The following is a 72,089-nucleotide window of genomic DNA, read 5'->3' as shown; positions in this document are numbered from 1 at the left end:
AGCGATTCTCTGTTGTCTGCTCAGACGATGCAAACATGAGAAATTTCTGCATCGAGTATCTCAGACTCAAAGTAAAACTGAAAATGCTACAGTCACCAACAGATCAACAGACCTAGGAAAAGCTAAAACTGTCACTTTCAGATGATACGATTCTATATGTAAAAAATAAACACACAAACAAAAGAAACCACAGGTAAACTCTTAGAATTAACAAGTGAATTTGACAGGGTTAACTGAACATCAGGTCACTATATAAAAACCAACTGTACTTTTATTGGGGCGCCTGGGTAGCTCAGTCTTAAGGTTAAGCATTCAGCTCAGGTCATGATCTCGTGATCATGATCACCCGTTCATGCTCTGTCTCTCTCTGTCTCAAAAATAAACATTAAAAAAAAAATCAATTCTAGATAGATTATGGACCAAAATGTAAATGATAGAACAATAAAGCTGCTAAGAGAAAACCTGGAAAGACATCTTTATAAAATTGGAGCAGACCCAGATTAAACAGGAAACAAAAGAACCACCGGTTAAAAATGATTGATAAGGTGCAAAGCCAACGACAGGGGCCCTTCCTGTCCAAGTCTTAGGGCAAAAGTGGTGATTAATATCTGGATATTGAGGAAGGGAGCATTTGGTTTTTATACATTTCTTTTCTATGCCAACATGTTACATGACTTAAGTCCCAAGTGAAAGGGAGCTGGAGAAACTACTAATGAAAACAATGTTATCTCTTCTGGTTTACGCTCAAAGAGTGCTCAGGATGAACCGCGTATCGGTAGTTTCAAGATCATATCAGTAGAAACTATAACAGTACATTCCAGATTAATACAATATCCTTTTTATCCTAACCAGCAATGCCCAGAGATCCTCGACCCTTTGATGAAGTAACATCAGTAAAAACACATGGCGTGACTCTATTTCACAGGAAGCACCAGATCTGGAACAAAAGCACACAGCACTGCAGTCTTCTTTCCACGGCCGTAAAGTATCTTATCCTTAACACCATACCGTGCAGTGCTGTCCGTGTATCTCTATGCTCTGTAATGACCTGCAGTAAGTTGAATATTTTTTTTTTCTCCAAGTGCACTTCGATTTCTGCCAGGAATCATCTCTCTCCTCTGTTTTTCTCAGTCCCACTTTTTTTCCCAAGACGCAGCCCACATCCCACTTTCTCCATATAACCTTTCCCAATCAGCCCCCCCTTGGGGAGCCCTCCTCCTTACCCCAATTCCTACAGTCCCAGTGCCTCTGATATTCATTTAGCAATTAATTAAACGCAGCACTTTGCCAGTTCTTCTCGCTGTTTGCAACTGTTGTTTATTCTTCCTGCACCTCTTGTTCCAAGTCCTTTATTAAGTATCCCAGGAGCCCTGGCATTGCCGTGGGAGAGCCATCAACAAATTTCTTTTGATATGGAGTCCGAGCTCTGTACTACTCCACAGCCATACATAGTGTACACACTGGGGACACTGCAGGCACACACATTTGAAGTCACAGAAGGGAGAAAATGGTCTAAAATTAAAGGCGTGGCACAAAGAAGTATTGGACGTGTATCAAGTTGGGACTTGAGATGGTCTTGAAATACGGGAAGGCATCCTGATGAGAGGAGATGAGAAAAGAAAGGTAGAGGAGAGGGGGGAAGAGAGGAGGGGAGGGGCTTAGCGTTCTGGATGATCAGAGGCACACAGCCGGAAGAGCAGAGCCCCACTGGAGGTCAGCGAGTGGATCAGCCAAGCCAGAGCCAAGGCCCAAGGTAGGTACCAGTGGGACCGAAGACTGTGAAATTAGGATGGGAATGGTAGGCCCTGAATGGGCAGCCTAAACATTTGGACTTGAGCTTATGAACAGTCCATCAGATAACATGAAAGCTCACTCCTAGAGAGCTCTCAAAATGGGAAAGGTTCAAATTCACTTCCGCCTACAGGCAGGAACATGGGATCTCTACTGAGATTCTTCTAGCAAAGTACGAAAGCCATGACATCACACCCAGCTCCCTAGTGTCCCAGGCTGATGGGACCCATCCGCCACCCAGCTCATACCAGTCTGCTTTCTTCTTTCTGCTTGTAGCTCTTGCTTTGATCTTCCTCACTCTCTTTCTTTCCATCTAAATATTCTCCAAGCGCTTCCCTATGATGGGAGACAGTGGAAAAACTGAAGTTATTTCTAGTACATAGATTCTATATTTAGAGTTTCCACAGCACGTCACGCCATATACAAAAATACATCCCACATGGATAAAAAGTTAAATATTTTTAAAACATGCAATTATAAAAACACTAGAAGTAAACACAGGAGGGAACCCATCTGAGAGTAAGACTAAAGGCGGGGGGAGGGAAATTGAAAGACTTTACTTCCTAACATTTAAAACTCTTCTTGAAAATCAAGGCATAAACCGGTAAAAGATACTTAACAAAATTTTGCCACCTAGAAAGTAGTATGGGCTCCTTCAAATCAATACAAAAAAGATAAAATACCAATTAGAAAAACCGGCAAAGGATGTGGACAAGGATTTTACAGAAGAAACACACATAGTAAACAGACATTTGGGAATATGTTCAACTTCACGCAGAACCAGAGAAATGAAATTGAAAAGCCTGTGAGGTATTATTTCTCTCCATATCAGACGAGAAAAGATTTTTTTTTATTTATTTTAATTTTATTTTTTATTTTTAAAAATTTACATCCAAATTAGTTAGCATATAGTGCAACAATGATTTCAGGAGTGGATTCCTTAGGGTCCCTTACCTATTTAGCCCATCCCCCCTTCCACAACCCCTCCAGCAACCCTCCGTCTGTTCTCCACAATTATGAGTCTCTTCTGTTTTGTCCCCCTCCCTGTTTTTATATTATTTTTGTTTCCCTTCCCTTATGTTCATCTGTTTTGTCTCTTAAAGTCCTCCTATGAGTGAAGTCATAGGATTTTTCTTTCTCTGACTAATTTCACTTAGCATGATACCCTCCAGTTCCATCTATGCAGTTGCAAATGGCAAAATTTCATTTTTTTTTTAACGTTTATTTATTTTTGAGACAGAGAAAGACAGAACATGAACAGGGGAGGAGCAGAGAGAGAGGGAGACACAGAATCTGAAATGGGCTCCAGGCTCTGAGCTGTCAGCACAGAGCCCAACACAGGGCTCAAACTCATGGACTGTGAGATCATGACCTGAGCCGAAGTTGGACGCTTAACCGACTGAGTCACCCAGGCGCCCCTAGATTTCATTCTTTTTGATTGCCGAGTAATATTCCATTGTGTGTGTGTGTGTGTGTGTGTGTGTGTGTGTGTGTGTGTGTGTATCTTCTTTATCCATTCATCCATCGATGGACATTTGGCCTCTTTCCATACTTTGGCTATTGTTGATAGTGCTGCTGTAATCATTGGGGTGCATGCGTCCCTTCGAAACAGCACACCTGTATCCCTTGGATAAATGCCCAGTAGTGCAATGCTGGGTCGTAGGGTAGTTCTATTTTTAGTTTTTTGAGGAACCTCCATACTGTTTTCCAGAGTGGCTGCACCAGCTTGCATTCCCATCAGACGAGAAAAGATTTAAAAGGTGATTAATAACATCAGGTGTGGGCTATGGTGTGGGTGCCCAACCATTCTTATCACTCCACGGCTGAGGGTGTGAACTGTAACAGTGTGTCTAAAAGGTGCCTTGGCAAGATTTATCGCAAACTTAAATATGCCTCCCCTCTGACCCAACCGTCAAGAATTCTCTACAGAAAGAACTCGAAGAAATCTGTGCAAGTACTCTGAGAAACATGCAGAATGATTATTACAGCACTGACTACACTAGCAGGAATATGGAAACATTCTTACACACATATCAATACCGGCCTGTTTAAGAGTTTAGGAGCCAATAGAAGAAAGTATTTTGTAGCCTATAAAGAGTACTATGTGATATCTAGCAGTAAGCAAAGATGTCCACAATAGTTAAGTAAAAAGACCCAGTTGTAGAACAATATGTAAACTATAACATCAATTTTCTTTTTAAAGTAGGCTTATGTACACATAGGAATATTTTTGGAAGGTGACAGTAGTTATTTAAGGAAAGGGAACTTTACTGAGGACTTCTATTTTCTATATTTTTGTATTACTTGAATTTTACAAACAGTGTGTACGTGTGTGTGCGTGTGTGTTAATCAGAAAATGAGACCAAAGCGGAGGGGGTAAAACAAGGTTCTAGATTATGGGCTTCTTTAGAGGAGGCATGGGGGCATGACCCCACCAACCACACCATTACAGCATGGAGGTCCACTCTCTCCTCTGGCGAACAGTGACCACCAGGACTCCCAGTACTGCCTTAAGACAAATGATGGGGCACCTGGGTGGATCAGTTGGTTAAGTCCATGACTCTTGATTTTGGCTCAGGTCATGATCTCAGGGTTCATGAGATCGAGCCCCGCATTAGGTTCTGCCATGACAGCGTGGAGCTTGCCTGGGATTCTCTCTCTCCCTCTCTCCCTCTCTCCCTGCCCCTCCCCTACTTGTGCATTCTCTCTCTCTCTCTCTCTCTCTCTCTCTCTCTCTCTCAAAATAAATACACAACCTTTTTAAAAATCCTCTAAAAAAAAAAAAAGAAAGAAAAATGAAACCATCATCTTAGCATCTCATCCACAATGAAATAAGCAGATCCCTTTGTCTCATTTTTTCTTGATTTTTTTAAATGTTTATTTTTGAGAGATAGGGAGGGAGAGAGGGACAGAGAGAGAGAGAAAGAGAGAGAGAGAGAGAGAGAGAGAGAGCGCACATAAGTGGGGGAGGGGCAGAGAGAGAGGGAGACAGAGAATCTGAAGCAGGCTCCAGGCTCTGAGCTGGCAGCACAGAGCCGGACATGGGACTCAAACCCACAGACCAGGAGATCATGACCTGACCTGAAATCAAGAGTCAGACACTTAATGACTGAGCCACCCAAGAGCCCCTTTTTTCTTTTCTTTTTTTTTTTAATGTTTATTTATTTATTTTGAAGGAGAAAGAGGGAGAAAAAGAAAGAGATGTAGGACAGAGGAAGAGAAAGAATCCCAAGCAGGCTTCACACTCAGCTCAGAGCCCAACTCCAGGCTCGATCTTGTGAGCCACAACATGACCTGAGCTGAAATCAAGAGTCAGATGTTCAATGACATATCAGATAAAGGGCTAGTATCCAAAATCTATAAAGAACTCACCAAACTCCACACCTGAAAAACAAACAATCCAGTGAAGAAATGGGAAAAAGACATGAATAGACACTTTTCTAAAGAAGACATCCAGATGGCCAACAGGCACATGAAAAGATGCTCAATGTCACTCATCAGGGAAACACAAATCAAAACCACACTCAGATACCACCTCACGCCAGTCAGAGTGGCCAAAATGAACAAATCGGGAGACTATAGATGCTGGCGAGGATGTGGAGAAACGGGAACCCTCTGGCACTGCTGCTGGGAATGCAAACTGGTGCAGCCGCTCTGGAAAACGGTGTGGAGGTGCCTCAAAAGATTAAAAATAGATCAACCCTACGACCCAGCAATAGCACTGCTAGGAATTTACCCAAGGGATACAGGAGTGCTGATGCATAGGGGCACTTGTACCCCAATGTTTATAGCAGCACTTTCAACAATAGCCAAATTATGGAAAGAGCCTAAATGTCCTTCAACTGATGAATGGATAAAGAAGATATGGTTTATATATACAGTGGAATACTACTTGGCAGTGAGAAAGAATGAAATCATTCCATTTGCAGCAATGTGGATGGAACCTGGAGGGTATTATGCTAAGTGAAATAAGTCAGGCAGAGAAAGACAGATACCATATGTTTTCACTCATATGTGGATCCTGAGAAACTTAGCAGAACACCATGGGGGAGTGGCAGGGGGAAAAAAAGTTACAGAGAGGGAAGGAGGCAAACCATAAGAGACTCTTAAATACAGAGAACAAACTGAGGGTGGGTGGGGGGGTGGGGAGAGGGGAAAGTGGGTGATGGGCACCTGTTGGGATGAGCACTGGGTATTGTATGAAAACCAATATGACAATAAATTATATACATATAAAATAAAAAGAATTAAAAAAATGCTCAACCAACTGAGTCATCCAGGCGACTCTTAAATTTTTTCCCTAATACTGACTTCCATTTCCACTCCCTTGTTCAAAGTTCAGCACAGCTCTACATAGTGTTACAGCATTTTTGAAATCTGGAGTTGAGCTACCACCACCCCCCAACTCCAAATCGAACCAAAAACTCATTTTCTTTCTTGTCATTTCATTCACTTCCCTGTTCTTATTGAACCTACTCTTTGCCATTACTAAGAAAACTAACTGTTCCATTTTACTCAGGTCTTCAGATGTGGCAGGTTAATGGCTTTCCCATTATCAGACAAAATGCACTCATTCTCTTGACTTTCTACTTAAACCACCAATTAATTACCAACTCTATTTAAAAAGCCTTCCAACAACTTCCTGAAGCAAAGACCAGTGCTCCAGAAAGAAAAATAACTATGCTACCAACTCTTATTACCTAGTTTTAACGTGAATCCCATTGCTTCCTTTTACTTATCATTTTTAACTTTCCTAGCACTGCACTGTCCAATATGGTAGCCGGCTGATCCAAACCGAAATATGCTGTGAGTATAAAATACAAACTACATGGATTTTGGAGACTTTGAATGAAAAACAAACAAACAAAAAAAGCAAACTATCTCAATATGCTTTATACTGATCACATGTTAAAACAATATTTTTATATAGAAGATTAAATAAAACAAATTACAAAATTTCATTTCACCTCTTTTGTTCACTTTAATGGGGCTACTAGAAAAAGTTTTTGTTCTGTTTTGTGTTTTGAGAAATTTACTTATAAGCTTGGTTCAGCATAAAATTGTAATTACATATGTGGCTCATATTGTATGCCTTTTTTTAAAAGTTTATTTATTTATTTTGAGAGAGAGAACAAGTGGGGTAGGAGTGAGAAAGAAGGGAGAGAGAAAATCCCAAGCAGGCTCTGCACCACCAGCACAGAGCCCCATGCGGGGCTCGAACTCACGAACCATGAGATCATGACCTGAGCTGCGAGCCGGTTGCTCAACCAACTGAGCCACCCAGGCGCCCCTCATGTTGTATTTCTATTGTTTGATGCTGACCTAGCATATTCCAAAGGAGTTGTCCCAGGCTTCTCTCTCCTCGGGTTTGAGTGGAATCCCTCTTTCGGGAAACTGCTTCCTCACTGCTGCCATACATGTGGTCTCAATGAAGCTGCCATCTTCTTGAATATCCCACCTCCTGACCAATCAAAGTCCCTTCTCAGGAGTAAAAAAATTGGAACTTCATTGATTGTTTGGCTGGGTTGGAAATCATTGCTACTTCAAAAACCTGAAGTCGCCCTGTTTCTTAATCCTTTCTTTGCACGTGACAGTTGTTTCCACTCTGGAAACTTGTAGGCTCCTTCTCTTGGTTCTCAGTGCTCTTGAAGCCACTGCCTCGGCCCCTCCAGCCACCTTAGTAGTCTTTACATTTTAGCAAGCTCCTTTAGCCTGAGTGATTGATTAATTAAACCTTTCTTTGTGTATCTATAGGTTATGCATTGCACTGTTTCCTAGAAAGACTCTGGACCAAACCCTCTCACACAACCTTCCCCCACCCCTCCACCCCAGGCACCACCTCTGACCTCTCACTGCCATGATAACGTCTCGCTGGCACCACTGCGTCTGCTCTCAATGAAGAAGTGTTAGGGACCACTGTGTTCTCCTTTTACTGATTCACTGCGCTAAAGTTACTCTAAAAATCTTTGGGCCAGGCAGAAACCTGAGGTGGTTTTTGAACTAGAGTCTGCCCTCTCCCCAGGTGGCCAGCCCTCTGAATAAAGCTCATATTCTTTTCCAGTCAAAACTTGTCTCTTGAGTATTGGCTTTTCAAGCTACAGGCAGCTGAAACTTGGGTTTTCTTGGTAACACTGAACTTTCTCGATGGTGTGCCTGTGCGTGGGTCTACTTTCATCCATTGGCTGCACATGTTCAGTCAGGTGTTCCCCACCAGCTGGAAAACTCATAAACTTCAGTTCTAATAAATTGTCTCAAATACTTTCAGCGATAATTTCCTCCCCTCTGTTTGCTCTGCCCTTTCTTTAAGGATCCAGAAAGGAGATACTAGGGGCACCTGGGTGGCTCGGTTGGTTAAGTGTTCGACTTTGGCTCAGGTCACGATCTCATGGCTCGGTTCTCGAGTTCGAACCACTCATCAGGCTCTCTGCTGTCAGCGCAGAGCCCCCTTTGGATCCTCTGGCCCTTCTCTCCCCCACTCACACTTTCTCTCCCTTTCGCTCAAAAATAAACATTTAAAGAATAGAAAGCAATACTAGATCTCCTGGACTAGTCCTCTAATTTTCAAAAATCTTTTTTCTACTGGTTTCTCTTTTTGCTCCATCTTCTATGTGATTCCACGACCTTTACTTCCCAACCCTTCTAGAGTTTTCCATTTCTATCACATTTTTCAATTTCTAAGAGCTCGATTTTGTTCTTTCAACAGCATCCCATTCTTGTTCCATGGTTGCAATATCATTTCTTTTTTCTCCTTGGATCATCTTAATGATAGGCTGTTGCATCAGTATTGACTGCCCTTTCTTCCTACATAGTCTCAAGTTCCTCTAAGTTGCTTTTTCTATGTGTTCATTTTGGTGTCTACCTTTCGTGGTAAAGACTTTCCTCAGACATCTAGAAATCATTGGCCACCTTATCCCCATAAGACTGAAAAGCTGAACGAAAGCTCTGAATGCAAGGGTGTAGCTTAACAGTGAACTTCAGCGCAGGACAATCTACTTGGATGGCCTGGTGTGCAAATCTGGCTTTCAGTGCCTTTAAATCCTTCCTTGCAGGCTGGTCAGGTTCTACAGAGAGCTGTCAATCTCCTACCTGCGAGGTGAAGCTCCAACTGCCCAAATTTCCGGAATGGGCAGAAGGAAAGCAAGGTCTCATCTCCAGTGTGCACATGGTCACAGAACCCCCTTGCTTTTTTTTTTAATTCTTTTATATTTGAGAGAAAGAGAGTGGGTGTGTGTGAGGAGAGGGGGGCAGGAGAGAGAGAGAGAGAGAGAGAGAGAGAGAGAGAGAGAGAGAGAATCTTAAGTAGGCTCTATGCTCGGCCAGACACAGAGCTCGATCCCATGACTCTGGTATCATGACCTGAGCCAAAATCAAGAGTCAGACGCTCAGCCGACTGAGCCACCCAGGTGCCTCCGTTTGCTTTGAGGACAATGCTCTTGCCTCTTCTCTGTCCAGCATGCCCCAAACCACAGATCCTCCATTTTACTTCCTCCAGACTCCCAGTCTTTTGTGCAAGGTGGGAAAAAGGTTCTTGACACCCAACTATTAACTTTCCAAACCTTATTTTAGCCCCCTTCTTCTCCTCTACTTCCATATGAAGGTGATGCTTCCGATCTCTGGCCTTTTGCAGACTTACTGCAGAGTAAATCAAGGGGGCGCTCAGCTTTCCTCACTACCAGTTTATATTTCCATATTCTTGAATCTGCTAAGCCATCTACCATCTGTCCTTATGCTTCTCAGCTCCCGAAGTGTTGTTGCTATTGAGTCCTTCTGTTTTGCTTGACTTCGTGGGTTTATGTCTTTTTTATTTAATCCCTTTAAATGTCACGCTAATGGAGTTTTGATAGAGATCCAAGATAAATGTATGTGTTCCATCTGTCAGTTTTACTCCAGAATCACATCTCCCAGGAATTTCAAATTTCAACCGAGACGGTAGAGATTGGGATTTTCAGGAGCTTTAGCCTATTAATTCTGTTATTTTTATACGACATTTGATTCTGTTAACAGCTTCTTCCCAAAAGCTCCACCCCCGTGGCATATCAAGACCCAAGCAATTAGGGCAGTGGGCACCAGAGGCAGTCAAGGAGCCTCTAAATAATTTAAAACAACACAAGGGACTAAAAGTCCGCTTTTTATTACCAACATGTGCCAGGAACAAAACAAGATCAGTGATGAAAACACTCTTTTCTGAAAAATCTTTTGTTGCCCTAAGTTCTAAACAATGTCTGCAGTTACTGTTGACTTTTTTTTTTTAATTTTTTTTCAACGTTTATTTATTTTTGGGACACAGAGAGACAGAGCATGAACGGGGGAGGGGCAGAGAGAGAGGGAGACACAGAATCGGAAACAGGCTCCAGGCTCTGAGCCATCAGCCCAGAGCCTGACGCGGGGCTCAAACTCACGGACCGCGAGATCGTGACCTGGCTGAAGTCGGACGCTTAACCGACAGCGCCACCCAGGCGCCCCTTGTTGACTTTTAATAATATATGTGTAGGCTTCGATATAGCACCTTTCTATCCGTTATCCTTTAAACTAACAAGGAAGTTAATTCACAGAACATGGAGAAGGAGAATAGAGTTGGCCTGTGACAGCCATGCACGTAGCCGAGTTAGCTCAGTTCTGCCATTTATGTACCATCATGTCTCTACATCTTGCGGAATTCTTTTGAAAACACTTGTGGAAACTTCTCTTCGTGTTTTTTTTCTTCCTCCCCCTCTCCGCCGCCAAAAAAAAAAAATAATAATACATTAACATAAGTAAAAGGTGTTGATCCATTGCTATTTTCTTATTTCGTATTGCGAATTTTACTTTTATTTGTAGAATTATTTTGCTGGCCTGTTTATATTCATAGTTCAGTCAAAGAAAACGTTCACTGTCTGCTTTTCTTTCCAGGCTATTATTATTAGCTGTGTTATAAAAATTACCGGCTCCAGGTGTTAAATTAGGTGCACATCACTTATTTCCCACGAGCACCAACTGGCCCTTCTGTGTCATCCTTATAAAATGGAGACAGCACTTTGCCAGAGTTTCCTTTTCTACCCATTTCTAAATGCAGACCTTTCCTAGGGCGTGGCCTGAGCTCTCTTCTCATCTCTTTTTATCCTCTTTTCCAGTGTAATTTAATCCATTCCCATGGTTTTAAATACAATCATAATGCTACTGACTCTTTTCACTGACATCCCTAATCCAGAATCCTCTGCTGAGTTTAAGACCCACGTCCAACTGTCTAATGGATCGCTAGGTTTTAATGCCTTCCCCAAATCCAGCTTCACTTAATATGTCCAAAGCCAAACTCTTGATTTCCAAATCCTGCCTCACTTTCCCCATCACTGCCTTCATTATCTCAATGAAAGGCACTACCATCTACTTAGCTGTTCAAGCCATTCTTGTTTTTTCCCCGATCTCTGACCAGCATGTCCAAAATCAGTTAAATCCAAGAAATTTAAGCTCTAAAATATGTCTTGAGTAACATCCGCTTTCTCTCCAAACCCACTGCCACTAACTAGGCCAGACCAGCCATCCCTCACCTGGACCAATGCAACTGCTTCCCAACTGGTCTCCTTACTTGCACTTCTGGCCTTCTCCAACTACTCCTTCAAAGAGCAACCAGAGTGACCTTAACATACTTAGAAATTTGAGAAATTCCCACATTAGTCCTTGACCTGTAAGAGTTATCATGGCAGGGAAGGACAAATGGACACCTCTACAACTGCACCTGAGTACATAAAAACAATCAAAAACCAGAAGGCGGGGGGGGGGGGGTATGGTGGGTGTTAGTGTCACCCTTAGGGATCTCAAGGATGCAGGAGGGGTGGTCCCTATCAAGTCTCCATTTAAGTCATGGGCCTGGCCACTGCGAAAGCTGGATGGCTCTGAGGAAATGATTGGCAATACTGCAAGTTCACCCAAGTAGCAGCCCTGATTGCTGCTGCCACACAAGTGTGGTAGCTTTGCTAGAGCAGATTAGAGTGGCCTTAGGTACATACAAGGTGGCCGCTGATCGGGCCAAATGTATTATTTTCTACCTCAGTCGGGAAAAAGGATCAGGAAGTTCACATTTACATGGAATAGATAATAATGTATACTCATATAATCCTCACATTCACAGGGTCATGTTAATTCTAATCGCTGTCAAAATATAGTCTGAATAGATCAGGACCATCTAGATATCCCACAAAACATCACACGGATCCAATACATTCAGACTGGCAGGTGAGTCAAATAGGACCCACCTGTTTTTGTAGGGCTCACAAGCAAAGAATGCATTTTACACTTTTTAATGGTTAAAGAAAAAGATCAGATGAATAGGCAGAGCACAAAGGATTTGTAGGGCAATGAAACTATTCTGTATGACATTATAATGGTAGATACTTGTCACTCCGTCTTTGTCCAAATCCACAGAACACCAAGAGTGAATTATAATGTAAATTATGAACACCGGGTAATGATGATGTGTCAATGCAGGTTCATCATTTGTAACAAAGGTACCACTCTGGTGGGGGATGTTGATAGTGGGACAGGCTGTGCGTGTGTGGAGGCAGAAGGTATATGGGAAATTCCTGTGCTTTCCATTCAATTTTGCTGTGAGCCTAAAACTTCTCTTAAAAAGTGAAGCTTACTAACGTAGAAAAGCAAGATCAAAATACTAAGAATGTTTTGTGACACAAATTTCAGTGTCCATAAATAAAGTTTTGTTGGAACACAGCCACACCACTCTGGGCCCCTTGTGTCCAATGGCCAGCAGACAAGAAGTCACCATGGTAGGGTAGCTGACCCCGAGCAGCAGGACAAGGTATAAGTGCTGTTAGGCAGTGAAGGTGTTCAGGAATTCAGAAGATTATGCAGGTGCCTCTTGGCACCCCCTTATGACAGCCCGCTGTGTCTGTGAACGGACAGGTGCAACAACCCTAGCCTGAGAAGGTCATGATTATCAGTCTCAGACCCTTCAGGAACGAGGGAACGAGGTTGTGTGTCACACAACCAGATAAGCCCCTGGGACCAGCAGAAGTGACAGCTGAGGTCCACTCCAGAAATGCATGTGGAAGGCAGGCAGGTTGGGATGGAAGGAGGAAAGAAAGACCTCTGAGGGCAGGTCACGGACGGCATGTGTCTTCAGTGTATTGTTCACAGTGCATGGCATAGCAGCGTCTCAATAAAAGTGCTGAAGGGACTATTATTTCCGTCTTTGACTTTACAGGTGTATTGAATGTCTTAATATCCCGTACTTTGCTTGAACGCTCTGGAAGAAACTTTTCCTATCTCATCGAGAAACAAGTCCCGCTCACGCGTGGGGCCCGCCGGCCCCTCCCCGCAGGACCTCCCGCCCCAGGAAGGCGCCCGCCTCGTCCCCGCCCTGCGACGCCGTCACCCCGGGCGCTCCGCTGCGGACCCGCCCGGACCCCCGGCTCACCGCCTCCGGGCTTCCAGGCGCGCCGCGATGCGGAGACGCCGGGCCTGGATCCGCTCCTGAGGGTTGTCGGAGTGTATGGACGGCCCGAGAATCGGGGTGGAGGAGTGTTCCTCCTCCTTCTCCAGGGCCCCCAAGGGCCCAGGCGGATTCATGGCAGGTGCCTCCCGCCGCAGGCAGCTGCCTAAGGAACACCGCGAGACCACCGCCCGGTTGCCAGCAACAAGCCGTTGCCAGGGTGCAGTCACCTGACCCGCAGCTGGAGTGCGCGCGCAGGCCTCCTCAGGCTCCGCCTACCGGCATCCAGAACGTGGTGCCAGTTGGTGGTTTTTATCCTGGAGATAATACGCCCGAGGCTCCACCTTGGAGAGGTGAAAATTACATCACTCAGCCCTGTACAAATAGCGCCTAGCATAACACCTAATGTGTAGTAAGTGCTCAACCAGTGTTTGCTGAATGACAGGTACACAGATGTATCTGTATGCTCACTGCAGTTATTATATTAAAAAACTGGCATGACCCCAAAGTCCATCCATCAGTAAGGGAACTGATCCAGCTTTCATTGGGTAGAAGCCAATGCAGCCACCAAGAATGGGGCTGACCTAGAAAGGCATAAAGCTATATTACATGAGGGAGAGATGCAGCCCAGTATATGGAATGTGATCGAAATTTTACTTGAAATATATATAGTACCCACACGAGAAAAATGAACACAAAGCAGGGCCAATATCAAGTTACTGCCTGTGTTCTCTTCTAGGATCTTTATGGTTTCAGTTCTCGCATTTAGGTCTTTAGTCCAGTTTGAATTTATGTTTGTGTGTGGTGCAAGAAAGTGGTCCAGTTACCTTCTTTTGCGTGTTGCTGTCCAGTTTTCCAACATCATTTGTTGAAGAGACTTCTTTTTCCCATTGAGTATTCTTTACTGCTTTGTAGAAGATTAATTGACCGTCTAGTTCTGGGTTCATTTCTGGGTTTTCTATTCTGTTCCATTGATTTTCATGCCAGTACCATAGTGTTTTGATGACTACAGCTCTGTAATAGAACTTGAAGTCCAGAATTGTGATGCCTCCAGCTTTGCTTTTCTTTTTCAAGGTTGCTTTGGCTACTTGGGGCCTTTTGTGGTTCCATACAAATTTTAGGATTGCTTGTTCTCGCTCTGTGAAAAATGCTGTTGGTATTCTGATAGGGACTGCATTAAACGCGTAGATTGCTTTGGGTAGTATAGACATTTTAACAATCTTTGTTCTTCCTATCCAGGAGCATGGAATGTCTTTCTTTGTGTTATAGTTTTCAGAGTATAGGTCTTTCTCCTCTTTGGTTTATGTCTAGGTAACTTACTGGTTTTGGTGCAACTGTAAATGGGATTGATTCCTCAATTTTTCTTTCTGCTGCTTCATTATTGGTATACAGAAACGCAACAGATTTCTATACATTGGTTTTGTATCCTATGTGTTGTATGCAAGTGTTGAATCACTGTATTGTACATCTGAAACTAATATTACACTGTATGTTAACCAGCTGGAATTTAAATAAAAAATTAAAAAAAAACAAAAACGGATACATGCACCCCAATGTTCATAGCAGCATTTTCTACAATAGTCAAATTATGGAAACAGCCCAAGTGTCCATCAACTGATGAATGGAAAAAGAAGATGTGGTATATATACAATGGAGTATTACTCAGCCATAAAAGTAATGAAACCTTGCCACTTGCAACGATAGAGTATTGCAATGGATAGAGTATTATGTTAAGCAAAATAAGTCAGAAAGACAAATATCATATGATTTCTCTCATATGTGGAATTTAAGAAACAAAACAAACAAGCAAAGTGGGGTGGGGGGGCAAATCAAGAAGTAGACTCTTAACTATATAGAGAACAAATAGATGGTTACCAGAGGGACGGTGGGGGGAGGGGGTGGTTAATAGGTGATGGGGATTAAGGAGTGTACTTGTTGTAATGATCACCGGGCATTATATGCAAGTTTTGAATCACTGTATCGTACACTGCATGTTAACTAATTGGAATTCAAATAAAAACATGGGGGGGGGAGGGGGAGAAAGAATTAAAATGTATATTTGCCCAAATATACAGTGCTTTCATAAAGCTTTCGAGGGGCGCCTGGGTGGCGCAGTTGGTTAAGCGTCCGACTTCAGCCAGGTCACGATCTCGCGGTCCGTGAGTTCGAGCCCCGCGTCGGGCTCTGGGCTGATGGCTCAGAGCCTGGAGCCTGTTTCCGATTCTGTGTCTCCCTCTCTCTCTGCCCCTCCCCTGTTCATGCTCTGTCTCTCTCTGTCCCAAAAATAAATAAACGTTGAAAAAAAAAATTAAAAAAAAAAAAAAAGCTTTCGATTTGGCAAGAAAAGAAAAAGAACACCAAGTAGTGGGTATCTCGGGGGGGGGGGGGGCGGGGTCCACAGGTGGTTTTAACTTTCTATTCTAAACAAAAAGTTTACCGAGGCACCTGGGTGGCTTAGTTGGTTGAACCTCCAGCTCTTAGTTTCGGCTCAGGTCATGGTCTCACGGGTTTGGAAGTTTGAGCCCCACACCCCTCTCTGCACTGACAGTGTGGAGCCTGCTCAGGATTCTCTCTCCCCCTCCCTCTCTGCCCCTTCCCTGCTTACTCTGTCTCTCTTGAAATAAACTCAAAAAAATTTTTTTTTAATTAAAAAAAGCTTACAAATAACAAATCACTTTTGACATAATAAAACAGTTGTTGTGTTGTTGTCTTTAAAGGGTCGTAACAGGAGATCCTGAAGAGACTGCAGCAGGCCAATGTCACGGGTGAGAGGGATGTGGTGTGATGTCTGCCGTGATGACTCACAAGCATCCAGAGTCTGGTCCGCCTTGGTAGGCACTACTCCAAAAGCAGAGCTGATTTGAGAATGGACTTACACTAATGAGCTCATGAAAGAAAAAAAGCATACCCTAATTCGAGCAGGACACTGCAATTGACATACAAAGCTTGTTTATTTATGGCTTGAGACCAGCATATGTCTGTGGCCGATCTACAAATGGAATCCAACTATAACTGGCAAGTTTCTTGATGCTGTGCGATTGGCTGTAAGGAACTCAAGGGCCCACAGTGGGTATAACTTGCCACAAAGACTAGGTAGGTCAAGTCCTTTCACCTCCATCCCTGGGTAAGTTTGGGGTAATACATGCAAACCCTTCTGGCTATATGGGCTTCCTTTGCCAGGCTACAGGCTGGCCGTCTACCTTCAACGTACAGTCTTTTTCCAGACTAGATTTTAGTATACCAAGTCCAGTCACATACTTAATTCCACATCCATAAAATTACACCAGATCGCCTTAATTGGGGTTTGGGGATTCATCAGACATTTACATAATTTCTTGGCTTATTCTTGTCTCCCAATTTGTGTGAATTTTACTACGATTCTCAGCAGGCAATCTCACTTTATTCATTTCAAGTTATTTTTGGAACTGCCTCACCATCATCATGTACTCACAACAAAAGGTACAAAGGATGGCACAGAGAAGGAAAGAAGGGAAGTCATGAGTAGGTGATCAGGCTTCGGGAAAAGTTCAGAGGCAAAAAAAAAATAGAGAACTAGATGTTAGTAGAAACTGAGCACCTACCTCAGACCACCCACCCACTGTGCCAAATACCTCCGTGCATCATTCACAGCACATGTGCGTGATCACAGTAATGTTACTAATCCCATTTTACAAGCGAAGAATTGGAGGCTTAGAAAAAATAAGTAACTTGCCCCGGGCCAAAGCTGGCCAAGCTGAACATGACTAAGAAACAGTCATGGCATTAAACGTTTGGGAGGTCTTGAGAAACTTTCAGAATGAAAGCAAAAAGACAGGTGGAAGGAGCAGATACCGAGTTCTCCTTAAGGAAATTTGGGAGCAAGGAAAAAAGATGCAAAGTAGGAAGAAAAGCAAAGACGCTTTGGAGGTGCAGGGTCTAAGCCTGGACGGACCCAAGCTGCTTACCTGGTGCGTGCCTGCTATGTGTTAGGTACCCGCTAGGTTTTCGAGATTTGCGGACAGAAGGGCAGGAGGAACTGCTGGGGCGACTGAGAGGCTGGGTGGCACAGGGGATTAAAAGCACACCGCTGGAGAGGCAGCCCCGGGGCAAAATACAGGGCGTCTTCCCCTCACCTTCTTCAAAGCCTGTTAGAGACAAAAACTTTAAATGCCTGCTGCCAGAGCCGGGAACCACTTCCGATGTAAAAGATAGGAAATATTCTCAGAAGCAATGTTAGAAAATAGGGGTTTTTAAAATATAAGCTTGTGGGGCGCCTGGGTGGCGCAGTCGGTTAAGCGTCCGACTTCAGCCAGGTCACGATCTCGTGGTCCGTGAGTTCGAGCCCCGCGTCAGGCTCTGGGCTGATGGCTCGGAGCCTGGAGCCTGTTTCCGATGCTGTGTCTCCCTCTGTCTCTGCCCCTCCCCTGTTCATGCTCTGTCTCTCTCTGTCCCAAAAATAAACGTTGAAAAAAAAAATTAAAAAAAAAATAAAATATAAGCTTGTGATTTATAAGCTGAACCAAACTTTGGGTGTACTAAGTGTATGTCATTAGATTCTTGTGGAATTAGCCTGGGAAATTAACACCATACATTTTTCTGTGAGAAAATGTGTTTAAGACAACCACCTTCCCAACTAATTGAAGTGTGACCCAGTTATTATTATACACTGCCCAGCACCCAGTTCTGGGGCAGTCAAGAGCAGGACACTACGAACAGCTGTTACTGCCAACCTGCCTGCTACTCGGCTTCCTGAAACAAGTCACAGGGTTGTAGAACACCCAGGAGCAAGCAGGCGGATCGCTCTTTAAACACACAAAACAAAAAACCTTGCACTATGCTGCTCTAAAGTAATCAGTGATTCTGAGACAGCATTCTTCTCCCTCAGAGCACCCTCCCCTCTTGCATCTACCAAGGAAAAATAAAGAAGACAATCTGAAAACAGTTAAAAGGATTTAAAAATTATTTACTCTTTACTTTTATTACAATAAATATTTATCAATAATAGAATGAAACAATTTTAAATTAAAACCTACTGCATTACTTTTGGGGTTCACAGCAGCAGAAATAAACATAAATCCAGTTCAGAAGGCAAGGCTTCCAGAATCCACTGGCAAGAAAACAGTCAGGTCTTGATTATCGGGGCCAGCAATGGGGAACAGTAACACCAACGATGCAAAAGTAACAGTGATAGGATCTATTTGTGGACCAAACTGTCTACGACTTCACAACACTGCAGATAAGGAACTTTTAAGCAAGCTGTAAAGCCCCGTTTCTGCAAGAGCTAGATCTCTTCCTCCCTCGAGCTCTTGAGCACAACAACTGCTCCCAGAGCTGCCTTCTGGCCAGGGATGGGCCCCACCACCATTCAGAGCCAGAAGACTCAAACCTGATGGAAGCAGCCGTCTTCTTCAAAAACTGTCTTTCTGGCTCACAATCCCTGGTGGAAGGGAAACAGAAAGAGATGTATTTCACAAGGGCCTTCCGCGGGGATTGAGATGAACTGCAAGTAGGAACGACTGTGGCTCTAGAGGAGGAAGAGGCTTCGGAGTTAGGGGCTACGTGCCGATCAGGTCAACAGGAAGAGACAATCTAACGAGGGTGTACCATTTTGCAGATAATCAAGAGCACACTGCATGTATATATGAATATATCATAGATATGCAGAAACCCTATGTGTACATATTAAATACGTATATATACACACACCACACATAACCAGATAAATGCTACATTATTTACCACGAACACAGCAAGTTCTAGACAGACCCATTATGAATATGCTCCATTCAACTATCTGAAAGAGGAAATGAAAGACTTTGTGTTCCCCTTTATCTCACTGACACACTCTGCTTGTGGCACACACGTTCCAGTGGCATAAGTGGTGTTGCTAACAGGTACCTGAGAAGGCACGGAGCCGTCCTTGTTCCAGAATACCACACACAGCAAACTGCAACGGGTCTGAGCCACACAAGGTACTAACTGATTCGGCAGGATGCCTGCCACCTGTCCTTAGTCACAGGGCACGAAGCCTTACTCAGAAAAGTAGCCATTTCTTTTCCTACAGGTGGCTACAAATTTAACCTGTTTTGTCCTACGGGAGGGGAAGGGGACGAAGTAGGGGTCAGGGAGTCTGCACCTGGGCAGTAATTCACTGCTTCCCCACTACCCAGAGGAAATGCTACTTTCATAAAACAACTAAAATTTGGAGTGTAACACTGAAGTCTGCTTTCTTGGCACGTTTTGGAACGAGCATGTCATTACATGTAGCTGGGTCTTTGTCTCCTGAAAGCTGACTCATTTCGTTTAAGTTATCTAAACAACAAAACCTACAATGTTAATACTGTGGGCAGTTTCAATCAGCAGTTGTTAAAGTCTGATGCTGAATGATACCAGTAATTCACACAGATGTAAAACGCAACATTCACAGATCTTGTGAAATGAACATTCCTCCGGTACCGAGTTAGTAATATCAAGTACTAACTAAACGTGTTCCACGTAAGGTCAAGAACTTACTCCTTGGAATTAAAAAGTGCTCGTCAAGAATATAAGAATCTTGGGCTCATGGCGAGTTGTGTATGTTTTAATAAAAAACAAAATCAATTCCAAATTTTAATGGTTACCCATAGAAACTGCTCAAGGGAAGACTTTAGCCAAAGAGCCATAAAGCATCCCCAGCATTTAGCCAATCCTGGTATCTTTAATACTGACCTTAAGTTCCATGTAGCATTAGGTACTCTATGGCAATGATCCAATTCACAAGCTTTAAAAACAGCACCACTTTGGTTTAGCCTACCTTTCTACAAATGATTCTGTGAAGAGTAAGACAATGTGAATGGACCACACAATCCTTCTGTTAGGTCCACATGGACTTTCCTATAGAGATAAGCCCTCGTTAAGATATTCTAAAATCAGTCCACGTGCCACTTTCCAATTCTGGGATCACGGCCTTTCTGACCGAATGCAACACAGTCTCCTCACTCCGGCCACCTGTGAGAAGGCTACAGATGGCAGAACATTTTCTGCTTCCCTAAATATTAGCTCATTTAAGATCTCTCTGTCTTAAGAGCAGGTCCCCGCTTAAAAACAAACCAGAAAAATCCACTAGATTACTATCTCTCGCTTATTTGTTTATTGAAGAGCAAAGCGTAGTACTAGCATGTGGGTTAGAAAGTAAGGTTACATTTATTTTGCACTGTGGAAGCCCTGCAACGAATCAGCCAGCAGATTCCACTCCCATGGCTTCACACGAGGAAGAAGGTACGTGTCGCCACTCTCTCTGGAAAAGCTCGACAACCAGGATTTACCAGAAACCCTAGTGTAACTGCCTGCCAATGCCAGTCATCTGGGCCACTGTCAAAGACGGAAAGTAAACTACGCAAGTCACATGGGTCACAAAATTAATAAAAGAAAAATCAGAAATTTACTTAAGCTTCCTAAAACATAGAGAGCATCACACTTTCAAGTTTCACGGTGATTAGTTTAACACCATTTGCCTGTTAAAACTGTCACTTAAAATATACATGTCAAAGTGCTTCAAATGCAGCATACTAATTAAAATTCCTCTTGGAAGTTTCCAGTACCGGCAGCTAATTTAGGAAGGTTATTCACCCACAGGGTGTTCAAGAAAGGGCATGCTGCCTTACAAAGACACTTGAGAAGAAAAAGAAAATTCTAACTGGACTTCACAAATCTCCCACAGAGTGCTCAACCAAGTCCAGAACTGCTAAAGGCCACTCTGAACATAGGAATCAACGCAACCAAAGATTTCTGTATTTATTTTTGGCCTTTCTGGGGACCCACAGCCAAAAGTTCTAGCCCATCGGCTTCATTCTGTTGCCTCCAGCACATTCCCAGTCCTAGACCAGCAAAGAGATCTAAGGCAATCAAGGAGATTGGAATGTGGCAATATCTAGGCGCTACAGAGCAAGTTGGCGCCTCTGTCCTCGGTGGTGGCAAGTTCAAAGGAAGCCCAGAAGAAGAATGAAAGGAAGAGTCACACACAGGCTTCTAGTTAGAATAGAAAGGGGAAATGGAGCCTTTGACTCAAACACCTTCAGTTTACCTTTTTATTTTCCACAGGTGATAGAATCAAAGTCTACTTTGGCAAGCAAGGTACATTCCAAAGGCTTTTCAACAGACTACGAAATAAATTCTTGGAAAACTGAGCATTTAGGAAACTTCCAAATTCACATTTGAATTTGAAATTAGTGGCGGAATGACGATTTAAATTGAAATGTGAGAAGTTTAAATTCTGTATTGCACTAGGATCACTGGGCACTAAGGTGACCCCTTTTTCTCCTTAAAGTGGACCCGATGCCTGCTTTTTCTCTTGCATGTTCCCCCAGAGCCCAGACTCCGGGTCATGATCAATACTCTTTTGGCACCTACTTAGAATGTGGGCAACCCGAGACGTACACTCCTCTTCCCCAAACCTCTACTAAAATAAGTGACATGTTGGTAGTAGTACAAGTACATTCTAGACTAATCAGCACGGAGCTTTTTTAAAATTAGAATTAAGAGCATTTTAAGCATGGTGTGACTCAAATGCCAAGGACGATTTTGCTGTTTGTGTATTACCCGGTTGTGTGCGAATGGAGGAGCGCTGCCGTAACCCGTGACAATTTTAAACTGTGCGATGCACTGATGGTCACGAATGTTAGTAAAGGACTGGGAAAGACGGCAATAACATACTCTAGTCAGGTAAAGATTTTTCTATCCCATGCTCCCCTCAAATGTGGGGGAATTAATTTCTGTCAAGCACCAAAGGGCAGGTTTCATACCATAACCTGACAAGAAACTTCTCACAGGTCTGGGTAACTCTGGTCAGCAGAGACACAAAGGAAACCTCCGGCCTGGCTAAGGCACTCTACTCTGAAATGGACAGAAAACATGCATGTGTGGCCAACCACGCCATTGCTCCCCTAAAGGCAGCTCAGTGTATGCTGGGAGAAAGGCTGGGGTGGTCCACTCACCCCCAAAGTATCATGCAGAAGCCTGAAAGATCTTGTATATTTATATTTATACTTTGGAAATGCGGTGGTAATTGGCATGACACAAATGCTCAGAGCTATTTGTAATGAAGTCCTGCTTCAGCTGCTGTATCACTACGTAACAAATGGGGCTTTCGAGATGCACTTCAAGATGGCAGACGGAACCAAGAAAACGTCAGCAGTATACTAACGATGCACAAGTCCACAGTATTCTGAAACACTCAGTTTCACTTTTATCTTGCTGACGGCCACCTTTCTTTCATCTAACGGTGCCAATGAAACTATGGCATAATTCTTTACCACTGTAGGGAAATATACAGTACAGGCACAAATAATTTCAAATAAACTTAATGCAGCAGAAAGAGAACAGAACACACTTTGAGGTAAAACAGCCCCAGAAGTACAGGACACGACCCCATGCCAGAAAGGGTGTGTGTGTGTGTGTGTGTGTGTATAACTATACTGTACAAGGTGAAGAAAGCCTGTGGTCCAAATTTGTCATTTAATAAATATTTATCAGTTCTTTCCTTTATAATACAGATTACTCTCATTCTGTGTACAAGGTCAACAAAATAGTAAAATGATTAGCTCAGAAACCTTTGAATGAAGCTTTGTTCCCGGCCCAAAATAACACTTGATCCAGTTCAATTTTGCAGATGACAAAGAACAAGGTATACAAAAAATAGAGTTACCGTTACTTAATTCATTCATTCTCTGACCTCCATGATGGCAAGTTACTAACAAACATGGAATCACTACCCACATTTTCCTGCATCAATTTCTCACCTATTTTCAGTCTCAGAAAAAGTCACCAGATATACCTCAACCTTTACGAGCCGTTTTTAAAAATGAGTACAGAACCATGAGTTAGCTCCTTGACTCCTCATTTCTAATACACTGGATGACAATGATTAGAATTTACAAATTTAAAAACTGAAATATCAATTATAGTTATTTTTACAAAGCAGCAGACTGAAATTTAAAAAGGAATACATTATAATTAAATTTAACGATGGTCACATTCATAGATAAATAATGGTAAAAAATTTAATTACATATCAACACAGTGGTGCCAGTTTTATCCAAGTGCAATCCATCCAAAAAAAAAAAAGGGTTTAAGATACACTCTTCATTCAAGCACAAACTTCATTCAGTGGAAAATAAAGGAAAATCAGCAAGTAAATATCACCACCACCAAACTACACAGAGACAAAGTCAAAAAGAAAGTCATGAGAAGGTGTCATGTAAAAAACAACCACATTGAAGTCAAAGGGATTTTTACCTCTGTCAGTAAACCTCAAAAATTATTCCAAGTCATTTTAAAGAGAGTAGATACTAAGTAAGGCATATATCTCAAAAGTTTTCTTCAACTGGGGAAGTGGAAAAGTGGGCAAGTTGGGGAAGAAAGAATGTCTACTTCCTTATCCTGTATGAAATAAAAACACAGCACTCTCTCCTCCACAAAAAAGAGACAGGACGATCGAACGGAAGAACAAATTGAATCAGGAAACTAATTTCAGAGTGAGGTTCATAGCAGTAATTCATAGGGAGGTTCGTGAGATTCCTAACTCCAAGGTAAATTTCTCTTATAAGGAAGTTTATCTGTGTTCCTTACGAGTAATTATCACAGGACTGGGACTGTCACATGCATTCATATAATCATAGTTCGCAGGCACCAAATCTCACCAACTTGCCGCTGAGGGGGAAAATACCACATTTAAACGATGAACCATGTTAATGTGTGAGCTACAATTATGATCCATTCTCTACTAAGTCTCAGTAGAATATTTCTCTTTAAAAGAAAATTAAACCGGAGGCGCCCGGGTGGTGCAGTCGGTTAAGCGTCTGACTCTTGATCTCAGCTCAGGTCATGATCTTGGCAGTTCGTGAGTTCGAGCCCCACATCAGGCTCTGTGCTGATTGCGTGGAGCCTGCTTGAGATTCTGTCTCTCCTTCTCTCTGCCCCTCCTCCGCTTGTGCTCTCTTTCTGTCTCTCTCTCCAACTAGGTAAATAAACTTAAAAAAAATTTTTTTTTATTAAATTAAATTAAACCATTTGTCAAGATCTGTTCCCAAGAAAGAGAGCCAGAATACTAGAGAATCTAAATATATATATTAGCTCTCTTAGCACATGAGGACAAAAGGCATTTCCATGGGAAGGAGAAATGAGTATTTGGCAACTGTATATTGTTCTGTAATCATTTGGCATCTCCGGCTAACAGTAACTTCCTCTTATCTTTTCCCCGTATTAGATTTGGGCTATTGATAACTTCCATAGCGAAAGACCTACCACTGAAACAGTATCAAATATGAAAACACCTTGTGGTTTTCTTAATGTTATCAGTGTTCCTAAACCAATCTGGGGGCTCTAAAAATAAAAACAAAGCATTTTTAACTCTGTACGAACCAAAACATCATGGACTCATGAAGCTAACATCACTAGAAACATTTTGCTGGTCTAAAGTACATTATGCCTAACCAAAATGCCACACAGTTTTATAAAAAGTATGTTGGGAATTAGTAGGTCCAAAATTTCGTAAATTCAGATCATTTGTCCAAGTACTATACACACTGAGTTCCCGTGTCTGTTAAGCAGATCAGTTTAGTTCAATGGTGATGGATGAAATATTTACAAGCATCTTATTTACAGTACTTCCTTCTGTAGATTACAGGCCAATACTCTTTTCTTCCGTTCCTAGTCAATCCGAGTTTGGTTTCCTCAATGAGAAGGGATAAATCTGAAAATGGTTGCTCAGCTGCTTTACCTACATAGAAAACCAGAACATGAGACGGTGACAAGTACATTCCTAATTATTTTTAAAAAGCACACAAAATTCACCCACTGGAGACAACAATTTACCGACTGTAACAGCAAAACTCAGCAGAAATAACAAAGAGGCTTTTGTGGACTAGGATAGCTACAGAGCTAGAGGGCCATAGAATTCTACAGAATACTAGAACTACCCTGGGAGAGTTAGGACTTAACATGGGTCTGCCTAACTCCCAAATCTAGAATTTCTTCCAGGGCCCTCCAGACCACCCAGATTCACACCCAAATCTACTGGGTTAGTTGACACAATAATATCTAGTAGGTCAAATATTTACATATATAGACTCTCTATTCAACTGCTTACAGCATTTCTAGATAATCATTCCTAATCCTGATGAACAGTAGAAAAGCAGATCTCCACATTTTAGGTTAGGGTATCCCTAGTGGGCAGGCAAGACCCTGGTTATGTGTCAGTTACCAAAGTTCTAGTTCTGTTGCTGTCATTTGTATTTCTAGTTCAAATGAATGTTCTGTGTAGCTTGCAAGTTTCACCTTCTGCTCAGAAGTTGCAAAACGTGGCAAGAGAGCACAAAGACCGACAAAAAAGATATTCCTAGAATTTTTTTCAATTACTTTGATTTATTTTCCAGATTTTTAACACTGAAAATATACTGCCTTTGTAATTTAACGAAAAAGGTTTTTTGGGTTGGTTTGGTATATGTACGGTTTCCGAAAGATATGCTTCTGAAGGGTTGTAAAAAATTAGAACAAGTATAAAAGACATTTACATGCAAGACATTCATGCATGTGAAATATAAAAGCCTAAGAGTGTTGACATAAAATCAAGCATTTATGTTAAGTATGCATAAATAAAAACATAAATGATTACGTCCTCATGTCACAATCCATAGTTATCGTGGATTTTTTTCATCTACTTTGTTCTAACAAATGTAGGCTGCTTTGGGGAGAACACTAAGGGAAGAAACCTAAATTTAGCAACATATACAAGGTAAAAGGCATGACAGGTGTGCTCATATAAAATTTTTTTTTTTAATGTTTATTTTGAAGGAGAGACAGAGCGTTGAGTGGGGGAGGGGCAGAGAGAGAGAGAGAGAGAGAGAGAGACACACACACACACACACACACACACACACACACACACACACAGAATCCCAAGCAGGCTCCAGGCTCTGAGCTGTCAGCACAGAGCCCGACGCAGGGCTCAAACTCACGAACCACAAGATCGTGACCTGAGCTGAAGTTGGACATGTAGCCGACCAAGCCACCCAGGTGCCCCTAGGTGCGCTCATTTTAAAATATTATGACAGAAGACATGTGTCTCAAACTGAGTCACGGTGGAGTTCCTTTCAAAACAAGCATACCAAATAAAAGCAGTATTTTAAGAGCCATAAAAACATGAATACCCTTTTACATAACCTCATTGCTATGAAATTATCCTCAGAAAATAAAATAAAGAAAAATATATTACTCCAGATTGTTATTGTTGTTCTTGTTGTTGTTATTCCAACCTTATTTGTAATGGTGAAAATCTGGAAACAACCTAGATGATTAAAATAACTGGATCATAATTAAGTAAACTGGGTAATTATTAAGTAATCTCCTTGCTGGAATACTGTACAATTAAAAACCATAATTATAAGACCAGCTAGAATACATAATTAGAAAAGAATGTTAAAGTGTGAGGAAAAAAAATAAATTGCATGGCTCTGATTTTCATTTTATTATATCTACCTCAGTCCATTTGCCTTGAAACTAGTCTCTTTTTAGAAGAGAATATTAAGGTTTGCAAAATACTTCTTAAATCCATTCTCTTCTATAATTCTCCTGACAAAAAGTCCCCTAAAGCTAAAGAAGCAAGTATAGAGGGGCACCTGGGGGGGCTCACTCGGTTGCAAATCCGATTCTTGACTTCAGCTCAGGTCATGATCTCACTGTCTGTGAGTTCGAGCTCCATGTCAGGATTAGGATTCTCTCTCTCTCCTTCGCTCTGCCCCTTCCCTGTTCACACTCTCTGTCTCTCTCTCTCTCAAAATAAATAAATAGGGGCGCTTGGGTGGCTCAGTCGGTTAAGCATCTGACTTCGGCTCAGGTCATGATCTCATGGTTTACGAGTTCGAGCCCCACATTGGGCTCTGTGCTGACAGTGCAGAGCCTAGAACCTGCTTTGGATTCTGTGTCTCCCTCTCTCCTTGCCCCTCCCCATTTGTGCTCTGTCTCTGTCTCTCTCTGTCTCTCAAAATTAAATAAATGTTAAAAATAAATAAAATTTTTTTAAAAGTATAGAAATAGATAATCAACAAATGGGATTACTTGGTCTCATATAACTAAAAGCACACAAGAGCTTACAATTCCATTCACCAAGAAAACAGTTCACATTTGTACCTAAAAACAAGAACTCCTCATAATAACTATTGAGTTTTAAAGTTATTTGTAGTTACTGTAACATACTCATCAGAGAAACAATATCTGATATTATGTACCTGGATATTATCCAATATTTATAGGGACTATCCCAATTCTTCCAGCTACTTTCATAAGCAACTTTCTTTTGAAATTTTTCCTTCGCCACTTTTCTACTACTTACAAGAACCAAATAGAACCAATTTTGCTCTAGATGACTCACCACTCGTACTCCATAATGGATGTGGGCCAGAGTGAAAACAGCTGTTAAGGTATACAGGAGAATGCTCTCAACGTAAGAGGCTACTCCTAAGTTTACCACCAGGACAACCAAGAAAAGAGGAACCAGCAACCAATTCAAAGTTGGGCACCGAGTACTGCTCATTTGACAAACAATCAGCTGACACTTGAAGTTAGGGAAAAGGAAAAAAAAAAAAAAAAAAAGAATGAAAATTTAATTAGCAAAGCACTTCATTTTCTTAAAATATAATTTATTGTCAGATTGGCTTCCATGCAACACTCAGTGCTCAATCCAACAAGTGCCCTCCTCAATGCCCATCACCCACTTTCCCCTCTACCCCACCCCCCATCAACCCTCAGTTTGTTCTCTGTATTTAAGAGTCTCTTATGGTTTGCCTCCTTCCCTCTCTGTAACTTTTTTTCCCCCTGCCACTCCCCCATGGTCTTCTGTTAAGTTTCTCAGGATCCACATATGAGTGAAAACATATGGTATCTGTCTTTCTCTGCCTGACTTATTTCACTTAGCATAATACCCTCCAGGTTCCATCCACATTGCTGCAAATGGCATGATTTCATTCTTTCTCACTGCCAAGTAGTATTCTACTGTATATATAAACCACATCTTCTTTATCCATTCATCAGTTGAAGGACATTTAGGCTCTTTTCATAATTTGGCTATTGTTGAAAGTGCTGCTATAAACATTGGGGTACAAGTGCCCCTATGCATCAGCACTCCTGTATCCCTTGGGTAAATTCCTAGCAGTGCTATTGCTGGGTCGTAGGGTTGATCTATTTTTAATCTTTTGAGGCACCTCCACACCGTTTTCCAGAGCGGCTGCACCAGTTGGCATTCCCACCAGCAGTGCCAGAGGGTTCCCGTTTCTCCACATCCTCGCCAGCATCTATAGTCTCCCGATTTGTTCATTTTGGCCACTCTGACTGGCGTGAGGTGGTATCTGAGTGTGGTTTTGATTTGTATTTCCCTGATGAGAAGTGACGTTGGGCATCATTTCATGTGTCTGTTGGCCATCTGGATGTCGTCTTTGGAAAAGTGTCTATTCATGTCTTCTGCGCATTTCTTCACTGGATTATTTGTTTTTCGGGTGTGAAGTTTGGTGAGTTCTTTATAGATTTTGGATACTAGCCCTTTATCTGCTATGTCATTTAGCAAAGCACTTCAAAACAAGTCACTCCAACATTTAAAAGCATTCCAACACACTTACACAACATTATTAAGTTCAGAAGTTCTCAACTGCTCAGAAGCCCAACGGAACCCCTGTCCCACCTCCAAACCCGTGGACTCCCCGAGTGTCAGACAAGGCTGGAAAATAATTTAGTGAGGATGCTATAGAAGGCATTCTTCCGCTAGGTAACAGTTTGGATAAAAGGAATTTCTCCCGATTTTAAGATGGTGTGATAACAGAAAAGAACTTTCAAAATAGCCTTGTATAGCTCCATACACCTAAATTTCTTTATAGTGATGAAGAGATGCTATCTCCAATTCAGTCATATTGTCATATTAACACCTCAAAACCTCTCTGGCTTCTTTACTTCCAATACCTTACTCAAATCTACTTTTATGCCTTCAGAGATAATTTTTTAATACAAGGTATTAATATTTTCAGATCTTTAAACCCTGCGAAATCAGTAGGACCGGTGATAATGAACACATATTTACACACATGGAAACATAAGCTCAGTGGCTAGCTTTTAAAGTAAAAACTTATTAAGGACCTGACCGGAGCTAGAGCACATGCTCCCGGGTTGTCAGGACTATTAAGGTCTTTTCTCAACTGCGCCCGATCTCTCCTGGCTGCTGTCTTGCTGGGCCATGGCAGAGAAAGGGCTTTTGAAAAATATGTTGTATTTATTACAAAGTTTTTACACCTGTTCTTAATTTTAAAATCAGCTGATTTAAAAATGTGTGTGTGTGTGTGTGTGTGTGTGTGTGTGTGTGTGTGTGTGTTTTCTCAAAAACCCTTTTTAGTTTCCCTAAACTAATCATTAGATCTGCAGCCATCTGGAAAAGGAAAAAATAATTTTTAGCATGTTCTGTGTTTGGGTTTATTACTCTTTAAAGTTTCTACTGTAAAATATCTTTAAATTAAAATCTGTTTATTTTTAATTCGGAAGATTTCTCCAATTATCACATTTTGTCATATATTCCTTAGACAGGACTTAAATGAAAAAAAACCTGGGGCGCCTGAGTCACTCAGCTTAAGCATCTGGCTCCTGGCTTAGGCTCAGATCATGATCTCACCGTTAGTGAGATCGAGCCTTACGCTGGGCTCAGCGCTGACAGCCAGGAGACTGCTTGGGATTCTCTCTCTCTCCCTCTCTCTCTCTGCCCCTCCCTTGCATGTGCTCTCTCTCACTCAAAATAATAAACATTAAAAAAAAAGAAAAAGAAAAAACCTTACTGTGATGTTGGCAAAGGCTGTTCCAACCATAAAGTAGAATAGTCTAGGATGTATCTCTAAAATATCTGAAGGTGACTGAAGGATCCATGCTGTAGACAAAATGAAGAGCAAACATGGAGAAAAAAAGGGAACCATAGCTTCATAGACTGAATTGTGTTTCAAGGTGTTATTTTTATAGCTTCTGAAAAAAAAAATCAAGTAATACAAAGAACATTATTACAATATAAAAATCATTCCGTATTTGTAACTTTTGTAGTTTTGAAACTTTTTTCACACTTATCCTCTTAATTTACACTCACAATAATCCCACAGCATACATAGAACCAACATTACTAAACCCCATTTTACAGACAGGTTAAGTGACAACGTGAGAATTCAAATTTATATAACTTCCTACCAAGTGGCAGGGCCAGGACGAGAATGGAAGTGTTCTGACCCCGGGGCCTCCAGAACGTAAAGATAAATAAAACCTGATCTTTTGTTTTACAAGACTTATGCTCTAGGAGGGGAAATAAAATGAACACAAAACAGCACTAGCAAGTACCTGGCTGTGTTATTATGATACCAAGTGACAGAGAATCTAAAAGCGGACGACCCTGCACTGAGACTATCCTAGCATATCTCACTGTCTCTGGCCACACACTCCCATACATGTTTGCTCATCTGAACAAAGCCCCAAATTCTCCTCTTGGTTCTGTCACTGACAACATGATTCTGGACAAGATATTGCCTGATGAGGACCTCATCCTTAGAAGAAGAGGAAAGGTCTCAATCTCTAAGGCCTTCAGAGCTTTAAATGTTATGGTTTCTATGAATGGCTGCCAGCTGCCATCGACAGGGAAGATTCATAGAGTGTGGCTTGACAGAGAGGATTCTGCAAGACAGATCTGAGGACTGAAGGATGAAGTGGGAAGTACAAGTGTTTCACGTAAAGGAGACAGCACTAGAGGGAGGTGGGGGCCAAGTTACCAAGGAGAGAAAACAGCAAAGTACTTTCAGGGCCCGTAAGAAAATTCAGCGTGGCTGAGCAAAGGTGAAGTGCAGATCAGAGAAATGAAACTCTGCCCAGGCAACTCCCACAGTATCCCCGGCCCCACTCCTCGGGGCGGGAATTTTTATACAGTGCGACTTGGAAGTCAGCATAGATCCGGGGTTTGGTCCTAAACTACACAAACTCAGAAATTTAATTTTATGATCATGCTGACTAAACTTACACAGAATCAATTCATAAAAACTTACCATCAATTTCTAAAAAGGACATAAACCTGTCACTATTCAACGGGAACACACTCCTTCCCAATTCACTCACAAAAAATGACAAATTAGAAGACTTGTCTCGTGAACCAAAAACTGTAACAAAAGAACTAGTAGTTTGTGCTGTGGTTGAAATGACCACACAGCCACCATAGATACCCTAAATGGTCCTAAACTCATCCCAGATTCAAAACACAGCTTTTATGACCTTCTCAAAATGTCCAGATTCCAAAAGCAAAACAGATCCTAAAATTCATCTAACAACTGTCACACTTCTTGCCCAAATAAATAAGGTACTTACCTGAAAAAGTTCAATAAACTCATCGGAAGAGTCACACATAATGCACAGCCTAAAAGGGAGAATATTTAAATTACCGTGAATTGTTATTCAAGAGGGATTTTTCTAATTATCGAATACATACAAAATATGTAACAGTTTTAGACCCAGTAATTCGCAGGTTCGGGTTTACTTCTGTAACGAAATTAAATACATTTCTGACCAACAGTGACAACCGGAAGAGCAGCAGGGCAGTCTGGTGGTTCAGTGCGGAGGCTCGGGAGCCAGACTGGGCTCGAATCTCGGTTGTGCCAACAGGTTATGTGATTTCAGGCAGATTAACGCTTCCGTGCCTCAATTTCCTCTTTTATAAGCCAGAGATAGAATTGGCCCCGCAGGGTTTGTGAGAAGTAAGTGAGTTATTACACGTAAAGACACCTGGAGCAGGGCTTGGCATACAGTAAATCGCACGAGTGTGAGTTACCGATGGATTCCGCGGTTTCCCACTGCCACTGATTTTTCTTTCCCAAGCATTCTTCGTTTCTCCGCCCGCCCCGCCCACGGACACCAGTTCTTTCCCCTCAGACCTAACAAGGACAGCCCTCCCAGGAAGCCCTACCATTGCTTCTGCTGCCCTCGCTCTCTGCTAGCTGACTCTGCTATTCCCAATCACTCGCCAGACTTTTCCATGGCCTTCCTCGGTACTCTTTTATTCCTTCTGCCTTCCCTCTGCAGAAACTGCACTCTTGAATTTACCAAGTTCTCCTAATGATCAAATTCGATATTCTTTCTTCATTCCTGACTTCTAAGTGAGAGGACTCCATTGACTCTCCACTAACTGTAATTCTTTCCTCCCTCTGCCTTTGTGATTCCATCCTCCCAATGTTCCTGTCAGGCATCCAGCTACTACGTGTGGTGTCCTTTATTGGCAACTCTGTCTCCTGCGCATTCCTAACTGGGCATTAACCTGTGCTTCTATCCTCCCTCAGAGAATCCTCTCTTACAGCTTTAACTAGAAGCTTCTTGCAGATGACTCCAAAAGCTGGCAATGTACTCTTGGGCAAATCAGACAATCTCTCTGAGCTTCAGACTCCACAGTTGTCCAATGTGGATGGGTTCAATGATTTCCTAATGTCCCTTGCAGTTTTAAAATTCTCTGATTTGCTGGGGGGGGGGGGGGGGGGGGGGGGGGTGGCGGCACCTGGGTGGCTCAGTCGGTTGAGCTTCCGACTTCGGCTCAGGTCATGATCTCACGGTCTGTGAGTTCGAGCCCCACATCAGGCTCTGTGCTGACAGCTCAGAGCCTGCAGCCTGCTTCGGATTCTGGGTCTCCCTCTCTCTCTGACCCTCCCTCATTCATGCTCTGCCTCAAAAATAAATAAACATTAAAATTCTCTGATCCGGGGCACCTGAGTGGTTCAGTCAGTTTAGCATCTAACTCCTGATTTCAGCTCAAGTCATGATCTCACTGTTTGTCTGAGCCCGATGCACTGACAACATGGAGTCTGCTTGGGATTCTGTCTGTCTGTCTGTCTGTCTGTCTCTCTCTCCTCCCCCCCCCCATGCACGTGCATGTACTCACTCTCCCTCCCTCAAAATAAACAAATATTTAAAAATAAATAAAAATAAAACTCTCTGATTCTACAGATTATAGAGATGTAACTTCCTGATCTTTCTCTCTATCAAACTCCAAATCAACACATGTGGCAAGTTTCTGGATACTTCATTTGGATATTTCACTGTCACTCAACAGATGAGCCCCAGCTTACGCACTCCAGACTCCCACTGACCACACTTGGCCTGGGGTGAGAAGGTGGTCAGTGCAGCTGTGGCCTGAAGGATCAACGACAGAAAGAGATTCCTTCAAAACAGCTCCTAAGACATTTTGCTAAAATGAGATGAAAAGACTGGAACCCACCAAACAGAAATCCCATCTGGGAAGATGAATTACTCTGCCACTCCCGAGCCCAACTGGAACAAAGTTCCTCAAGTTAGAAGAGCTTAGAGAAAAGGAGAAGAGAGGCTGGTGTCCTCAGAAATCTTTAGCAGGTGACTCGGCCTCGTGCTGGGAAGCACAGGTAGGGAGCCAGGGCTGAACCAATTGACCCAGAATCACTACGATGCTGAGGTGTCGAGAGCAGGCTGACACAAACTGGCAAAAGATTTGCTACCAGGAGTATTTTTAGTTTAAAATATCTTGAAATAGCTCTAGCTTAAATACAGCAAGCATGTGGGAAGCTTGAGCTCTATACGGGTTGCCAAAAAGACATACCACATCTTCTCTTACTCCTCTCAACGGCACCTAATGTGCTTTCCATAAAAAGGACGGGCATATCTCAGAGATATTACAGGTTGACTCCATACCACCGCAACAAAACAAACATCGAACGGCACAAGAAAGTCACGTGAATTTTTTGGTTTCCCAGTTACGTTTATACTATAATGTAGTCTATTAGAGTGCAATGGCATTATGTCTAAAACAAATGTGCTTGCCTTAATTTAAAAATACTTTATGGCTCTAAGACTCTAACCATCATCTGAGCTTTCGGTGAGGTGCAATCTTTTTGCTGGTGGAGGGTCTTGTCTTGAGGCTGACGGCTCCTGACTCATCAGGGGGGTGGCTGCTGAAGACTGGGGTGGCTGTGGCAAGTTCTCAAAACAAGAAACAATGAAGCTTCCCAGTGAAGCTTCTGAGTCCTCCTTTCACAATTTCTCTACAGTATGTGAGGCTGTCTGATAGGGTTTTATCCACTGCAGAACTTCTTTCCAAATAGTCAATCCTCTCTAATCCTGCCACCGCTTTGTTTCAACTTAGTTTATGCAATAGGCGAAATCCTTTGTTGTCATTTCAACAATCTTCAGGGCATCTTCACCAGTAGATACTATCTCAAGAAAACCATGTTGTTTTTTCATCCATAAGAAGTAACTCATCTGCTACAAAGTCTGAGCACCAGATTGCAGTAACTCAGTCCCAGCTTCAGGCTCCACTTCGAATTACAGTTCTCTTGCTGTTTCTGCCACAGCTAGTTACTTCCTTCGCTGAAGTCTCGAACCCCTCAAAGTCATCCATCCATAAAGGCTGGAATCAACTTCTTCCAAATTCCTGTCAATGTTGATATTCTGACCTCTCCCCATGAATCACAAATGTTCTTAGTGGCATCTACAATACTGAATCCTTTCCAGGTTTTCAATTTACTTTGCCTAGATCCATCAGATCTTACAGCCTTATAAATCTGTATTTATTTCTTCAATAATAAGGCTTGAAAGTTCAAATTACTCTTCAAGCTCCTGCAGGATGGATGCTTTGTTAGCAAGCAGGAAAACAACGTTAATCCCATTGTACGCTGTAATCAGAGCTCTTGGGTGACTAGGTGCTTGTCAATGAGCAGTAATATTTTGAAAGGAATCCTTTTTTTCTGAGCAGATCTCAACAGGGGGCTTAAAACACTCAGCAAACCATGTTGTAAACAGATGTGCTACTGTCCAGGCTTTGTTGTTCCATGTATAGAGGACGGGCAGGGTAGATTTGGCAAATTCTTAAGGGCCCTAGGATTTTCAGAATAGTCGATCAGCACTGGCTTCACGTTCAAGTCACCAGCTGCATTAGCCCCTACCGTGAGAGTCAGCCTGTCCTTTGAAGCCCTGAAACCAGGCAGTGACTTCTCCTCTCTAGCTATGAAAGTCCTAGATGGCATCTCCTTCCGATATTAAGGCTGCTACAGGTACACTCAAAATCTGTTGTGTCGCGGGGCACCTGGGTGGCGCAGTCGGTTAAGCGTCCGACTTCAGCCAGGTCACGATCTCGCGGTCCGTGAGTTCGAGCCCCGCGTCGGGCTCTGGGCTGACGGCTCAGAGCCTGGAGCCTGTTTCCGATTCTGTGTCTCCCTCTCTCTCTGCCCCTCCCCCGTTCATGCTCTGTCTCTCTCTGTCCCAAAATAAACAAAAAACGTTGAAAAAAAAATTAAAAAAAAAAAAAATCTGTTGTGTCGTGTAGCCACGTTCTTGAATTATCTGAGGCGGATCATCCAGAGAACCTGCTGCGGCTCCTACATCAGCACTTGCTGCCTCATCCTGCACTTTTACGACGCAGAGAAGTCTTCTTTCCTTAACCGACTGAGCCACTCAGGCGCCCCAAGGCTTCTTTCCTTTAAACCTCACGAACCAACCTCTGCGAGCTTCACGCTTCTCCTGCAGCTTCTTCCCCTCCCTCGGTTTTCCTAGAAGTGAAGAGAGCTAGGGCCTTGTTCTGAATTAGGCTTTGGCTCAAGGGAATGTTGTGGCTGCCTTGATCTCCTGTTCAGACCACTAAAACTTCCTCCATGTCACAATAAGGCTGCTTCTCGCTTTCGTATCATTCTTGTGTTTAGGAAGGAGCACTTTTCATTTTCTTCAAGAGCTTTTCCACTGCATTTACAAACTTAGCTAAATGTGTGGCGCAAAGGGCCCGGCTTTGGGCCTATCTCGGCTCTCGACATGCCCCCCTTACTAAGCTTCATCACTTCTAGTTTGCAATTTAAAGAGGGAGACATGTGACTCTTCCTTTCACTTGAGCACTCAGAAGCCACTGGAGGGTCATTAACTGGCCTAATTTCAATACTGTAGCTCAGGAAATAGGGAGGCCCAAGGAGAGGGAGAGAAATGAGAGGGAGAGCGGAGGGTGGGTGGCACAGTCAGACACACACATTCGTCTATTAAATGGCCGTCTTCCGTGGGCGTGCTTTGCGTGTCCCCAAAACAATTCCAACAGGAACATCAAAGACCGCGCGTCACAGACCACCATAGCGAATATAATAATGATGAAGAAGTGTGAAATACTGTGAGAATTACCAAAATCTGACAGACAGAGACATGAAGGGAGCCAATGCGGTTGGGAAAATGGTGCTGACAGACTTGCCCGACAAAGGGCTGCCACAAGCCTTCAATTTGTAAAAGAGACAAGTATCTGCAAAGCACAATAAAGTGCAATAAAACAATGTATGCCTGTATGGGGAAAGCTGCTTTATTTACTTATACAGAAACGTGTGGGCTTTTGTTTTATTTCAGAAAGAAGAATTCAGGTAAACTCGTAAGTTACATGGAAAATTATGTGCCTATTAAAAGTATCCACTTTACCATCCCAAAATATATCTCACACCTCAGAGGATTCCATCTTCTCGTTAAGTTGAACACTTCAACGTAAAATGCAACAATCCTGCCACGAGACTAGCCACTTAAATCAGAAGATTCACTATGTGGTGGGAGTGAAAAGAAGCTAGCCTTGTCAGGCTAAAGAAATCCGTTCTTACAAAAACCCCCGAAAAAAGAACATTTGGAAGATTACAGCAGGGTTCTAAAATATCTGTAGACCAGAGCAACAGAGAATGGCCCAAACCACTGCCTAAAAGCCAGTGCCTAACGCACCAGCTTCTCAGCCATTTCTAAGCTTTATCTAAAGCCCATTCTATTAGCAAGGGGCACTGGGTAGTGAGGGGGGTTATTTTTCAGATAAGGGAACAGAGCAATAGCCGACAGCTTGCTTTTTTCTGCTTTTTTTTTTTTTTTCTTCTACAGAGGTCCTAATGCCACTCCTAGTGCCCCGGAGTAACAGCCCAGATAACTTCCTCTTTGCATAGAAAACACTGCCCCACTCAGTTAATCATCCCGTAGATATTCCCTCTGGCTAAAATCAAAAGGGAAACATTACCACAATCCAAATTTTTTACCAAATAAAACATTGTTACCAAAATCCTTTACCTAATATCCGGTGGCAAAAGAGAGTATGGGAGGAGAAGAGCACAACTTTCCAATGAATGTATTACAAAGTAATCTGTGTCATCTATTTCCTACAAACTAATGGTCTTCAATTCTGAGATAGGCACGAAATCTACACCAAATGTCCACCTAAATGTGGATCCTCTCAAACAGTCTAGATTCATTTAAACAGTTAGTTTACGAGGTTTATGCGATTTGGGTATTTATTTTCTTCGGACTAGAAGCAGCTTGGTGCCACATACAAAAAAACCACAACACAGGAATTTTGTTTTCCTTACTGGTTTGGTTGAAACCCTACAGGGCTATAGGGCTGTTCTGCTCGCTGGAGGGAACGGGAGAGAGGGACAGGTGTTACTGCTCGTAATCAATCAAACACTGGCTTGGATAACAAAGTGATGTTAAAACAGGCTTCAACATGGAGCTTCTTACCAATAATCATTGCAGTGAATAGGTCTCTATATAAGAAATTAAACAGGAAAGGTTCATACCAGGCCTCAACTCCCACAATCGCAGTCACTATGTAGACAAAAGATATAGTCTGGAAGGAAAATGCAGACAAAAGCATACAGAGGCATTAACAGCTGGAAAGGTCAAGGAGCCCGCAATGCTGTATGCAGCGTTAAATCTCGTAGTTTTAGTAAAAGCAAGAAGTACACTTAAATTTGATAATGTGGCAAGTCTTCTTCCCTTTAGAAGTTGTGTTTTTTTTAGCCAACGATGCCATAAAATAACTAACTTCTACACAATGCAAACAACTGGCCATAATTTAGAACACTTTAAGGCACTTCAGGAATCGGTTAAGGTACGACACGGTCCAATTTGCCTACCCGATCACTTTCTTCAAACATTCCAATGTCTGAGGCTTTACTGGGACCTTAGGTACAAATGGGCAAAATGGCAACACAAAAAGCTGGGATTCGAAAGCAGGGAGAGTTAATAGCAAGCCTCTTAAGTAAAAGAAAACAAGTATCTCTACTCATTGAAAGCTCCCAGTAAAGAAAAAAAGCAACAATTATATGTGCATCTCTCTCTTTACAAAATCAACAGTTCAAAGGAATATTTATTAACATTAAGAAACTGCTCATTTTCTAGTTAATAATGACATTGTGATTATGTCTTTTTAAAAGTGCTTTTACTACTTAGAGATAGATGGGAAAATGTTGATCACATAATATCAGGAATTTCCTTTAAAATAATTGGGAGGAAGGGTATACATGAAACTAGACTGGCCACATAGCTGTTGAACCTAAGGAACAGGTACATAAGGGTTCACTATGCTATCCCTACTTTTTTATGTGCTTGAGATTTTCATAAATAAGCAACAAATAATACAAGATAAAAAGGAAATTTTTTTAAAAGCACACATCAGTTCTGGCCAAAAACGCATAAGGGCAATAAAGAAGGAATGACAATGACAAAGACTACTCCCTTCCCCCTCCCCCCAAAAAATTCATAGCACTGTTGAAAATTTAAGGCAGAACACATACTTACCACCTGGCTAATGTCATATCCCCACGGCAGGAAAAGAATCCCTGTATTATACTTTTCCCAGTGGGACAGGATAAAAGAAAACAAAACTACCCATAGTAGGAGATAAAGAACAAAAACACTGACACCAGATGGTCCTCGTCCAAAGATGGAATACACAGTCACAACAAAGTAAACACATGACCAACTATCAAGGCCATGGTCAAAAAGCTCCCCTAAAGGGGTGCTGGAATTGGTTCTCCGGGCCTGCTTTCCATCCACACCATCTGCAACAGAAACACATTACCATGGGAAAAGGTCAACATCGGTACCGCAGGGAGAAAATCTTCTTTAACAAACTGGAGAAACACAAAACAAATCAGCGTATCATAGGAATGTTGATGAACTAAAGTACAGCGACCAGCCAGGACTGTAAAAATCCAACCTCTAATTCCTACAATTCAAAGATTTCAGAAAAAAACAAACAAACAAAAAACCCCACCTTAACTTCTTAGAGTTTAACCTAAAACTTAAAGTATATTACATCAACTAAATGGTGTCAATTTTAGATGTGAGGACAAAGCACTGTAGTTGGACTCTGAATTCTTCCAAATCGGACTAACAACTGAGTTGTTCTGCTAGCCACAAATTCTCAGGCCTCCAGAGAATATGCAATAGTTATTCATCACAACTGATCTGACCACTCCTTGCTCTAGGATCCAAAAACATCCCGAACTTCAGTCGTAACACCTATTTCATCTTGTTTGAAATTACAGTCACTTGGTTACAGATGTGCTCCTTCCCCGATTGTAAGTGCTTTCAGAAAAGGCTTTGCACACAGCAGGTGTTCGGTAAATATAAGAATTAAATGTATTGTAACTGTGCAAGGCACTGTTCCTGATGCTGTGAAGATTATCATAAGAATAATCTCCGAATAAAGTAAGTTTGCGTCCTCAGTGTTTATAACTGAGAACGGAGACAAAACATGGCGATTAAAGATACAGTACATCCCAAACCACAAAAGAGTTCGGAAAAGGGACAAGCACTCTTCACGCCAAGATAATCAAGAACGGCCTTCCAGACCAGATGAAACCTGAGTGGGGACATAAAGAATGAGTTGGATTTCAGTAGATAAGAGTATGCTGTTTCAAGAGGAGGGAGTGCTATCAGCAAAAACACCAAGATGGAAAAGCACATGCGTGTTCAGAGAATGCCAAAGTTGTTTAGGTCGACCAGAGGAAACCAGTAGGTAAAGAGGGCGGTAGAGAGGCCAGAAGGGAGGTTGGAGCCAGCTCAGAAGTTTCAGGGAGCACGGGGAGCTACGAAAAGGATGTGAGTAGGGGAATGACAGGGGTAAAGGCAGAGACGTGCTTCAGGAAGATTCACCTGGCAGCAGTGTGAATGGCAGGCTGGAGAGAGAGAACACTAACCAGTAAGGCCCGCACTGACATGGAATACAGCAGGAATGAAAGGCTGGAGGCGGGTGAGATATTAAGAAAGTCAAACTGGCAATGCAGCAAAAGATGAGCGGTGAGGCTAAAGGACCAGAAGATCCTCCCGATTTCCCGTCTGGGTAACTAAGAGAGTGGTAGAAATGGGGAAGTCCAAAGAGCCTGCCTGACGGAAAAGATGCTGAGTACAAGTTTAGATGCTAAAACTGAACTGTTGGTAGAATTATCCACATGGTCATGTCAAGCAACTCAACCTCAGGTACTTACTAACAACTCAGAAAATATATGAGGGCTGGATAGAAACACAAGAGTCATCTCAATAGTGGTAAGAATTATCGAGGGAATAAGAGGAAAGGGAAAGTTGAGGATACAGCACAGTGAAACACCTTCATTTAGGGGCAGAAACAGAGGAGCTGGGGCGTGAGGGGTGTAGGGAGAGAAAAAGAGAGGGGGAACAGTAAAACCTAGTTAAAAAGAAGAGTCTGAGGGGCGCCTGGCTGACTCAGTCGGAGGGGCACGTGACTCTTGATCTCAGGGTTGTGAGTTCGAGCCCCACGTTGGGTGTAGGGATTACTTAAATAAAACTTAAAAAAAAAAAGAGTCTGAAGCATTGCTCTGCACGCTTGTGCAAGAACCAACCACCCTGCTATAAATAAGACACAATTCCTGTGGTCTCTCAGGAACCGTGAGTCTAGTAGGAGAGACAATATTAAGGAAAAAAAAAATCTGAACTATAAAAATTTCTCCCCAAAAGAAACAGTTCTATTAACAAGTGCAGCAGGATTAGGCTAATAGTAAAGATTCAGGAATTAAAAATTCCTATAATTACCTGTGCTTATCTTGCTCACTATAGTATTATCCCAGTGTCTAGCTCAGTTTGTTGCAAAGAAGGCCTTTAGGGGCACCAGGGTTAAGTGTCTGACTCCTGATTTCAGCTTAGGACATAATCTCACAGTTAGGGAGTTCAAGCCCCGCATCGGGCTCTGTGCTGATAGTGGAGAGCCTGCTCGGGATTCCCTCTCCCCCTCCTCCCTCTGCCCCTACCCTGCTTGTGCTCTCTGTCTCAAAATAAATAAATAAACTTTAAAAAATCTTTTTTTTTTTTTTTCCAAAAAGAAGGCCTTTAAAAATATTGTTGAAGGAACACATGAGAGGATGAATCCCAGATTCCTGCCCAAATACTGCAGATCTCTGTTATATAGCGTTAGGAACATTTCTGCTAGCTGAAGTATTTCCAAACAGTCTTTTCTCATTATTTGCTGGCTTAATTTACTATTTGCAGGGCAACTCCTGTGCATTTGTTACAAATACTAAATCTGTGAACTGCATACTAATTAGGTCTTGTACATCTTCCCACTGAACCCATTCCAGCTCCACCAGTCTGGGGTGTGCGAAGTTACACAATGTTCTTTCAGAAAGGTAATTCAGGGTATATAGCATATATTATGACAAAAGAACAAAACAAAACAAAACAAAAACACCTCAGGTGGACCCAGAGCAGCACCCTGTGATCAAACACATTAATATTTCTGCAGCAAAATGTAAGAACAATCACACTAGTAGAATATAGTTTAAAAGTTGCCTCATGTTGGTTCAAGGCAGTTTTGCAACAAATAGTTCATGTTCGGTCAGGATTTTTGCCAAAACTGTGGATGTGAGAAAGGTAGATAATATGGTATATCAAAAAGCTCTTATGACCTGCCATTAAAAGAGCCCTCAGGCCACTCTCACCTTTTTCCCTATTCCTCCCTGCCCTTGGCAACCAAACCCTAGAGCAGATTTTTTTTTTATGTTTCGAAATGTTTATTTATTTATTTTGACAAAGAGGGAGAGAGGGAATCCCAAGCAGGCTCTATGCTGTCAACACAGAGGGGCTCGACCCCATGAACCGTAAGATCATGAGCCAAAATCAAGAGTCAGATGCTTAACTGACTGAGCCACCCCTGCAGCAGAATTTTTTTATTTTTAATTTTTTAATGTTTTTATTTTTGAGAGAGAGACAGTGTGAGCGGGGGAAGGGCAGAGAGACAGACAAACAGACAGACAGAATCTGAAGCAGGCTCCAGGCTCTGAGCTGTCAGCACAGAGCCCTGACGTGGGGCTTGAATACATGAACTGAACCATGAGATCATGACCCGAGCTGAAGAGGGACACTAAACTGACTGAGCCACCCAGGCGCCCCTACAGCAGAATTTTTAAACCTGCTCATCTTTAAGAACAAATATGCAAAAGCTTCTGCCTAAAATGTAATTTTTCACTAAGCTTTCTCCTAATTCTTCTGGACTTCACTCTCTTCCTTCCCCAAATTCTTGCAGTTCTGGTCACCTGCAATGTCAGCATGTAATCATATACCAGATTATACTGGTTTTATGAGTCATTTTTATCCGAGAGATCTAAGCAACTTTAAGTCAGGGTCTGGTATTTTATATTCACTTAAAAACTATATACTTAAAAAAATCATGAAAAGCTGGGGGGGAGGGGTGGGCAGCGTGGCTCAGTTGGTTGAGCATCCAACTTCGGCTCAGATCACGATCTCGTGGTTTATGAGTTCAAGCCCTGTGTAGGGCTCTGTGCTGACAGCTCAGAGCCTAGAGCCTGCTTCGGATTCTGGGTCTTCCTCTCTCTCTCTGACCTTCCCTCACTTGTGTTCTCTCTCTCTCTCTCTCTCTCTTTCTCTCAGAAACAATAAATGAATAAACTTTACAAAAATCATTTTAAAAAGTAATAAAAAAATAAATTTTATACATAAAAATGAAAACTATATACTGACTACCTACTATGTGTTAGGTACTGTTCTAAATACTGGGCACACAGTCCTCAAAGAATGTACGCTTTAGAGTAGAGAGACAAGTAGGTCATGTGGTTTTGAGTGCTATGGAGAAAAATAAAGCAGGGAAGGAGAATAGGAGAATGCAGGACAAGCCATGCAAACAGAACCAACAAAAAGCATTCTTGGCAACATAGACAGTTATGGCCTAGCACAGGGACCTCCCTTACCACCTCCTGCACCAAAGAAGAATTAATTACTTTCTTATTCTCCCACTCATTCCTGTTTCCCCGCTGTGCTCTATTGTAGCAGCTCTCTCCATACTCCACAATTATCTGACAGGTCGGCATTGTTTCCCAAACTGAAGGCAAAAATGATGTCTTATTCCAGTTGCTGGTAAATATTTTTTGTAAGGAGCCAGATAGTAAATAGTTGAGGCATTATGGGTCATCAGGAGACACCGTTGCTACTACTCAACCTTGTCTTTGTTGCAAAAAGCAAGCATAGAGCCCTTTTGGTTCCCCGAGCAGAGTCATGGCAATCAGTAAGAAGAAGGGCCTTACAAAAGGCAGCAAAAAAGGGGGCCAAGAAGAAAGTGGTTGATCCATTTGCTAGGAAAGATCAGTATGAAGTGAAAGCACCAGCTATGCTGTAAGAAATATTGGAAAAACACTAGTCACGAGAACTCAGGGAGCCAAAACTGCATCTGATGGCCTCAAGGGTTGTGTTTTGTAAGTGAGCCTTGCTGATCTACAGAATGATGAAGTTGCATTTAGAAAATCCAAGCTAATAACTGAGGATGTTCAGGGCAGAAACTGCCTAAGTTCTATTGTGTGGATCTCACCCGTGGAATTCTAGGAAAGTTCCATGGTCACAAAATGGCAGACCACGATTGAAGCTCATGTTGATGTCAAGCCACCGACAGTTATTTGCTTCATCTATTTTGTGTTGGTTTTACTAAAAAACCCAACAATTAGATTTGGAAGGCCTTTAGGCTCAGCACCAACAGACCCACCGTGTTCAGAAAAAGACAATGGAAATCATAACCCGAGAGGTGCAGACAAATGACTTGAAAGCACTGGTCAATAAACTGATTCCAGACAGCATCGGAAAAGACACAGGAAAGGCATGTCAATCTATTTATCCACTCCGTGATATCTTCATTAGAAAAGTAAAAGTGCTAAAGAAGCCCAGGTTTGAGTTGGGAAAGCTCATGGAGCTTCATGGTGAAGGCAGTAGTTCTAGAAACGCTACTGGGGATGAGACCAGTGCTAAAGTTGAACGAGCTGATGGATATGAGCCACCAGTCCAAGAATCTGTTTAAAATTCAGTCATTTAATGGTGACAAATAAGAAGTCTTATTTGTGACGTTAAAAAAAAAAAGCAAGCAAGCAAACAAGCAAGCAGGCAGGCAGGCAGGCACAGACAACAAGTAAAGGAATGAATATAGCAGTGTTCCAACAAAACTTTACTTATAAAAATAGGACAGAGTTGGCCTGCAAGAGGCAGTTTGCCAACTCATATCTTATTCTCTGCATCCCTAGCAATGAATGACAATATTTTCCAGAGAGAAACTCAAAAACATATTTATTATACTGAATAGGAAATCAGTAAGCCCTAGTTAAAATGAATTAAGCATAGCAGAAAATGTTAATTTAGCGGATGGCTATCCTTGCTGAAAGAGTCACCAGCCATTGACTAAAATGAATATTTGCCAATTTCTTACCTAGAGTGTAGGCTATGAAGTTGAGGATTCCCACCACAATCCAAACCCAGTCGGGTACATGCTTGTGACCCGGTGCTGCAAAGGAAAGCACTCAGACTTCAATACAAAATATGATCATTCTTACTACAGCACCCACTGCCATTGAGAAATATTTCTATTAAATAGAAGTTCTATTAAATAGAAGTTAAATAGAAGTTTACAATACACTTTTATGCAGATTTAGGTAAATATTAAAATACATCAGGACACTGACAAAACCAAAGAAGTAACTGCCCAACCCCTCATAAACAACAGGCACTTATTTTGAGCTTTAATCATAACTCAAAACTGACTGTTCATCTCTACCTGAAAATTACTTACATGCTAAGAATGAAAAGTAATGTTTTTGGAACTTAAAAGATGCTTGTGTTTAATCTGATCTTCATTGTTGACGAATATCCTACAAACACGTATTGAACCTTCAATCTATATTTTCTCACTACATTATTAACTAGCTAAACAAAAGACCTTTTCATTTGGGTGACTAAGTATCAGAAGGTCTGGGTTCCAGTCCTGGCTCTATATTCAAGCAGCTGTGTGACCATGAATAGATCGTTTAGCCTTTCCTATCTTCCATTTCCCAAATATACCAGGACTAGATGGTTTATCTGGTCCTCTAGTTTCTATGATTTGGGGAAATACACATAATATTTACATATTTTTAGCCCTCTTAATAACTAGTAAATAATGTTAGAGTAGTTAGAAAAATTAATATTTCTAGTTATAAAAGAAACTTTTGAAGACGTTCTAAAGATTAAAATACAAATTTTTAAAAGCCGCTTAATATCAAAACCATGCTTGATAAAATTTAATCTTATTATCCACATAGTACCTTATGATCTTCGATTGTCATTTTATTACATGTACAAAAGCTATGGCTTAAAATTTCAATTGCTAAAGGTAGGCATACAGTTTCAATATTCAGAATTTCTATAGGATCAAGTTGTAAGTTTTTCCTAAAAAAACAATGTTGTTGGTGACTTAATTTCTCCAGGTCAGTCCACAAAAGTCTGCTAACCCCACAACACCAGTGAATTATAACACTAAGACTATTTACTACATCATTGATAAATATTCTTACTGGAAAATACATACTCTGACTTAGAATGCAAAAATTATTCATCTACCTCCATCTTTGTATTCCTCTCAACCCTATCAACCGGCTGAGCAATGAAAATAAACTCATTCGGCCATTTATCCCCCCTCATCCCAAATACAGCCAGATTCTGTCCTATGGCCCAGGGCAGAAACAGGGCAAGGGAATGTGAAGACAGGAACAACTATGAAAGAAAACACTGGAGTCTGGGGTGGAAGCAGGCCAACAACTGCCTCCAAAAGCATTTCTCTTCTCCCTTCCCCAACTGACTTCTGTCAATAAACATCCACGGTCTAAGAACCATTTTCACAGGAAACTTGGAGTTATTCAAGGCAAATGTGGATGCTGAGCAGAGGGAAAGAGAGATCACATTCCCGTCAAAGGCGGGGGGGGGGGGGGTGATTTTTCTTGCATCATTAGAAAAAGAGAAGGGAGGGGCGCCTGGGTGGCTCAGTTGGTTAAGCGGCCGACTTTGGCCCAGGTCATGATCTCGTGGTCTGTGAGTTCGAGCCCCGCGTCGGGCTCTGTGCTGGCAGCTCAGAGCCTGGAGCCTGTTTCAGATTCTGTGTCTCCCTCTCTCTGACCCTCCCCCGTTCATGCTTTGTCTCTCTCTGATTCAAAAATAAATAAATGTTAAAAAAAATTTTTTTTTAAAAAGAAAAAGAGAAGGGATATTTCTGGAACTGGTAAATACGTTGGACCCTGCTTATACTCACTTTCAGGCAAAGTGTCACAGTCCTAAATATTTTGTCTTCTTGTAAATCCAATTATTCTTTATTTATCAAAACCCCAATGCTTTTTAGACAGCCCATCTACATTAAGTAGCCAATTTGGTTTCTAGAACTTAATGGAAATATGCATAACAGATTGTGAAAACACAACTTAGCTTTTACACCCAATTCTAACATTTTATATACCTTTAAAATATCCAGAACTTCTCCAACAGACAAGCATATTAATTGAACCAGAAAATAACCACATGTCATTTTTCTCCATTTAGGCATTTTAAAATTTATATTAAAGTAATAATCTTACCTGAAGCATAAAAGTCAGGATCAAAGTATGCCATGAGTAGGAAATTGAACACAACCAGCAGAAAGCCAGAGAAGGTTATCAGATTTGGAGCCAGCCAAGTAGGAAATACCTATTTGTTTCAAAATAATTACAAAATAATTAAAGTAAAGGAAGAGCTCTGGCCACTATGCAATATGAAACTTAAGTCATAATAAAAGCTATAAACTTGACAGATCATACCTATATATTAAATTTAATACCTATTTATTAAAACGTAAACCACAATGTTCAGTTGATAGAAATAAGCATTTCATTCTTCTGTTTTCTATATTTTAAATTCTATAATCAACAAACTTATAATCATAATATTATTTTAGAAAATGTTTAAATGCATTTTATAAAAATGATAAATTCTAGTATACGAATATAAACTTATACTTCAACAATAAAATAAATCAAAAGGTATGTGACTAAGGGAAAGGAGAATGAGAGTAATTTCTCTAGGCATCTTACTAAACAAACACTTGTATCCATAACACTCCTTAAAATACTTACAACTTACTAAAACGTAAGTACAAGCCTATTAATCGTCTTACCTTTACTATAGTATTCCAAAATGGATGCATGACATACAGAGAGAGTGGATTGGTATCCACAGCACTGTACTGTTAAGAAATGAAAAGAAAATATTCAGTTCTCCTTGCACACTGGCAAGTAGTACAATAATCCTGGAGCGAAAGTAATACTACAAAAATAACCCAGAGAACATGTCTGTTTACATGATGTCCTGGTCTATATAACAAAACTGGAGGAACAATATAAATAGGGCAAAGACAGTCAAGTACAGCCACGTTTCTCTGTTTCACTCAACCAACTTTTATAGTGTTACACTGTTTCGGTGGGGAGATTTATATTGCTTACAAGGTCTCACTCACAATGCAAGATCAAAAACGCTCCCACTGTGTACATTCAAACACTGACTTTCTCAACCTCCTCCGAATACGCTTACTAAGTGTGCAACCTCGGGCAAGTTACTTCATCTCTGCCTTAGTTTGTCTGCTTGTAAATGAGGACGATAGCTTCTACCCCAAAGGTCTGCCATAAAAATTAGGCAAATTAACCATACGCATGAGTGCCACGTATTAGATATTACTAACTGTGCTCTGACCACCAAAGGATGACAGATCCCTTTACAGCAGGAAAACGGATCACATACATAAGCAACGGAAGACAACAATAGGTTAGGGTTCTGTGGTAATCAAGATTATTCCCTAATTATGGAGTTATTCAGTCAAAATTCAAAGGAGATTTTAACAAATAGACACACACATACTGGAGTACCTGGCCTGCTGGAAGCACTCCACTAGGTGTGGGGAAGAAGGGATACTTAATTGGTAAGGGATCATTCCCACCTCAAAGAGTGGGAATATTACCTAATTCGTCCAGTTGACATTTACACAATGTCACAAAGAGTCAAATGTCTGAAAAAAAGTTTGTGTTGTTTTTTTTTTTTTAATTAAGTCTATTTATTTATCTTGAGAGAGAGTGTGTGCAAGCCAGGGGAGGGGCAGAGAGAGAGGGAAAGAATCCCAAGTAGGCTCCAATGCGGTGCTCAGTCACACAACGGTGAGATCATGACTTGAGCCTCAATCAAGAGTCAGACACTTAACGGACTGAGCCACCCAGACACCCCAAAAAGTTTTGGGTTTTGTTTAATTAATTAATTTATTTTGAAAGAGACAGCAAGCAGGGGAGGGCAGAGAGAGAGGGGGAGAATCTCACACAGGCTCCGCTGTCAGCACAGAGCCCAACGTGGGGCTCAAACCCACAAACCGTGAGATCATGACCTGAGCCAAAATCAAGAGTTGAATGCTCAACTGGCTTAGCCACCCAGGAACACCCACCCCCCCCCCCGAAAAGTTTTGTATTTTATATTTATGCTTAGTATGTACATAAAATTGGTAGTAAGCGTTTGAATATCTAATTTTTTAAAAATCATAAAGGTCAAATTTCTCCCTGAATGCTTTTGAATACACAGGAAGTGTTTTCTCATCAGTGTTTCAAGACTCACAGGTGTGATGGAACAAAAATAGTAAATAAACAGAAATAACTTAAAATACTGGAGCAAAGACAGATAACTAGTTAAGTCAAAATGATCGAACAGACTCCATGTCTGAGTACCTTCATTTCTCCAACCCATTCCGACTGAAATGGGATCAGTGGGACAAAGGACCTGAGCTAGACTGTGGGAGGAAAACGGAGAAGAACTCTGCCAGCCACAGTGAGAGGCTGTGCGGCTTCGGCCAGACTCCAGGCGAGAGCCTACTTAAATGCATGTTACTGTTCTGACTACAGTCAATTTGTGGAGCACCCGGCTGGTTCAGTTGGAAAAGCATGGGACTCTTGATCTCAGGGTCATGAGTTCAAGCCCCACACTGGGTGCAGAGAGATACTTAAAAAATTAAAACAAAACAAAATAAAATAAAATAAAACTGGTACTTGCACGGCCCTCTACAGGCCACAAAACCTTTCCACATAATAGACACAGCTACATCTACACCTCTGCAGAATGAGGGGTCCTCAACTGACAGGACTGCTTGGATTTAAGTCTCTGCACCTGAGGACACAGAACGAGCAGGAGCCCCTGGCAGCTGCCAATAACAAGGGGGAGGCCCTGGCCGCACCCAGACCCACTTGATGTAGCCAGCGGGTCAGATAAACGGGGAAACCACACATTTCAAGTCCACCATCTACTGCAAAGTACAAAAGTTGTAAGAAGTCCAAATCAGAAGGAAACTGTTTAAGACATCACATGAGTACCTAATATGGTGTACAAAGTACAATGTTAATTGGAATGTTTGCTGAATGAGTGTCTTTCAGCAGTTTTCCATTATTTAATTTAGAACTACAAAGATGTCCTTAAATGACAGTATTTTGATCTGAAAAGCTCTTCTTTTTAAACCCTCAAGTTTTACCATTGAACTTCTACTTCAGGAGATCAGTAGTATGAAAAGAACAAACAGCTAAATATAAGAAAGTCAGTCTGCCTAAATGGATCTTCCACATTTAAGCTCAAGTAAGCAAGAAAATGTAATAGGAGATCACAAAAGGTAGCAACCAATAAACCTAAAGAACACTCCGTGCTCTAGCCTTACACACCTGAGTATTTTTCAAGATCACGTATCACTTAGTACAAGCAAAGAAACTTAAAACTGTCTTGTGAGTCAACAGGAGGAAGAAAAATGATTCAGACCTTCCACATGCATGAAAAAATAAGTAAAACATACACTTTTAAAGATGTTAAACTAGATTTAGGTATTTGTTAATGCTCAGTAAACATATTTTTATTTTCTATTGGAATGGTATATATCCGAGTATCTTAACCCAGTAGGCAATCCACCGTTAAGCTCACTGTGACTTGCTTGATCTCCAGACTGCAAGGCTGGATGAAGCTATCACCCTGGAGAAATGGCTGAAAACCATAGCCTGGGTTTGAGAAAATCTCAGAATCATAAGCGTTCAGGAGATGTCTAGGTCTTATGTGCCTGACCCTCGCCTATGCAAACAGGTACAACAATCATCTGGCCTCCTTTTAAATGCTTCTGGGGCAAAAAACTCATTATTTCCAGAAGCAACGCAACCCATGTTAAACTAACTTCTCTATACACTAACAAGATCCTCCCCTTGCCCCGTATTTTCTATCCTGTTTTCATTTTGTCTTACGAAGTTAAGCAGACAGGGGTCCAATTTTTCTTCTGAACAACAGTGCTTCAAATATTTGAAGACTGCTCTCTCCCTGTCCTGCCCACTGCTTCTCTTCACCTGCTTAAACATCTCATGTCCCTCTTGCTGCTCCTCTTGCCATGCCTTCAATCTTCTTCCTCACCTAGGTCTAGTCTTTAGACCAGAGGTTGGAAAGCTTTTCCGGAAAGCATCAGATAGTAAATATTTTAGGCTCTGCAGGCCATATAGTCTCTGTAACAAACACTACCACTGAAGCAAGCAAGCAGTCACAGAAAATAAGTACACAAATGGGCACGGCTGTGGTCCAGTAAAATTTTATTCACAAAAACAAGTGCCTGAGGGCTTTAGTTTGACAATCTATACTCCACACGACCCAAAATGTTGTTAAGCCAACAAGAACATGTGATCGGGGCAAAAGAAACATTTCATGTGGTGCAGGAGTAGAAAGAACATGACCATAAGCCCCTCTTCCTCAATGACTTCTCTGATGCCCAACATATTACTTTCCTATGGCAACAAAAGCATTCTGCAGAGTTAAACACAACCGCACAGTTGGACTGCTAAAGTACCTTTCTCTAAACTAATATGATGACTGTTGGAACCCAGTACTGGACTCTACATTTATCTTATCATATTTTATCTTATTATTTTATCTTATCTCATCCTTCTATCCCTTCCAGATCTCTTCAGATTCAGACTCACTTATCAAGGTGATAGTTATGCCTCGCCAAACCCTCAGCATGTCATGCTAATAATAGTACCTTCACTGAAGTCTCTGTAAAAATGCTGATCAAGATAGAACTTCTGAACATTTCCCTCAAGATTGCTCTTAGTATACTGAGTAATTGTTACTTAGGTATAGAATTCGGTACCGTCACCTATGGCAATTAGTCCATCTTGCCCATGAGAAGAAATTTTCTTAAAATCTTAGTAAGATCAGAATTACTTTAGATTACCTTTTGCCAAAAATCAGAAAGTTTCAGAACTTTTTTTTTACTTCAGTACAAGGCAGAAAATAGAGCAGCGTTCATTCTTCACTCATTCATTCATTCAGAAAGCCAACAAATATTTATGATTGAATACGTATGATTGTACCAGGCAACTTTTTGCTAGGCCCAGTGAAGAGAATGATGAACAAGACTAAAACATTCCCTATGCTCACCAAGTCTATGGTCTTCTGTGAGATAGACGATAAGCCCAAACACAAAGAAAAATCACACGTTGTGTTAAATACTGTGAAGGAATAAGAGGGTATTTTGCAAGAGGCCAAGGGGTAGGGAGTATGCCTAGTCTGAGTGGTCAGAGAAAGCTTCACTAAGGAAGGGACACTTCGGCTGGGTCCTAAAAGATGAGAAGACCGGCAAGGAACATATGAGATATTATAGGGAGTGAAGAAGTGAGACACTAAAGAGAACATGCTGTTGTAGATTCCATTTATATGAAGTTCAAAAACAGACAAATTAATTTATGGCGAAAGAAGTCATAATAGTAGTTTGATGAGAAAGACTGAAAGGGGGCCTTCTGAGTTGCCAGAATCAATTCGATTATCTTGATCGCAGTGGTGGTTATATGGGTATATACATGTGTAAAAATTCATGAAATTAGGGGCGCGTGGGTGGCTCAGTCAGTTGAACATCTGACTCTTGATTTCAGGTCATGATCTCATGGTTTGTGGGATCGAGTCTGCAGTGCGGAGCCTGCTTGGGATTCTCTCTCTCCCTCTCTCTCTCAAAAATAATGAAACAAATAAAAAAAAAATTTTAATGTCATTAAATTAGACACTTAAGATCTGTGCATCTATATGTAACTTATACCTGAAATGAAATAGAAAATAAAGAATACGTGCGTGGCAGCGCGTGCGTGTGTGCATGCTCACACCCACGCATATTGCAGGGAGGGGAGTGCGTGCCAAGCTACCTTCCAAGCAGAGAGAACAAAATGTGCAAAGACCACAAAGCTAGAAATACTTTGAATACTGGAAGAAGGCCAGCGCAGCTATGGTCTAGTGAGCAAGGAAGAGAGGTATGTAAATGAGACTGGAGAGGTGGGCCAGCACCGCCCGGCCAGACCACAGTGAGCCAGAGTTTATTGTAAACCCAGTGCATGTCCTGCTTTACATTTTTAAAGGGTCATACTGACTACAGTGCAGAAAATGGAGTGGAAGGGTACCAAAGTGCAAACAGAGACCAGTTATGAGACTTACGGTACATCAGGCAGAGAGGATTATGGGTTAGGCTACTAACAGTACAGTAACTTCTACATTATTTCCAAATATGCTGTGAGGTACACATTTTTGAGGACAGTAAAAATGTGAGACTCCCCTTAATTTAAGAATGAAATGGGCTCTAATGAAAGGAAAACTATGAAACCACCTCCTTAGACATAGGAATATTTCCTTTATAAAGGTACTGTATTTTAAATCCCTTCTCTGTACTGATAAGAAAGAAAACGGATATAAACTGACACACCTTTGCACTAAATACAGAGCTTTGGACAACTGATTAATTAGACTGAGGCCACTGTCCCAAGTAATGCTCTACTATCTACAATCAGCAGCAGATTCCCCCTGCTTCGTTTGTCTTCTAAACAGCATAAGGAGAACCGGGCTCTTACCGTCAAATCAATTTTAATATAAGGCCTGTCCTTACCCACCTGAAATATAAGCTTTACACTTATAAAATACATTTAGTTTGCTGCAGTAATCCACAAAATGTGGCTCAAGTACAAGTTAACAGTAGCTCATAAACTGCACTTCAAGTTAATCACCTCAGAATGCAAGCAAACTCAAAATGACATTGCTAATTTTTAAAAATTATTTCCAAAATTCTTGAGTTCCAAAATTATTCACGTTTTTGGGAGTGTAAAAGACTGTAAAATTCAAAGATCCCAACAGCTAATAAACAGAAAGGTCCAAACTGTGAGTCCTTTCTGATTCATCCTGAAACCCGTCTATGAAATTGATCACTTTGTTTGAAACCAGGCTACACTTCCTTGGCTCAAATACAATCGTGACCTACCTAAACCCAATTTACTGAAATCATTATTCTCATAATATCCTCCAAAACACACTTTTTGTCTTCCAATTTGTGGCAGGCACAACCTAAAGTAATCCCCAGTGAGTCGAGCCCTTGTATAAGCAATCCCTTCCCCTTGATGGTTCATTCCACTCCCCTGAGGTGGACCCTGTGACTCGTTTCTAACCAACAGAATATAGCAAAGGTGACAGATGGCACTGCCTATTAGGATACGCTCTACGACAAAGGTGATGAGATATCCCTTCCATGATACATTTCATTATGTAAGTCTTCATCTTAGCAGTTTGGAGGAGTCTCTTGCTGATTTTATGAAGGAAACAGCAAGGATGTGAACTGCCTGTGGTGAGGGCCATGGGGCAGGGAAAAATGGGAAAGCTCTAGGAGCTAAGAGCCTCAGCCCTAGAGCTAGAAAGAGCTGAAGACTGCCAACAACCACACAAGCCTGGATGAGGGCCCCAAGCTCCAGATGAGAATACAGCCCAGATGACACCTTCACTGCAGCCCGGTGAGACCCTGACCAGAAGCGCTGGCTAACAAGGCCCAGACTCCCAACAGAGGATGTGAGATCATAAATGTGTGCTGTCTTATGCCACCAAGTCTGTGATAATTCGTTACCCAGCAATAGGAAACTAGTGCACGGTTCGGAAAGCACTACATCATCTTTTCTACAAAAAGCCATCTTGAGGCTCCTACCCACAAAATCAAGAACACCTGATGCCTGAGAGCTGCCATACTACATTACAGTAACAGAGTTTCTTACTGCTCTACATCCATTTCTTGGTTTCAGCTGCTCTTCAGATTGCAATAGAATTGAATATCTCTTTGATGAGGTGTTCTCAAACTGTAATCACCAAACTGAACCCAAATTCTCGGGCCCTGCCCCAGACATACAGAATCAGACACTCTGAGCACAGCCCAGCCATCTCTTTTATCGGACCCTCCTGGTGATTCGGAAGCACGCCTAGGTTTGAGGAGCACTGCTCTCCTCAATGTTGAAAACAAACATTAACGGCACTTCCACCACTCCGCGGCTGAGGGATAAACCACACCATTAGTCTAGTGACCAACGCCTTTTCCTCCTTATGGTAACTTCAAATACTGCAGTGCAAGCACGAGACACGATATAATAAAATTCAGCAAGTACTCACTAAATTTACTGAGTACAAGGCATTGTGCTAGAACAATCTGTGGTATAAAAACACCAAAGCTAAACTTAAAATGCAAAAGAAAGGGAGGAAGGGAGGAAAGGAAGGAAGGGAGGATAGAAAGGAAGAGAAGGAAGAGAAGGAAAAGAGAAGGAAGGCAAGAAGGAAAGAAGGAAGGAAGGAAGGAAAACAAAGAAACAGGATGGGAGGGACGGACCAACCAACCCAAGGACAAAATTTTTTAATTTCTTAAAAGACTTTTTTTTTTAAATTTTTTTTTTCAACATTTATTTATTTTGGGGACAGAGAGAGACAGAGCATGAACGGGCGAGGGGCAGAGAGAGAGGGAGACACAGAATCGGAAACAGGCCCCAGGCTCCGAGCCATCAGCCCAGAGCCCGACGTGGGGCTCGAACTCACGGACCGCGAGATCGTGACCTGGCTGAAGTCGGACGCTTAACCGACTGCGCCACCCAGGCGCCCCCTTAAAAGACTTTTTTATCAATACAAGATTTTAAGAACTACAATAACAGAACATGACTCCGTGGGCAAGGAGATCTCATTTCAGTCAATATTATCATTTCCATCTGCTAACAAGTCAGAGGGAAGGTGGTGACAGAAGATTGGAGAAGCTAGAGCAGCAAGAACAAGCAAGTCATGATGACAGATTTGCTTGCTAAACTTAAATAATCTATAATAAATTCTAAGAAGAGAGGACAAAAGCAGGGGTCATGTAGTGAAGAAACTAGAAATCCTTACAGAGGAAATCTGTATTATCAAATGCATGGGAAACACACGGAAGGTACTGCAGATTCTTAAACAGGAGAGTAACATTTGAGAAGATTTACCTACTCTGCCAGTTGATATGACTAAATGGAGGAGAAATCTGAAGGCCAAGACTATCAGTGGGACCCAAGCTAGACAGTGACCTGTCAGTTACTCTTCCCATTCATTAAGTTGTCACCCTTAACTTACTTTCTTAAAATACCCTTTCTCTTATAAGTTCTTGTGGTGTGGGTTCACATGTCCATTTATGTTAGCCAATGCTGACAAACGGGGAAGCACAAATGTCAAGTTTTATTTCCTATTTACTTAACATGAATATAGCACTATGTGCCAGGTGCTTTACAAATAGTAACTCACTCAATTTTGATAATGATCCTATGAGGCAGATCATTATCAGAATTGAGTGAGTTACTATTTGTAAATGTTACAATCTGTGATCTATTCACAGATGAGGAAACCTGGTCAGAGAAGACACTGTTACTCACGGTCATAACGCTAGTATGTAGTTTCTAACTTAATATTAGTCCCAGGGGTGTCTGAGTGGCTCAGTCGGTTAAGCGTCCGACTCTTGATTTTGGCTCAGGTCACGATCTCACAGTTTCATGAGTGCGAGCCCTGTGTGGGGCTGTGCACACTGACCAGGCGGAGCCTGCTTGGGATTCTCCCTCTCTCCCTCTCTCTCTCTCTGCCCCTCCCCGACTTGCGCTGTCTCTCTTAAAATAAATACTAAAAAAAAAACAAAAAACAAAAATTAGACCCAAAGACATTTACCTCAATTAAAGCTAATACTATATGAAATGTCCTTAATACTCAACAAAATGTAAGACTAGTAAATTTACGGTCATCTACTCACCTCTGGTAATAATTTTTAAATGGGGGGGAAAAGAAAACAAAAACATGTCTTTCTTTTTCACTGTGCATGCTTCCCATCTGCAAATATTAGACACAAACCCAATCAGGCATGTCATTGAAGGTCTTTACTGGATGTTTCTATATCTGCTACAAAACACCCAGGAACTGCAAGGCAAAGCCTACCTTTCATTCTTAGATTTGAGAGGAAGCAAAGCATGAAGAAAATGGGCTCCGAACCCAGACCGCCTGGGTTCAAATCTCAGCTTTGGGACCCTGAACAAGTTACTTAAAATCTCTGTGTCTCAGTAAAGTACTAGTACCTACCCCTCAAGAGGCACTTGTGAACATTAAATGAGATAATATATGTAAAGCACTTAAAGCAATGCCTGCCATATAGTAAATGCTATACAAATGTCTGCTATCACTGTCATTATCATTACTCAGTATTTACAACAATATCACCCTTGCCATTTCAACCTTCCTTCACTGGGCTCACCAGGCTCAGCCCGGTACCTCACAGAGCCACCTCCTTATGCCTAATTTACCATGGTCTTCCTGGTCTCTGTGCCTTGGTTCCCACTACCAGTCTCTCTAGAACATTTCTCCAACTCTCCCTGATGCGCTGGGCAAATTCTTTTTCAGCAAAGTTCTTCACATTTTAACATTACAGGAGTTAGGAAAACAAGCCATCATCAGTGAATTGATATTTCAGAAAAGAGTACAACAACCAAGATGTTTCTTCCAAATAGTACCTAAAAATAGACCTACCTTCTTCCCACCACCTTGACTTTTCTCCGTCATTCTGCAGCAGTCCCCCACCCAGCCCTCTTTCGCTCCTTCTGAGACTCCTCTGCCTCTGCCAACTACAAAAATAATTCTCTCCATGAGCCATTTACAAATCTATACCTAAGGCCACTAAAATGCTTTTCAAGCCTTATAAATGTGTTTATCGGTGGGAATGGGCAGCTCCCCCGATCTACTTGAGACCACGCACAACTAAAGATGAGTTACGTCTGAACTAACTGTAACGTATCTAGATAATGCCATCACTAACATGTCATACTATAGCTGGCCTGCAGCCGTAAGTGAAAATCAGGTTTAAGAATTTCTCATGTGTCTACTGTGGCCCAGAAGAAAAGCGTTCTGATCTTCGATATCATTACAGAATATTCCTCTAGTAGAGAATAATGCATCCATAAGTGCTATTTCTTTAGAACATGAAGTTTTCTTTGTTTCAACTCCCTGTCCACAAACCACACCTTCACAGGGCCCCATCCAAGAGAAGAGCCCTGCGCAAAAGATTTCTGTTATCCAGCCAGATTCAGCATCATTTATCACTTAAATTATACTTATGCTTCTGTGCTAGAAGGGTCAGTCTCTCATGGGTTTGTTTACTCAGGAGATAGGAAATCAAGAAGGTTAACTCTTAGACAAAACAAATGTCAGGTGCTATTCTTGCCAAGGTGCCTTTCCAGAGTTAATGCTTCACAAAACCCTTACTGCGGTGACTGCTGCCTCTACCCACCCAGTCATCTTACCAGAGAACCTGAGTCATCCCAGACACCTACCCCCCCATCCCTCATCCCTTCCCTCACACCACCAACACCTCCAGCTGGTCACTCATCGTGTTCTGTCAGTTTGCGATCTTAAATCAGGGATCACAAACAGGGATCGGGAGGATAAACTGAACATAGCAGGCCTGAATGAAGTTTGCGGACTGGTAGGGAGATGGCAAACTGGAGAGCAAATACCTTTTTGAAAGAGGGCAGGCACCATTTAGCTCCAGGGGAGTCTTGCCATGAGGAAGTTCTGGGCCGATGTTTCCACTCTTCTAGTTTTCCTTTTTTCTTTTTTTAAGTAGGTTCAGGCCCAGCACAGAGCCCATCATGGGCTCGAACTCATGACCCTGAGATCAAGACCTGAGCTGAGATCAAGAGTGGGCCGCTCAACCGGGCCACCCAGTCACCCCTCACTATTCTGGTTTTTCAAACTAGCCCAGAAATCTGGATTTTTTATGGGGAAGACGCCAATTTTTGAAACAAAGTACGCGTGGGCCAAATTAAACATATCTGCTGGCCAAATTCAGTGGGCAGGTTAACCAGCTTTTACTTCTATCTTTAAAATACCCACACCACTGCTTTTAGATTCAGGCCTTCCTCATTTCTTACCTAAGTTTATGCAGAAGGATCCTAAAAGGTCTCCAGATTACTCCATCCGTTTAGGAAGCTGCCAAGGCAACCTTCCTAAAATTAAAATCTGCTCCTATTTAAAATCAAACAGCTGCCCCAAGCCTAGAGCATGACAATGTGCCTAAAAATCACCTGAGGTATTTAACATACTGATAACAGTAATCTACCTAATCTGGATCTCCCAAAGTCAAGCTAGGAATCTGCTATTTAAACACTTTCCCAGGCGATGCTGATGCTGATAGTCCTTAGGCCACAGATCTCCCTAAAGGATAAACTCTAGAAGCCCTTTCCTCCAAAGCATCCCCTGTGACAGAGCCCCACCTCCCTCTCTTCAGCCTCATCTCCTGCCCCTCCACCATTATGCCTAAAATCTGCCTTCTTAGGGTTCCCAGCAAATACTCCCAGGCCTTCACTCCTTTTACAATCCACTGCTCCTCTGTTCCTTTACTCCCGATTCATCATCTGGTCACGTGAGACCCACTCAGCTTGATCTTTCTAGATTGAGCTCTGCCTTTCCCTCCATCCTCTCCCTGAAGCCTTTCTCAGCTTTAACCCTCACTCCCTGGAGCTGCTTCCCTATCCTCTCCCACCGTGCCCGGCACTTACCTAACTGCACTTACTAACTATCTATAGCTGTCTATCTACTTGCCCATATGCCACTAGCTTAATTTTGCAGCCCCAGTGCTATGCCCGACACAGACCAGGCTCTCAATAGATGCTTACTGAATACATGGAATCAAACTGTATGAACCAGTAAGGGCGAAGGCTAGATTCTTTGAGCATTTCCATCAGGATGCACACAGTCTCTCTTTACAACCTGTTAACTGCGATATACTAATTAATTCACAATTATCATAGGTCCCGTAATCAGGCTGTTGTTGACATGCAAGGTAGAACTACCGTAACAGCAGAAACCAATTCATCATAAAATTATTCGCATGAAACCCAACAAATATTTCAAAGCACACTTACCTCCTCTCTGAAGCAAAATGATACAATTTGAAACTGACTGTTACACTGTCAATTAAACTATGCCTCCCCCAGGCCAGATTACATAAACCACCATAGACGTTTCACCCTTAGCTAAGTGGCAAAATCCTTCAACTATAAAGACCTGTCCAAAGAAAGGACAGGTAGAAAGGAGGACTAAGCCTCACAAAGGTAAAATCCCTCAATATAATTGTCCAAAGGTACATGAATAAGCAACAGAGAAAGTGGCAGTTAAACCCCTGACATCTTCACATTCAAAATACAGAAGTATCCTTCTGACATCCAGGAGACGGACAGCTCCCTTTTACCACACTTCCAAAATGTTTTATATTCTTCTACACTTTCATTCCTTCAATAAATATTTCTTGAGCGCCTATTCTGTTCATACACTAGACCCTGGTCATGTTGAATAAGACAGCTATAGGCCCCACCCTCCCAGAGCTCATATTCTAACAGAGAAGGCAGACTCTCAAGTAATGATTCACCTGCTTAATAAAACTGTGGTAACTCGATGGAGAACACAGGTGTTAAGACAGCACATAACATACAATCCATCCCATGCTTTCTTCTGCACCGAAAAGCAATTGTCTTAGTTGCTTACTACTGAAATCTAATTACCACTCTACGTGTGCACAACCTATCCGCAGTTATTCTGAATAACAGCCAGGTTCCCAACTGTAGCTCTCAGATGTACCTCTAGGGAGACAAAGAAATTAAACTAACCAAAAGTAATTTTGCCACCAGCAGCTTTTATACTATCAAGTTTTCTCTACATCTCTTTGCTGTCATATACAGGGTTACCTTAGGGAATAAAAATCTCTTCACTGTTTTGAGTCTTTACCCATTTATGGGATGATCTTCTTCAGAAGCTGTTTTAGAAGCGCCTGGGTAGCTCAGTCGATTAAGCGTCCAACTTCGGCTCAGATCATGATTTCATGGTTCATGAGTTCAAGCCCCACATCGGGCTCTCTGCTATCAGCGTGGAGCCCGCCTTGGATCCTCTGTCCCCCTCTCTCTCTGTCCCTACACAGTTCGCACGCGCGCACGCATGCACGGCCTCTGTCTCTCAAAAATAAACTTTTTTTTTTTTAAAGCTGCTTTAGGGGCATCTGGATGGCGCAGTCGGTCAAGTGCCTGACTCTTGAGCTCGGTTCAGGTTATGATCTCACAGTTTGTGAGTTTGAGCCCCACATCAGGCTGTGCTGATGGTGCAGAGCCTGCTTGGGATTCTGTCTCTTCCTCTCTCTGCCCCTCCTCAATTTGTGCTCTCTCTCAAAATAAAAAAATAAACTTAAAAAAAAAAAAAAGCGGGGCGCCTGGGTGGCGCAGTCGGTTAAGCGTCCGACTTCAGCCAGGTCACGATCTCGCGGTCCGTGAGTTCGAGCCCCGCGTCGGGCTCTGGGCTGATGGCTCAGAGCCTGGAGCCTGTTTCCGATTCTGTGTCTCCCTCTCTCTCTGCTCCTCCCCCGTTCATGCTCTGTCTCTCTCTGTCCCAAAAATAAATAAACGTTGAAAAAAAAAATTAAAAAAAAAAAAAAAAAAAGCTGTTTTAATTCAATAAGCATTTATAAAGCACTTACTGGTGAAGACCACACAATGGGAATGTGTGATCTTTAGGAAGGAAGTGTCTCTAGGGCAATTCACATTCCAGTGAAACTGACTACACAGATTCTTCCTGAGACACCTTTAGATTCATATTTTTAACATAAACACAATACTCAGTAAGGAACCCTCTACTAGAAGAAGCTGAGGTTATACATTTGTGACCCTCCTTCTTTTAATATAACATCAACGCACTATATTTTCGTGAACCTTGGACACTTGTTAAAATGACCTTTGTTTTCCAGGATGATAGGAAATCTGCTGTCAGACACAGGAAGTGAGTCAGATAATGGAAGAGTGGAAAAGATAGGAATAGAAAAGCACACTAAAATTTCCTGTGGACTAGAACACCTACCTAGTTGGAAATATAAATTTAGGGAACACTGCTTGTAAGAAAAAGTAGATTCCATATTACAGACACTGCTGCAAAGGAAACAGCTATCCTACTGGCACTTACCCAGAAAGCAGATCCTAGTAGGGGAAAAAAGTTTGTTTTTTGGTTTTTGGTTTTTTTAACATAATTGTCAAACTGGCTCGCATACAACACCCAGTGCTCATCCCAACAAGTGCCATCCTCAATGCCCATCACCCATTTTCCGCTCTCCCCCCTCCCAGAAAAAGTTTTGTATGTCAATATTTACAGTGCAGAAGAGATAACAGAAAGGGGGGTAGAGCTGAAGGCAAAACAGGAGGTATCTGGGTTAATGACCTTCTTTAATGAAGTTGTAAAGCCCTAGTCATGGTTACCGAGAAGGCTTTGGAACTTCTTTCCACTTAAGTTTTAAGACATGTCAGCACCCCAGGTCAAAATTGTATGATACTACATTGCTTGAAAGCATTGGAATGTATTATATGACTTGCTACGGTCCTTTACAGTTTTTCCAGTTCCAACTAGGCCAAATCCATTATGATTTCCTTCAGCAATCCATTCATTCTACATATGTTTAATGGGTTCTTAGTATGCACAACAGTACTGTGCTCAGGTCGTGGTGGTCCGTACAAGTCTAACCTTGGATATTACATTCTAATAGGGAAACACACTAACAAATTCCATAAGGGAGCAGAGGGTGCTCTGACAGCACACTTAAGGGGAGAGGAGAGGGTCACCTGGGGGGCCAAGTTGGTTAAGCGTCCAACTTCAGCTCAGGTCATAATCTCACCGTTCGTGGGTTTGAGCCCTGCATCAGGCTCTGTGCTGATAGCTCGAAGCCCAGAGCCTGCTTCGGATTCTGTGTCTCCGGCTCTCTCTGCCCCTCCCCTGCATGTGCTCTGTCTCTCTCTCTCTCTCAAAAAATAAACATTTTGTTTTTTTGAAAAGAGAATAGAGGAGAGTTTAGGGAATGCTTCTCTGAGGAAGTAACATTTAAGACATGAAGATGAATATAAACGGGAAGGGAAGCTACATTCCTGGCGGAAGTAACAACGTTACTTAAAGATCTGAGCAAAAAAAAAAAAAAAAAAAAAAAATGGCAGGAGGGAGGAGCCGGCTACTAATGCTGTCAGGGGCAGAGAGTGAGAGGCATGACATGGACAAGAAGCTGAAGACCAGCAAGGACCATGACATTCAGAGTCATGTAGATCATGTTATGGACTGTTTGGACTTCATTCCAAGAGCAATGAGAGGACAGTAGTGGGTTTTAAGCAAAGGAGTGATGTGACCAGATGCACATTTTTTTTTTTTAAAGATCACTATGAACCAGAGAAAAGACTATGAGGGAAAAGGGAATGTGAGCAAGCAACCAAATAAAGTAGTACCAGATTATTACCCCAAGTATAAATATTCATGAATCCACATTGATATAAATAGTTGGATAAATATACAATGGGAAGAAAAGACAAATCTCCCATACATAATTGCAAACAAATTATGTCACTACTCTGCCCTCAAGGAGGGAGGGCATACCTCTCCACTCTCAAGTGAGGGCTGTGCAGAGTGAGTTCCTTCCAAAGAGAGTAACCTTACAGGGAGAAATCTAACAAACACTACGTTGGTCAGGTGGTCCAAATCAATATCAACAGTGAGTGACAAGTCATACTGATAGCATGTACTTATCACATGACGCAATGAAATGGCACTTCATCTAATGCTCTTCCTCCCCAAACCCCATAACCCTTACCTAATCATGAGAACATCAGACAAATCCCAAGTGAGGGACATTCTACAAAATACATAGCCAGAACTCCTCAAAACTATCCAGGTTACCAAAAACAAGGGAAGTCTGAGAAATCGTCACAGCCGAGAGGAGCCTAAGGAGACAGGACGACTAAATGAAATGTGATCTCCTAGATGAGATCCCACAACAGAAAAAGAGCCTTGGGTAGAAACTAAGGAGATCTGAGTACAGACCTCAGTTAATAATGTGTAAATATTGGTTAATTGTGACAAATGTACCATACTAATCTGAGATGTTAATAGAGAAAACTGGGTATGAAGCATAGGGGAACTCTACTATCTTCACAATTTTTCTGTAAATCTATTCTAAAAGTATTCTAAAATAAAAAGATGACTTAAAGCGTACGTGGGAAGAGTGGTAATGGAACCACTCGTCTAGCTTTGGCTAAAAATGATAGAAGGTACAGGACCTAGTGATTCACTAGTTGGTGGGTGAGGTAGAGGAATTGAGAGTGAAAGCGACACAGAGAGCAAGGATGAAAGGTTACAGCCCAGATTTCAGGCTAGGAAAACTGGATGGGCAGGGGAGTCATTCACTGATAAGGGAGCAGCGGAGTAAAACCAGATTTGGAGGAAAGTTAACAACCAGCACTGACTGGAGGCTCATTACGTTGTCAGGCCCTTCTCAAATGCCTATAATCATTTTGCACCGTAGAGACTATTATTTGGCCCAAAGCCAAGTAAAGAAATTAGAGTTTGGGATCAGGTTTCTATGTGCTCCAAAGCCCGCGCTCTTTCTACTACACAGTTCGTTCGGTGCACATTTACTTCATCTGGCAGCCCAAGCGCCACAAGCTACTGAAGTGGACTGCATCAGCAGTGCGACCTCAGTAGTTACTCCTACTCCCCGGGCCTCATCTGCCAAAGACTAGCTCCATCTGAAGTTGTGTGCAAGAGGCGGGTGGAGATTTCATTAAAATGAAGACAACTAAGACACCACGAAAGGAACTGCATCAGCTAATAATGATGATGGTGGTGGTGGTGGTGATGATGAAGACGAAGTAAAGAAGCGCAGGGAATTCTCTGGTCCCACTCCCGTGGAGAGGTCTCCTAAGGTAGAGGCAATCCCCCGGGGAGGGTACCGAGTCAAGGCGGCGGCCCTAGGATGCTCCCACGCACCTTGACCCCTAAGCCCCAGGTCTCGGCAGGACCCCCGGGGAAACGCCGGCCAGCCCGCCCGCCCAGGGCCACGCGGCACAAGGTGACACGGACCGCGCCTGCCCCTCAGCCGCCAGGGAGAGGCCGGGACGAGAAGGGAGAGGGACGTCCGCGGGGCCCCGCGCTACCTTGTACTTATCAAAGCCAGCCAGCTGCTCCGGGCTCACGTATTCGTAACCAGCCATGACGACCCGAACACCGAGCGCCCACTCGGCAGCGACTCTCCGCGACGAGGTGCAGAAACACGAGCACCACACCGGCAGAGCAAGGATGGGAAGCCTTGGGCAGGCAAAGGTGGTAGGAGAGCTGCGCTCCGCCCACCGCGCACGCGTAGCGGCCTCAGGCCACTTCCGCCGCCTCCCAGGGCGCAAGCGCAGCCTCCACCTCTCCCCGCCCACCGAGGGAGGCTCGCTAGCCTGCTCACGAGGTCCGCCCCCTCACGCCGTCGCAGTCCAATCAGCGTGGATCGGACAACACGAAGTCCCGCCTTCCGGGTCTTCTCGTCTCTTCATTCGCTAACGTCAAAATTGGTGAGCTGAAGTAAGGCGAGAGTGGAGGTAAAAGGTCAATTTCCCAGGGGGCCTTGCTCCTCCCTCCGGGGGTTGGGGCCGTTCTCTGGTTTCGTTCCGGTTGTGGTGGTTGTCTGCGAACCAGTTCAGAAGTACCCAGGAAGGAGCCGTGTGGTGAACTTGCCAGAGAAAGGGTGTGTGCCCGGCGCGCTGCGGCTCCTGGCAGGCTGTAGGAGCTCAAGAAGGTGATTGGACGTAGAGAAACCAGTGGGGAGCCTCGGGGAAAAGCTTTTTCCGTCTGTAAAGTGGCGTGGAAGGGCGCTGGAGACGAACCCCTCAGACCTCTTCGCTCTCCGCTCTGTCAAACTGTTGCAAATTGAAATTGCTCACGTCTCCAACCAGATAAAAGCACGGGTCTCTGAGTCTCTAGGGATCTTTAAGTGCGTTTGCAGGAAGTGCATGCACGTAACTGGAGCCAATAGTAGAAAGAACACTAGATCAATGGCTAGTGTGTATCAAGCTAATAATAAAATTTAATAATAGTAATAATTGCTCCCTTTTCTTTTTTTGAGCACCAACTATAAGGGGAACTTTATATACATTATCACCAACCCCCATAACAATACTATTAAGTGGAAGGCACTTTCCCTATTTCGCAGATTAGGTAATAAAAATTCAGATTACCTAACTTGCCCAGGATCAGTCCATTAATTATACAGCTCGGAAGTGGTCAACCCAACACGAAATGAGGTTCTTGGTGTCGGAAACCACTACCTAAGAAAGATTCTCAGTCTCTGGGTCTCTGAAACAAGGGTGATTCTTTTAAGATCTCTTATGTTCCTTATATTAACTCGTTAAACATAATTATCGGGTGCTCAGTATATGCCAAGAATGTTATTATTTCTGCGTGTGTCTCATCTCACTTTCTAAAGTACAAGGTTCTTATGAGGTAATAGATATAAAGCATCTATCATCACACCTGATACATGGCAGATGATCAATAGACTTGAACATCATTTTCCTTCACTTGTCCTAAGGAAAGGACCTGTATCTTGTACACCTTAATTTTCCCTTGTCCTTATAGTCCAGTGCCTTGCAGATAATACATGGTCAATACCTTTCCTTGAATGAATGAGCAGCGATCTCTCTGCTATGCTGTGCGGTGTCTGCTTTGAGGACATTAGAAATGTGGATCTCCCTTTAATCTAGGAAGAAAATTGCCTCTAATGAAAGGAAAACTATGAAACCACCTTCTTCGACGTGTAAAAGTATTTCCTTTGTGCATGTACTGTATTTAAATCCCTTCTGTGTACTGATAAGAAAACTGAATTGACAAGGCCTCTGCCCTAAATATGTGTTTTGGACAATGTATTAATCAGACTGAGGCTACCGTCCCAAGTAATATGCTACAGATTTCATCTGCTGTGTGTTTCTTCTAATCAATATGAAGAGAAAAAAAAAAATCTTCGCATCAAATGCTTGTTGATATAAGGCCTGTGCTTATCCATCACCCACTGACGCTTATCTGTCCTCTCTATCTCATACACTGACCACGCTTTCTGCTTTCCAAAATAATCATCATAGAAGATATTTGTGCTAGAAGCAATGTTACCACCTTTGTAATATAAACTGGAAAAAAAAAAGTGTTTTCATTCGTGGCATTCCTGCTTTATTTAGGTTTAAGTATGAGGGTGTCAGATAAATAGATACCTAGAAAATTGGAAGTTAAGGACTAACATAGTTAAAAACTCCAACATGAGTTATTAAAGCCATAAAAATGGCCGAGGTTTCCCAAGGAAGATTATAAAAAGATACTGATTTGGTTTGCATTTTAAAATAATACTGATGCCTTTATAGTAAGTTCTATGATTTTCAAAGGAATTTGGTATCTCACTAGATCAGCTTAACAAGCCTGAGTCATGGGCCAGATAGTTGTTCTAATTGTACAGAATAGAACGGCAGAAGTATTCTATTATATCTCACCCAAAAATTACCCGTGTGTGGTAAAATTGAAATAAGAGCACGGGTCATCAAATTTTTAAATAATTTTAAAATAATTTTTCCACTACACCTTGCTTCTACAAGTTACCACAGTAAGATACTTAAAAAGGGAGGGGCGCCTGGGTGGCTCAGTCGGTTAATCATCCGACTTCAGCTCAGGTCACCATCTCACCCACCGTGAGTTCCAGCCCCGCCTGGGGCTCTGGGCTGATGGCTCAGAGTCTGGAACCTGCTTCCGGTTCTGTGTCTCCCTTTCTCTCTGCCCCTCCCCCGTTCATGCTCTGTCTCTCTCTCTCTCTCTCAAAAATAAACGTTAAAAAAAAAAGAAAATTTAAAAATAAAATAAAACAAATAAATAAAAGATATTTAAAAAGGGAAAATTCACAAGTCAGTTTTAAATCAAGGCTAGAGGGGGGTAAAAAAAAAAAAACTAGGAAAGAACTGAACAGACTCATTAAATTGCTTATTGTTTCCTAAAAATAGAATTCCCTTGCTAGAGTGAACCTTCTCTAGTTAAGTTTTGTCTGCTTGGTTTTTGCTGTATTTCACATTTTTCAAAAACATAATCCCAAGTAAAAATGTGTAGAGAACTCTTTGAATGGGTCATCAATCAATTATCACAGAAAAGATCTGTGCAACATACTGAGATTCAGTATAAGCTAATACTGCTTTGTACTTCCACTCCCCAAGTCAGTAGAGGCTCTCTGCTGTTCTGTGACTTGTCATCCCACCTGCCTCCCAATGGTTTTCTGGTCATTTTTGTTCCCTTAACCTTTGAATACAAACTCAATTGTGTCCATAGTCATTCAAAACCCAGATAATCACTGTCAAGTTTCAATCTAGTGTCATATGAAGTAAGAATAAAATGACAGGGGCGCCTGGGTGGCTCAGTTGGTTAAGTGTGCGGATTTGGTTCAGGTCATGATCTCACAGTTCATGAGTTCGAGCCCCGTGTTGGGCTCTGTGCTGACAGCTCAGAGCCTGGAGCCTGCTTCCGATTCTGTCTCCCTCTCTCTCTCTCTCTCTGCCCCTCTCCCACTCACGCTCTGTCTCTCAGAAATAAATGTCAAAAAAAAAATTTTTTTTAAAGAATAAAATGACAGGTCTAGTAATTTATTTACACTCTCTACATACTTACCATTCTTTGTTTTGGAGATGAATGATTATTCTTTTATAGCCATTATTCATGAGCATGGCTATTATACATAAAAAGAGTTATTTTTAAAAAACTGATCTCAGGGGCACCTGGGTGGCTCAATGGGTTAAGCATCCGACTCTTAGCTTCAGCTCGGGTCCTGATCTCACCCTTCGTGAGTTCAAGCTCTTCAGTGGGCCCTGTGCTGACATCGCGGATCCTGCTTGCAATTCTGTCTCCCTCTCTCTCTGCCCTTTCCCCTGCTCACTCTCTCTCTCTCTCTCTCTCTCTCTCTCTCTCAAAAATCAATAAACTTAAAAAAAAAAAAAACTGATATCAGGCAGGGGCACCTGGCTGGCTCAGTCGGTGGAACATGCAACGCTTGTTCTCGGGGTCATGAGTTCAAGCCCTATGTTGGGTGTAGAGATTACTTAAATATAAAATCTTTTTTAAAAATTGATCTCAGGCAAAATTTTATAGTGGGCAAACTCTTATTTTGAGCATTCTTGAAGTTCTGGCAATGACCCAGCATCTGATTTTCCAAGCAGAGAGTTGATACCCCTCCTACACAAACATCCCCCCGCCCCATTGTTATCGCACTAGAACGGAAGCAGAACTCTAGGTGAACCAAGTACAAATCATTCAGATGGGTAGCCAGAGTGCCATCACCCCATCTCCTTATTCCTTTTTGCTTCATCTAATGCCAGGTCTGCAGATACAACCAAATATAACCACTATTCTTTTCATTATTATTATTATTATTTCAGTTTGAACATAGAGCCATACAAGACACCCCATTTTTGAGGATCATTTTTGTCTTCCTAAAACTTTGAGTCATTGGAGTTGAGATCAACAGTTATTTAGTTTTCCGTGGAAGAGAAAGATACTAGCAGAGAAACCTAAGAGGAGCAAGAGAGAAGGGAATATTGCTGTAATTCATTTTCCTGTAAGAATCCCCAGAAATCTAGGGCAGGAGTTCAGGCAATAGTTGTCAACATAGATATCTACTGCATAGGGCTTTGAGATCTTCCTTGATATACCCAAGGCTGTGCCGCCTGCTAGACCAGACCTCTAGCAGAAGCTGGTTCTATTTTCAGGAAACAAGGCTTACAAATATGAAACAATGTGTAGAAATAGTTCGTTATCTCCTCCTGTATCCTTATTGCACTCCAGCCATGTGCCAAATACAGATACCATTATAGACCATGGAGATGCAAAATGGAATAAAACGTGGATGCCATACAAGCGATACATCATTACTGCATTTTGTGAATGACCAGTACCATCCAATGCCCTAGCTCTTCAAAGTTTCTCTCTTCCCACCTCCCACCACACCCCCTTTAAAAAGTTCACTGTTAGGGGCACCTGGCTGGCTCAGTCGGTTAAGCGTCCGACTTTAGCTCAGGTCATGATCTCGTGGTCAGTGTGTTCAAGCCCCGCATTGGGCTCTGTGCTAACAGCTCAGACCCTGGAGCCTGCTTCAGATTCTGTGTCTCCCTCTGTCTCTGCTCCTCCCCCACTCACTCACGCTCTGTCTCTCTGTCTCTCAAAAATCAATAAACGTTAAAAAAAAATTTTTTTAAAATGAATAAACGTTAAAAAAAAAAAAAAGAAAAGAAAAGTGCACTGTTAAAAGTTTGAGATATTTTGTTTCAGAGAATTGACTTGAAGATTGGAAACAAAGGGTTGGAACCAAAACTAAACTTTCTAAAGACTCTGAAATCTCATAGATGTTGATTTAACATTTAAATAAATAATCTAGGGGCGCCTGGGTGCCTCAGTCAGTTGAGTGTCTGACTTTGGCTCAGGTCATGATCTCACAGTTCATGGGTTCAAGCCCCACATCAGGCTCTGTGCTGACCGCTTGCTCCGAGCAAGCGGTCAGCACAGAGCCTGGAGCCTGCTTCAGATTCTGTGTTTCCTTCTGTCTCTGCCCCTCCCCCACTCATGCTTTGTCTCACTCTGTTTCTCAAAACTAAATAAATGGAAAAAAATTTTAAATAAATAATCTAGAGGATGAGATACAGAAACAGCTCTTCAAGTGTACTAATGATACTATGATAGTCTTTCATAATGAAATTCTGTATCAGTTGGCATAAGCTGCAAGAAAATAAAAGGTTTTTTCTTTAATGTTTATTTATATTTGAGAGAGAGAGACAGAGACAGAGCATGAGTGGGGGAGAGGCAGAGAGAGAGACACACACACACAGAATCCGAACCAGGCTCCAGGCTCTAAGCTGTCAGCACAGAGCTGGACGCGGGGCTCGAACTACAAACCGTGAGATCATAACCTGCGCCGGAGTCGGACGATTAACCAACTGAGCCCCCCAGGTGCCCTAAGAAAATAAAAGGTGAAGCAGATGTAAAATTTATTTATCACCACATAACAGATCATGCAAAACCTAGTAGCTTAAAATAACAGCCATTTCGGGGCGCCTGGGTGGCGCAGTTGGTTAAGCGTCCGACTTCAGCCAGGTCGCGATCTCGCGGTCCGTGAGTTCGAGCCCCGCGTCGGGCTCTGGGCTGATGGCTCAGAGCCTGGAGGCTGTTTCCGATTCTGTGTCTCCCTCTCTCTCTGCTCCTCCCCCGTTCATGCTCTGTCTCTCTCTGTCCCAAAAATAAATAAACGTTCAAAAAAAAAAATTTTTTTTTAATAAAATAACAGCCATTTTATTTGCTTATAATTCTGTGGGTCAGCAATTTGGAGTGGGCTTAGCTGGGCTGTTTCAAGAGGGGGTAAGTAGGAGCTGCAAGGCCTTTCAAAGCCTAGGCTCAGAAATCACACAGTGTCACTTCTGTCTCATTCTCCTGGACAAAGTAAATCACAAGGCCAGCCCAGATTCGTGGGAAGGAAAATAGATTTCACTTCTTGCAGAGAGAGAAGGAGACCCAGAATCCGAAGGAGGCTCCAGGCTCTGAGCTGTCAGCACAGAGCCCAACGCGGGGCTCGAACCCACAAACCGTGAGATCATGACCTGAGCCAAAGTCGGATGCTTAACCCCGACTGAGCCACACAGACGCCTCTAGATTTCACTTCTTAATGGATGGAATGACAAAGTCACCTGGCAAGGGGGCCTGCACAGAAGAATGGGAGGGCATTATTGCAATCATCTTTGCAAACACTCTACCACCCCAGATTAGCTACAATGAAGACGAGACAGTAAGTTAAGCTTCATCAGGAAAATATTTCGAAACCACTAAATTGCCCGTGAATTCTTTTAAGGTATTGATCAAAAAGAAGTCAAAACAAACTAAAACAGTAAAACCCCTTGTCCCAAGGCTTTCATTAACATAAGCTGTCTCTTGCTTCCAAATCTCCCACCCACTCTCAACCCTCTCCACTCTGGTTTCCAACCTCACCAGCTCTCCTGAAATGGTTGCCTCGGGGCTCCTCACTTTGTTGTTAAATCAGATAGACTCTTTAAGACTTCTTATCTGACTTTTCATCGGCTTACACTGCCTGCTGTCTTTCCTTGAAACATCTTCCTCCCGTGATTGCTCTGAATTCTGTTTTTATTCTGACTCCTCTTAACTCACACACACACACACACACACACACACACACACACACAGACACACACACACACACACACACACAGACACACACACACACACGGGCTTGATCCCACTGTTTGTCTGCGCTTCTAGAGCATCCTGTGTGATGGGGCTCTTGAGCAAATGGCTAAGAAAGAATTCTTGAGACCTCTTTGGTGCAAAAAGGTGATTTTATTAAAGCACGGGGACAGGACCTGCGGGCAGAAAGAGCTGCACTGGGGTTGTGAGGAGGGACTGATTATATACTTTTAAGTTAGTGGGGGTTAGGGATCGCGTAGGTCTCTAAGAAACTTGAAAGCAAGGCTTTTAGGACCTTGAGGGGTTAGCTACTGTTAAGATA

General features: G+C 42.2%; 2 protein-coding genes and 1 pseudogene across 3 annotated transcripts in view; 1 reads left to right on the top strand and 2 right to left on the bottom strand.

The window, feature by feature from the left end:
- DRC1 (dynein regulatory complex subunit 1) overlaps window positions 1-13,441 on the bottom strand; it is a 39,399-nt gene extending 25,958 nt beyond the window's left edge. Inside the window, exon 1 of the mRNA XM_040496254.1 lies at window positions 13,199-13,441. Coding sequence (XP_040352188.1) covers window positions 13,199-13,350 — 152 coding nt within the window. The 5' untranslated portion in view covers window positions 13,351-13,441. The remainder of the gene's footprint in view (window positions 1-13,198) is intronic.
- Window positions 13,442-24,276: 10,835 nt separating this feature from the next.
- On the bottom strand, window positions 24,277-64,882 carry SELENOI (selenoprotein I). 2 transcript variants are annotated; one of them, XM_040496252.1, is made up of 10 exons: window positions 64,678-64,875; window positions 47,472-47,540; window positions 46,897-47,005; window positions 44,727-44,801; window positions 38,807-39,069; window positions 37,745-37,853; window positions 31,589-31,637; window positions 30,034-30,214; window positions 27,597-27,779; window positions 24,277-24,947 (listed from the first exon to the last, which is right to left on the bottom strand). In XM_040496252.1, exons 1-10 carry the CDS (start codon window positions 64,732-64,734, stop codon window positions 24,849-24,851), a joined length of 1,194 nt encoding a protein of 397 aa, XP_040352186.1. In that variant the 5' UTR covers window positions 64,735-64,875; the 3' UTR covers window positions 24,277-24,848. The 2 variants fall into 2 exon arrangements, with proteins under 2 accessions (XP_040352186.1, XP_040352187.1); XM_040496253.1 differs by lacking the exon at window positions 27,597-27,779 and having other exon boundaries at window positions 24,835-24,947; window positions 37,804-37,853; window positions 64,678-64,882.
- Window positions 43,535-44,372, top strand: LOC121044221 (40S ribosomal protein S3a-like; annotated as a pseudogene).
- Window positions 64,883-72,089: the final 7,207 nt, after the last annotated feature.

Source organism: Herpailurus yagouaroundi, unplaced genomic scaffold, assembly GCF_014898765.1.
Source record: "Herpailurus yagouaroundi ecotype Mexico unplaced genomic scaffold, PumYag 188, whole genome shotgun sequence".
Lineage (NCBI taxonomy): Eukaryota > Metazoa > Chordata > Mammalia > Carnivora > Felidae > Herpailurus > Herpailurus yagouaroundi.
This window is presented reverse-complemented; position numbering and strand designations above follow the sequence as displayed.

What these genes read in the sequence shown, in the direction of transcription:
- SELENOI (XM_040496253.1), bottom strand. Translation starts at nt 64,734, where the DNA reads ATGGCTGGTTACGAATACGTGAGCCCGGAGCAGCTGGCTGGCTTTGAT. An exon ending in TCCTGACTTTTATGCTTCAG is followed by an intron (nt 44,802 to 46,896) that starts GTAAGATTATTA and finishes TTTCCTTTGCAG; the next exon opens with CACCGGGTCACAAGCATGTA. An exon ending in ATTGTGGGAGTTGAGGCCTG is followed by an intron (nt 31,638 to 37,803) that starts GTATGAACCTTT and finishes TCTCCCTTTTAG; the next exon opens with GCTGTGCATTATGTGTGACT.